Source organism: Plectropomus leopardus, chromosome 1 (assembly GCF_008729295.1).
Source record: "Plectropomus leopardus isolate mb chromosome 1, YSFRI_Pleo_2.0, whole genome shotgun sequence".
Lineage (NCBI taxonomy): Eukaryota > Metazoa > Chordata > Actinopteri > Perciformes > Serranidae > Plectropomus > Plectropomus leopardus.
Window position 1 is genome coordinate 37,850,098 of NC_056463.1, and position 60,948 is coordinate 37,911,045.

At 37.8% G+C, this 60,948-nt stretch overlaps 2 protein-coding genes across 2 annotated transcripts; one reads left to right on the plus strand and one right to left on the minus strand.

Annotated features, from left to right (window-relative positions):
• Positions 1-38,799: 38,799 nt before the first annotated feature.
• Positions 38,800-43,702, plus strand: gtf2a2 (general transcription factor IIA, 2). The gene is made up of 4 exons (XM_042489144.1): positions 38,800-38,975; positions 40,768-40,872; positions 42,680-42,837; positions 43,404-43,702. Coding segments are annotated over exons 1-4 (336 nt in total). The 5' UTR covers positions 38,800-38,903; the 3' UTR covers positions 43,405-43,702.
• Positions 43,703-48,814: 5,112 nt separating this feature from the next.
• On the minus strand, positions 48,815-60,465 carry znf395a (zinc finger protein 395a). The gene is made up of 10 exons (XM_042488007.1): positions 60,378-60,465; positions 56,919-57,108; positions 55,930-56,093; positions 55,736-55,845; positions 54,639-54,841; positions 54,448-54,548; positions 53,271-53,553; positions 52,521-52,610; positions 50,525-50,595; positions 48,815-49,480 (listed from the first exon to the last, which is right to left on the minus strand). Exons 2-10 carry the CDS (start codon positions 57,090-57,092, stop codon positions 49,369-49,371), a joined length of 1,308 nt encoding a protein of 435 aa, XP_042343941.1. The 5' UTR covers positions 57,093-57,108; positions 60,378-60,465; the 3' UTR covers positions 48,815-49,368.
• Between the last annotated feature and the right edge of the window lie 483 nt (positions 60,466-60,948).

Below are 60,948 nucleotides of genomic sequence, written 5' to 3' on the forward strand. Positions count from 1 at the left end.
GTGTTTGGGTGTGTGATGAGCCTTCAAAGTTGTTGATATGTTTGGCCAAATTTACAGGTTCTGCATCTGCAATCTATACATTTTACCGCATGCAGCCCAAGGGCTATACTGCACACACATGCACACTGACTGAACATGAATGAAGTTCATGTTCACTGAATGGAATGAGAGCGAGCTAAAAAAAAAAAAAAAAAAACACCACAAAAGAAACAAGTAATACAAAACACCCGGCTGCTCCAGAGACTCATCACAGCGGTTTCTGAGGAGATTCAGGTTCCCACAAAAACAATGTTTTTTTTTACCTTCTAGTGAAATGTATTTGTATTTATATTTTTGTATTTTTGTATTTATTAGTATTTGACTTTGAATTGTTTGTTTTTTGAATTTGTTTTTTATACTAAAACAACCTTTTTCTGTCTCAGAGTGGTTTCTTTATTTCACTGCTAAGACTTTCTTCTGTCTTGTTGGAAAAATCATTTTAAAACATCAGAGGACATAAAATATAAGATCTATGATTGCTATCTTTGGTTTGTTGTTTTTCCATCATGTCATCATGTTGGTAGCTGTTGGTAACTACATACCATGATGAGCTTGGTGTACAGGTAGTAAACATCAAACTAAATCACATGAACTTGTGTGCGTTTCCTCTGTTAAACATTTAAATATTCCTCTGGTGTCGACTCATCGAGCACCACCGAGGCTCCAATTTGTGACGGATTAATGATGACCCCCCGCGCTGCTGCTGCCACCGCTGCAGGTTGGTCAGGCCCTTATTATGAAATAAATGAATGGGTACCACTGAATGTGTCATGGCCGTTACCTCCCAGCACGCCGCCTACAACCCCCCTACCACCACCTCCACCACCCATCACCCGTCCCCCCAGTCAGAGCTGGTGGCCTCCATTAGAGCTGCTGATTTATCAGGAGGCGGCGAGAATTCAAAACAATGTAAATCACTCCATTACACTGTTTGAATATGGAGGGACACAGTGGATACAGAAGGGGGGGCTGATAAGGAAGCACTGAAGACCCCTCACCACCAGCAGCACTTTACACTATAGCTCAGAGTCCTATGTACATGACGATGTTCTTGTAGCATCTGAAAACTTTCTTTACATGTTCAGACACTAGCAGGTTCAATCCAGAGCCAGAACCAGAAAGGAGCCATGGGGTGGACTCCAATATGGTTAGGCAGTATTGCAGTGTACCAGGGTATGTAGAAGTCCTGAAAGTATGATTTTTCAATACCCTAAATAATACAGACGTTTTCTTTCTACTAAACTGATACGGAGATGCTGTTTTGAGGGGATGCACTGTAATTCACAGCACTCAACACCAGTGGTCTGTCTCTACTGGTGTAACAGGCAGCGGAGCTGAAAAATATGCTGACTGTGAGTGGCAACAAATTTTTATCAAGACTCATCACATGATGCCGTTCTGTCAGTGACCTTCAGCGTCTACTTATGAAGTCTTAGGTATCCCTCCGCCTCAGCTATTTTTTTTATGCTCCAGGATGCCATTACCAGAATGTTTACAAATGCACATGGTGGGATGAGGCAGCATAGTCCTTATATTTACACAACAGCACATGACAATTAACGGGGGCCATCATGATTGGTTAAGTCAAGTCAAGTCAAGTCAATTTTATTCATAGAGCCCATTATCAAAAAACATGGTTTGCCTCAGAGGGCTTTACAGTGTACAACATCCCTCTGCCCTTAGACCCTCACATCACCCAAGGAAAAACTCGAAAAAGAACCCCTGTAACAGGGGGAAAAAAGGAAAAAACCTGAGGAAGGGCAGACAGTCGTGCAATAGATGTTGAAAATAACAAATGAAATACAATCATAGCAAAAAGGAAAGAAAAAGAGAGAGGGGGGAGGGAGAGAGAGGCACAGCAATAATGGAAACAGACACATGTCATATTACAATAACGATAGATGTGAAATTATTAAATGCACTCTATGACGATGTTGAGGGTGATGATGAGAGTCTCGTGCATATTGACAGGGAGGTGTCCAAAGGCAGGATCACGGCATTGGCACAACCAGGACCAAGACCAGGGCAAGCAGGGGGTACAGTATCAGTCCAGCCACAGCACGAGCGCAACCAAAGGCAGGGTCACAGCGCCAGCACAGATATTGCCACAATCAGGCACAGCCAGGGTTACGGCCAGGATCCGGGAAAACTAGGAAACAGAATTCGGTTAGAATTAGGTGACAAAGTCATGTATGGTTAGGTTTAGGCAAAAGAGGCACATGGTAAGGTGTAGAACAAAATACTGACATCCCCATGGGAAGCAAACTCCGGACTCCCATGCCAAAGTCGATTGTTGGACCCATCCACCTCCTCACCCATGCGCGTTCTCAAGTGACGCCGCCTGTGCACTTCATGTGGTTGCGCCCAGTGCCATCTGGCTGGCCAGAGATGTATATAAAAACAATGCCATCAATTCTGCCCAGAGACAGAGGGGAAAACAGCATGTAGTCTGTATTAAGGTTTTTATTCACATCTTACACAGTGATTATGGGGTTTATTTTGACCAAACTAGTGATTGTTGGAACAATGGAAAAAACTAACCAAGATGGTTTTGATGAGTTTGTGAGTTTGAGTTTGAGAATTTTGTTTCTAACAAGTTTTTTTCAAGTTTTTCAAGATTTTTATTTATTTGGTTTTATATATAAATGCCATCATATACTGTATACCCTGGTGAAATATCAATACAACTTTAGCTGGAATTTCTGATACATCCAAGTGCCAGTCATTTTCCCCAGACAACATTTTCCATCCCAGCTTAATGCAAATTTTAACCAAATTTCCAGAAAACAGTCCAAATCAAACCCGACTGAATACTTGTTTGCATCCACTCGTGTTGTGTGAATCATTGGTTAATGTAGATAAGCAGCTGGTGGAGTCGATTTCAATTAAACAAAAGATGATGAAAACTAAGGGAAAGACGTCATCTTTGACTCCCAAGGAGCATTAAAATCTTTATGCTGTATCAACTGGCTGCTTTTTTATTGTCATATTTAGCATGCATACATGAGTAGTATCACTCTGAACATCTAACTGTCAGAGAGAAAGTGTATAGTCATTTTGCCCAAAATGCTGACCCCTTCTTTTAAGACGAAGAGGGAGACAAGGGATAAGGTAATAATGACAATATAATGGTCTTATCAATTCAGCTGCTAATGCTGTGGTGGTTTTAGCTTGGTAAAATGATCACAAAAAGACCAGAGGAGGCCAGTCTGCCTGAGCTCAGAGGAACAAACCAACCAAAAAATGCTGAATGTAAGACATAAAAACTTCACATTTAACAAAAACTGGGATTATTCAAAGCCTTGAATTGAAACAGCAAACTTCTCCAGCTCCCTCCAGCCTCCATGTTTCAAGACAGAGATGTAAACAATCAGAAGTAAGGTCAAAGGTTAAGCACACACTGGTGACCTCCTGAGGGTCTTCAGTAGCCGTGTGTGATTTACCTCCTTCTGTCAGGAGCTCGATGGAAATTACACACTTCCAGCAAACACAGAGACACATGAATACATGTTCAGTTATGCATTTTAATGTAAGAAAATATTCCATAATAATAAGTTGGAATCAGAGAATTTGGCCTTTTTTCCCCTTAAAATGGGCTCAAAATGTCAAAATCACTACCATTAATTTTCCATCAATCATCTAATCAATTGACCGATTGTTGCAGCTGTACTTAATATTATTTCCTTTGATCAAAACTTGATGATAGACATTGTTGCATATTTATTGTCTTGTATATAAATGATCCTTGCCTTTATTTTCTCGGTGGTTTACTATGTTTTGGCCGGATGTTTGTGAAGCAAGGCACCGACTCTACCAGAAACGCCGGTTCGATTTCCAGCTGGGTCTCTGCACTCAGCAGGTGTGTGTCTGCACACGCTCGAGTGGCTCTCTGCGCTCAGGAGACGATAACTTCAATTAAACCGCTGATTAAGCAAATTGGAGGCTGATTAGTAAATGAGCGGCGGTCTTCAGGAGAGCTGCTAATTAGGGAGCCGATTAGCGTATGTGAAGAGCAGTGAATGAGGCGTCGGCACTCGTTAAGAGATTATTATTCCATCAGGCTGCCAACACACCGACCACGCCTGAGAGGAAATCTACATCTTTACATCTGGTTCACAGGCTGGAACTGTACACTTATTTAAAGCTGCTATAACTGATTTTTTCTATGAGAACAATGTATGAAATGATAATATGTTCATTGTCTATTGTAGTCTACAACCAGCAGAGAATTATGGGCTGAATCTGCAGCTGTTTTCAATGGTAGCTATGGACCTGGTTTTGAAACGTTTGGTTCTGTCCAACACATTTTCATCCTAACTCGTCTCATGGTGCAGCTCTGTCAGTGACCTTCTGCATCTTCTTATGATATTTTAGGTATCCTTCTGCATCATCTGTTTATGTTTCGGGCTGCTGTTACTGTGATGTCAACAAATGCACGTGGTGGGATAAAGCAGCATGGTCCTTATTTTTACACAACAGCACATGGCAACCAAAGCAGACTGCTACAATGGTTTGGATTCGGCAACAAAGTTAGGGACGGTTAGGTTTAGGCAAAAGAGGCACATGGTAAGATATAGAAAAAAAAATTAAAAACACACACGCACACACATCCACACAGGAAGCAAACTCTAGACTCTTGCACGAGTCCAGAGTTTGGGACTCATCCGCCTCCCCACACCTTTTATTACATGGTTACTGGCTGTGTTATTTCCTGACACTGTCCTTCAGCATTTCAGGTGCATCCAACTAGTTCCATCCAGCTGCATTCACAAGTGATGCCGACCATATGCATTGCAAATGGACACACCTGGTGCTGTCCACTGGTGTACAATACAACTCCACTGGTTCTGTCTGATGCCGTCCAGCTGCGTGAATGCAGGTGGCTTTTGGCGTCACGCTTGTACATTGAAAGCACTGACAGAGTGGGCGTATTTGATTAGTTTGGAGAAAGAACGGGCTGTTGTGTCACAAAAGTATCCATTGTCTGCCCCGTGGCCAGAATAAATGTTGGCACTGTACAGTTCTTTAAACCATGGACATGTTACATTTGTATATTTCATATGTATCATGTAAACATTTCTAAAGTGACATTGTTCAGATTACATGAGGAAAAGAGGAGGGTGGATACCATGACACTTAGATGCGGTGGCTGCAAAGCAGGCACCCAACTAGCAGAACACTGTCTAAGACCACCACATTTCCAGCCATGTTTGAAGCTACAAAACTGCTTAATTTTTAACCATAAGTCGGGACATTCCCAGCCTTGTTTTTGGCACTAAATCTGGTTATTTTAAGCCAAAATATGATGTTTTCCTAACCCTAACCAAAGGGTTTTAGTGTCACGCCCCACCCTGGTGGTTACGTTTTTTATTTCACTATTCCCTAGTGTTTCAAGTCTTTTGTTCCCTGTTTTATTTTGTTGTCTTGTTCAAGGTCTCTTTACTTCCTGCCCTGTTTCTCACCGGTATGATGATTACCTGCCCTGCTCTAATGTGTTGCACCTGTGTATTGCTGTCTCCCCATCCCCAGAGTATTTAGTCTGTGTGTTCTCCTCCTCTCCTTGCCAGTTCATCTTTTCCTTTGTGTCAGCATTCCAGCAATTCCTGGTAGTTTTCCTGGCGAACCTTTGTAGTTTTGACCAGTTTTGTATTTTGACCTTGCCTTTTGCCCAGTGGATTTTTTTACTTTTGCCAGAGTGGACAGATTTTTCATGTACCGGCCTTTGCCCGATTAAAGTCTATTCCCTGCATTCTTGGGTCTTACCTGTGTTTTTTACATTTAGTGCCTATACCTAATCACATGTTAATCACTTTGTTCTCACAAAGTAAAATTGAAAATGAGAAAGTAAAGAAATACAAAGTTTTAACATATTTGCTACATATGCAATGTAAAAATGTAATGGTTTGCAGAAAAGCACACCACCAAGATTTATTCTGGAGATTTGGTTGCCTTGAAAGATGGACTTTCACCAGCAGTTATAGAAATGAAAGATGTTCAAATTTCCTTTTTTTCTGGACTCAGCTTGTGTTTACAATATGGAAAGTCTTGAGATCATGACCTCGGAGCCTTCAAAACAATTTCAGCTAGGATTTAGGGGGGATATATTGGAAATGGAATATAAGATGACATGTTTTATTTAGTGTATATAATCACCTAAAAATAAGTATAATTTTTTTGCTATATATAGTCCTCACAGTTTAAAGTCACAAAATCCTGCTAAATCGTACACTCGGGTCCGTTAAGAGGCCATGAATACCACAAGAGGGGAGAATTCAGAACATGGTAACCCCATTTTAATGCAGCATTTAAAGACCTCTCATCAAAGTTCCAAAATTTAAACATTTTCAGTTCCACAACAAATGCACCAAATTTATCTGCTGATCAAGGTCATGTGACAAAATACAAGTCAGAGCAGCAACTAAATGGTAGCTACTAAAAGATTGTTTCCACAGCTTTTTCCAAGGTGAAGAAGCACCTTTCAGAATCAACAGTGTGATAGTTTGGGGTTTTACAGACTGCAAAACATCTGCAAGAGCTCCACTGAAACGAAACGTGATGAATTAATAATGTTGAAATTAACAAAACATGTTCATTGGGTGGTAATATTTGTAGTATTTAAAGTAAGACATAGTGCTTTGTAAGGACATTGTGAATATGTGTGTGTTTGTGTGTGTGTGTGTGTGTGGCATCTCTCCACATAGGCAGCTGTTATTTTCAGCATCTTGACTCTGAACTCATGAAGTGCTCCCTGCTCGGCCTTGTTATCTCATATGCTTCTTCATAAATGCGGCCAATCAAGTGCATCCCGTCCATGAATACCCGCCGCCCCGCGTCACTCGGGATAACACTCCATAACATTTTGGCCGGGGCCTAATTATTCCATTTGCTTGGACCTGGATGCCATTTAGATGCAAGGTAATTCAGCGTGGTATAACTCAATTAAATTTCTCCTGACTGGGATTTATGGAACATCAATAGCTCCTCAGTGGGACCAATGGGAACGCTCCTTATTTATCCCCAAGTCCTCCTGATGTTGCATTTCTGCAGCTCAATTAAATACACGAGCAATGAGAATGTTTCACAAGTCTGTAATGAGAAAAGACAGGATGGCCCTCTTCCGCCCTCCTCCGCCTGCAGATTGTGGATTTCGGAGTGCGCTGGTGAATTAGCAGGAGCTCAGCACTCATTACCTCTCAAATTAACTTTTAGAAATGGCAGCAAGTGTCTGCTCTGTTTGGACCGCAGAGCGTCTGACGCTTCTCTGCATCAAAAATCTGATAACACAAAGACTTTACATGTTTATAGTCAATATAAGTGAACAGATACTTATAAATATACAGCATATAAAACACCATACTGACGAGATTCAGCTGTTCAATCAATTATTGTAACCCGCCCCAAATAAGCATTTGAGGATGCATGGATGGATGGATGGATGGACGGACGGACGGACAGATGGATTGATGGATTGATAGACTGATAGATTGATGGATTAATATTTTATTTGTGTGGACACTTGTCACATTTTGTCTCGAATACTAAACTGCAACACCTGGGGTGGAGGAAGTATTCAGATCCTTTACTTAAGTAATAGTACTAATACCACACTGTTAAAATTGTATTTTGCAAGTAAAAGGTAATAAAAAATAAGTATAATTAAGGAAATGTAGTTAACCCATTCAGAAGCCAATTACAATCCAAACATTAAGGAAAAACATGTAATGATGGATTTACTCTAAATGCACTAAAGCATTAGCAAAAAATTGTTTTGATTGGGATGCCTTATTATGTGTTTTTTTCCTGTCTATTTCAATGGATGAAGAATATTAACGCAGAAATAGTCTAATTGTAAAAATGACAATAAATGGTCAAAAAAACATCAACAAATTAGTATTCTGTAAAAATAATCAATAACTTGCATTTAAAGCTATTTGTATCATAAGAAAATCAAATCAGAACAGTTGTTCTTCATCTCAGTAACGTCTCAGCTCTCAGTAATGTATGGTGACACAGTCTGCTGTATATGTGTATTGAGTCTGCAGCATGATCTTAAAGTGTCTGAAGATCTGATAGCAGCATTCTAAACAGAAAACTTTATCAGCCAAATTAATTCATTTCAATAGAATTGCTTGTTGAGGTTTTAGTTAATGAGTGCACAAAAATCTGCTGGTAGTAGTGACTTTCGGGAGTCTCTGTTATCAATTTATTGTTTTAGCACCTCAGTTTTTGTCCAGATTAAAAAAATTAGATATAACATGACAATCAGTGATGTTAAGCACTGCTGATATGTGGATTTTGTGTCCTTTGAACAAAGCCAAACTAACATTTTTCCTCAGTTTACATGTATTTAACCAGATAAGTTATTTGAGAACCAATTCTCATTTCATCTAAGGGACCTGACACACCAAGTCAACAGTCAGCTGTTTGTCAGTTTCAGGTCGTCAGTGAGCGTCTGTCGCCTTAGTTTTTGCATTGTGTCCAGCACTTTGGCATTAGTCAGCCCTTGTCTTTGCTTTTCAGGGCGATTCAGCTTGTTGAAATGGCGTTGGAGCTGGGGAGCCCGTCGCTTAATGAAATCACACTGTCAGTTCAGCTCAGCGTACAGGAAGAGAAGAGAGGGAATTAAACAGCCAAAGTAAAGAGGACGTGAGATCAAAACACACTTGTTATGTTAGATTATTTTTTAGCTATTGAGTTTTTTAGCAGATATATTTTGTATGATTTTTATTGTTTGCTACTGCAAGATAAATAAAATTTGTTCTTTTAGCATCCAAATCTGTGCTGTCTGTCTGCTGTTTTCTCTTCTTGGAGGACCAAAACAGACTACCACCTGCTGGTATGGAGAGTTATTTCATGCTACTTGGCTGTTGGCTGTAGTCTGTGCAGTGTGCTCAAGTGCAACTTTTGGCTGAGACACCAGTGGCGTGAAACAACGAAAACAGTCGGCCTTTGTTGCCACATGTTGTTTGATGTTAGTTTGGTGTGTCTGACCCATAGCACACAGCATGAAAGAGAAGAAATGCATTTCCAAAATGTCAAACTACTCTTATAAAAGTAGCTATGTCTACACTGAGCTGACCAATTTAGAAAACCAACCATCTTCATTTTCACCTTTTGTCCTCATTTAAGAGCAACACACAGACATCAAGAAAATGTGATAGATTCACTACTTCTCTGAAGAAATGACACACATGATTTTTTGTAAGAATCATCGTACTTGACTTTTACAATATTAGTATTCTCCGAGTGAAATCAGTGTGAGGCAGAGAGACAAACACAGCCGGGGTCTCCACCTCCTCACAGATCCTCCCATTAATTCAACGCTGCTGCATTAAGTGGATTCATATTGAGTCCACTGCTGTTAAACAGAGGTCAAAGGTCCCTCCAACACATAACTTTATCCACAAGCAGCCGCCTGACAGGCTTTTAGTTGGTTATTACCCCGCTGCGTCTCTGCAAACAGGTTTTCACGTCACATGGGTCTTTCAAAATAAAACACAGGTTTATCACCTGTTTGTCCTCTAAAATGAAATATGGTACCCAAACCTTTTAGTTTGCATAAAAAAGTGTTTAGTTCTGTCTCTTTTTCATGTTAAAGATGTTTATGAATTGTTAGCTGTTCAACCAAACAGACATTTTAGCTCAATCCCAACTCTCCCCTTTGGGCCTACCACATTGTTTTGAGGGTGCCCCATTTTTTTTTGGGAGGGATCGAGAGGTAGTGGTCATCCAACCCTCTAGGTGGTCCTCCAAACAAAGTGGTAGACAAGCAAAATGGCTGCTACCGGGTGGAGAAAGAACCCCATGAATGTTAGCATATGTTTTAAAATAATCATGGAAAAATTGCAAAATCCATTGGATATCTTAGTTTAGACACAAGGAACATATAGTTTTATAGCTATAACAAGCATTTCAGAAAAAAAACTTGTCAGATGTTTCAATGTTTATCCTTTTTTTTTTTTTTAGTTAACTAATGCTATTTCAACCATTTGTGATTTACTTTAAGCTATTTTAACAGTTATCCATTTCTTTTAGCTAACTAATGACATTTTAGCAGTTAGCAGTTTTAGCAGTGTTTTCTTTAGCTAAGTATTTTAACAGTTTATGGCTTACTTTTAGCTAACCTTTCATTAATTACTTCTAGCTAACTAATGTTATTTCAACTGTTTATCAGTTACTTTTAACGGTCTTAAATGTTATCCATTACTGTCAGCTAACTAATGCTATTTCACCAGATTACTAATTACCTTTAGCTTACTGTTTCAGCACTTTTTTTCAGTAAGTTTAGTCAACAATTGCTTTTGAAACATTTCAGTTTGGCAACTAATGACATAATGAGTGGTGTCCCATTTCCCAGATTAAGATTTCAAACCCTACCCCTTGTGACTTCGTTTTGAAGGGCCACAACTCAGTGGAGGGCACTCCCAAACTAGGCGGAGGGCCGTTAGGAAGAATTGGTATTGTGTCTTTCTCTTCACACATGGTTTCTTTTAAAAACTGTTAAATTATCCAATATCTCATTACAATATATATATATATATATATATATAATATATATATATATATATATATATAAAAATCTATAAGACTCTTGTTGCAGGGGTCTTTGATTAATGAGTGATAGTATAAAAAGACAAAATGAAGAAAATGACTTCAGAAAACACTCCAAACAAGGTTTGTGTTAAAACTGTTAAAATCTTTCACCCCATTGGCGGATTTTCTTCACTCAGTACTACAATTAAGACTCTTTAACAGACTTCATTATGAGATAAGCTGGAGCTTTTTCTGCAGTGTAAAGTCTGCTAGAATCTCACGTTATCGCTCTGTGATTTGTACTGTATGAAGCCACCAGAGCGCTGACATCACACTGCCACAGACAGCGACCAATTACAGCCTGTTTTTGTTTTAGGGGTCATTATAATTAATGACAGTCTGGAGCTCCGTTTCGAGCCTCTCAAGTCCTTCACAGATAAAAGCCGTTTGGCATCTGGGCTCTGCCGGCGCCGAGGCGGCTCGCTGTAAGCAGCCGCCACCATAACCGCCGTCTCTGCTGTACCATACTATGAATATTTAATTAATAATTAGTCATGTAATTTCTCTGCAGGAGTTATTATCCCTCAAACTGGTTTGTGAATTTAATTATTAGCAGCCTTTTTGTTTCCACGTCCCCCTCATTACTGTCAGGATTGATGTAACATAAACTTCATTAAAAATTAAAGTGGGATTCTTTAATTACGAGGCCGCCCTCGCCGAAGCCAGAATTAGCCAACTCAGTGATGTGCAAATGAGAGCATTATTTAAGAAACATGCTGGAAGTAGTTATGCTAATTCGCCAGGGTTCACAGTGGCAGACCTTTCCACTCGCGGTTGCATATTCATTAAATGCACTATGCAAATTTAATGTAGCAGCCTTAGTAATGCCTTGTTAATTTATTCAGATTTATTGAGTAAGACTTGTAAAAAGTACCAATTTAATTAGCCCATCTCCTCGGATGGCAGGCGGTGATCGCTGAGCTTTTTAAAAAGATGTGTCGGAGAAAAAAAAAGGAAGAAACATCAGAGTATCATGTTTTACAATTCACAGGGTTTAAAGGGGGATATTTGCTGCACTTATGGGGACGCTCAGAGAGAAATCACTTAAACTGCTCCTCGTGTTCCCAGAAGGAGGATGGAGGAGGAAATGAGGCCGTCTCCTCTGAGCGAAGGCTGAGTCCACAGCTCTAATGGCTAAAATGATGCCGGAGAGGCCGTTACTTCAACGTCTGGATCGACCCCGGAGGCGTTTACTGATGGGCGGATCCCAGAACGCAGTGCCAAAACACCGCCGGAGGAGCCATCAGACCCAAGACTCACAAGGAAAAAAAAACAACACAAAATGACACTCTTTAATTCTTTCAGTTACACTTCTCCGCAGACGTTAGAGGGAAAGGTCACAAGGTTGAGGAAAGACTTAGAGGAGGAAATGTGGAGCTGAGGTGAGCTGTCAGGTGAAAACCTGAAAGCAACGAAGCAACAAAGAAAGGAAAACTGGATTACATTTAAAAAAAAGGAAAAAAGGAGAGAACAATGAAGGACAGAAAAGGCCAACAAGGAATGAAAGGTTTTGCACAGGTTACAACGTTCTCTTAAATTCTTTATCTAACACTTATCAGCTGATTAAATGTTTTGATGATTAATAATTATGTCCAAAGACTTGTTGTTTGACTTTTTAGCAAATTAGCAGATACTTTCTAAAAGAGATGCCCATCTTTTGTGACAATGATTTCATTAAGAGAGTAATGGAGTTCAAAGCCAAAGGAGTCACAGAAAACTTTTACTTCTGGAAACAGGAGCACTTCATAACCCAGCGGGAACATAACCCTGACAAGCACAAAAAATCTGAAGAGGCGAGACTCTAGCAGGACTTGTAGTATACAAAGCAACTTAAAAATTACTACAAGCGATGCTTGACTCTTACGTCTTTAGACATTTAGCCTTCTCCCACTCACCTTCAATTAAGGTAAGTTAAAAACAGTCAGTTAGAGTTAAATTCATTCAGGATTTTGACAAAATTTCTGAACCGACCCATTGGAACCAGAGTATCAAGCTTCAGGGTGCACTGCAAATCTGTCATGAGTCAGTGTTAGTTCTAGTAACCTCCTCTCCAGCCAATAAGTTATGTCAAATATCAGGGCAATTTTTTAAAGAAGCCTTTTATAGATAAAAAAACAAACAAACAGTAATAAGTGCCAGAGCTGTCTCCAGTTATAAATCAAAGGGTTGAATGGTAGACAGCATTTAAGAGTGGAAGAGTGGAAGTCACCACATGTCAATGACTTACAGATGTCAACGACAGAAAAATTGCTTCCACAGTTTTCTTGCCACAAAATAATGTTGGGATCTGCAATACCAGCCCGTTCTCACTACGAACTCAAAAATACATCTGTTTTCTGTGCTTTTGGTGTACCAGCATGATGCCGTGGCTGGATAGAGTCAGATGAGAACACGTTTGGGCAAAATATATGGTATAGGGTGTGTGGATGGATACCACAAACAGCTGACTTTTGTTTGGGAGTCTGGAGTTAGCCTCCTGTGTGGATGTAAGATTGTTTGTTTGTTTTTTCTTCACCTTAGCATGTGCATCTTTTGCTCAAACCTAACCATCCGTGACTTTGTTGCCTAATCCTAACCATTGTAATGGACTGTGTGGGTTGCCATATGCTGTTGTGTAAACATAAGGACCATGCAGCAGCATCCCATCATGTGCATTTGATGACATCACTGCATTCCAGAGCATAAACAGCTGATACATAAGGACGCCTAAAACATCATCAGTAGACACTGAAGGCCACTGCTAGAGCGGCACCATGTGACAAATTGGGATGAGAACGTGTTGGGAGTACTTTGTCTTTTTTCCCCTTGTTTCTCCAGTACTTTCCCCCTCCCCTCTTGTTGAATGTTTGTCCCCATGTTTGTTTCCCCCGTCTGTCTGTGTGTCTTAGGCCGACCAACATTCTGCTCTCCAGCTGAACTCTTCACACACCTGCTGGTCCTCAATTCAAGTCAAGTCAAGTCTAGTCAATTTTATTTATAGAGCCCATTATCACAAAAAATCCTTAGACCCTCACATCATCTGAGGAAAAACTCCTGAAAAGGAGGGAAAAAAATGTAAGAAACCTCAGGAATGGTGGCAGAGGATGATGAGGGATCCCTTTTTCAGGACGGACAGACGTGCAATAGATGTCGTAAATGACAGTTGAATTACAATAATGACAAGGAAAGAGAAAGAGAGAGGGAAGAGAGGGAGAGAGGCACAGCAATAATAGAAACAGACATGTCATATTACAATAACGATAGGTGTGAAATAACTAAATGCACTCTATGATAATATTGTGGGTGTTGATAAGAGTCCTGTGCATATATTGATAGTGGAGGCGTGACTCATAATAATGGCAGTAGAAGGTTGCGTCAAGCACAATTACGGCAACGGTGCAACCAGGACCACGATCAGGGCGAGTCGTACAGTACAGTACAGTATCAGTGCAGCCACAGCACAAGCACACCTGCTGTTCCTTACACACCTGCTGATCATTTGTTGTTACTGCCAGCTACCTGATTTACGCCCGACCTTTCTCTCCAGTCCTTTTCAGTTTGTTGTGAACCCTTCAGTGGTAACACCTTGGTCTTTTTCTCTATGCTTCACAATAGCCAACCCCCCCCCCTACTCCCAAATTCCCTGGACCCTCACACTAGGGAGAGAAGAGACCCTATTGCCACCCTGTTTAATATTACCAACATGCATTAGACCATTGAAACGATCACCTGTCTCTTGCGTCTGCATTGTGGGTCCTAAAACCTGTTAGATTATAACAGATAAAAGAAAACAGGACTTGTTTATGTGTTTAAAAAAAGGTTATTCCTAATTTAATGCTCAAAATCCTGAATGTTCAAATCTTAATCTGCTCCTGGTTACAGGCCTGTCCGGGGCTTCAGTTGTATATGGCATTGACCCCTGCAAATAATCTGGGTTTAGCTTTTGTTGTTATCTGTTATGTTGTTAGATTCTACATTTAAGAGCATCTTAAATATGCTATTATACTCTTATCATGTCATATACCGTAAAGAAATTATTTTGCTAAATGACTACCTGAATGTATACTTTAAATGTATATAGTAAACTGAAAATATAATGGAAGCCCTTACATCCTTTTTTAGTTAACGGGTTAATTTTCTCAAGATCTCAAGATAACTAAACTTTTTTTTCCCGAGATAATGTAACAACATAATAAATTTGAGATCTTGAAATTATGAATGAAATGTGATAGGCCTGAGATTTCCGTCACGTGACCTGTCATGTCATGGTGCTGGAGGGATGCCCTAGGCAGTAATGTAGATGTGTAGATGTGTAGATATTGTGTGCTTTTATGCTTTTTATTCCACAATATTTTTTTAAACTAATGAGTGAATCTAATAACACGAATGTTACAACAGCTGTCTGTTGAGCTAACCTGATGACTCTGGACCTCACGATGCACATCAGCCTGCTCATCTCACTCAGTTTGTCAAAAGTGTGCACGTTGTCTGTACTGTACTACACTGTGCAATGTTTCAAATGAATCCTCCAATGAATAGCCAACTATTACAGCTTTGTTTTGTTATCTCAAGGTCTCAAATTAATGATGTTGTTATCTCCAGATATCAAGGAAATTATCCTGTTATGCAATGCTTTAGTAATGTTTTCAGCTGCAAGTACCCAGAATGTTCTAAAAGTTAGGGTAACATTCTCTATAGACTAAAAAAAAATGTTAAAATGTTGTTTATTAACATATCACATTGCATCACATTTTCATTTTAAAAAACTCTTATCTCAGTACTCAATAACATGTTCTAAATGTTGCTTTGAAAACATTCTTCCTTTGTTCTCACGTGACATTGTGGCAGTGTTTTATAAAAGAACATTATATGATCTGTCACCTCTCAACATCACCAAAACGTCCTCAGGATGTTGCAGATACATTGTTGTGTCTTAGTCAGCTTTAAACCTTAAAGGAACATTATTTGAAATGATAAACATCCTTTGAACATTAGATTGAAATGTTTTCTTTAATTCATTATTGCAACTTGTAGGTAACATTAGCCAATGTTGTGGGAACGTTCCCTGCTAGCTGCATATGGCTTCTGTAAAATATAACCAACAGCCAGATATTTACTGTCTTCATACCCATCACTTTTAAAATAAACTTTATTTCATTTTCTGAACCTCAGCTGAACTTAGAAAGAACAAAAGAAGCACACTGAGGTTCCTGTGTTACTGTCTATTCTTGTTTTTGGACTCCCTTAGAGTAAAATCTGTCTGCAGGTTTAAAAACGTTCAGAAAGCTTTTTATGCCACATTATGGAGATGGACTCCGCAGCTACTGAAGCTGGTAAGTTAATAAATGTTTCTGCTTTCTGATCCTTAGGTCACAGTTTGCTCTCTGTTCCATTGACCTGTGCAGCTCTGCAGCTCATCTCAGGAGTATTTACTCTGAAAAACAGAAGCTTTGTGTTTGTGTCGGGTCGTATATCAACACACGTCACAGTCTTTGCTCAGATTTCTCTCTCTGTGTTCCTGCTGCTCGTCCTTGGTGGCATTAGGAGGAAACAGATTGGTGAATCAGGGAATTAAACACTCAGATAACCTGCAGGAAATCCCAGCCGGCCGCCGCTCTTACAGGGAGTTACTGAGTTGTCTGAAAGAAAAATGGAATAACAGGCTTCTTTAAGGTCAAGATTTGCTGTGTCAGGGCTTGGCTCAGACATAAATGCTCAGTAATACCGGGTCGGCTGATTGCTTTGCTCTCCAGACGATGTCAATTTTTGTCCAAGGAGCAGCAGGCGCGGTTGGTATTAAGGCAGTGGTGTGTCGAGGGCCCTCGTTGGCTGCCGTGTGTTCGCTTGCACACAAGTCCTAAAGCCCGGCTCTATTATCAGCCGAGCCTGGAGGAAGAAGGCTGGCAGCTCACAGAGTAATAGGACATTACATTCTTAATGTTTCCGATACACAAGGCGCTCCTTGTGCAATTCTCCCTTGATCTCTCCGCAACCTTTTTTTGTTTTCTGCCTGTTGTTGTTTTGTCATATTGCTCCGTCCTCCCTAGGTGTTTCAGCTTGGACTCACCACGCCACATTAATCAAACCGAACTGCAGCGTCGAGGGAGGGGCGGCAGACATGGAAGTCATTAGAGAGGATGAATCTGTTGTATTTACTCCTCTGTTATGCAATAATAAAGACAGAAGACGGTGCGAGACAAAAGGAAATAATGGTCTTTACACAGCACAGTCGTCAGAGCAGCTTATAAAGAGACGCTGTTGGCTAGGGCCAACAGACGCTGTGAGGGGAGTCCGATCTGTCTGTGAGACGAGGAAACAAAACAGCACCAGAGGTTCAAAGATGACATCATACAAATATTCATCTGTTTTAAATATATTCCAGTGTTTGCTAAACTCTGCTGGACCTCCAGGTGTCTCTGACTGTATGAACACAAAACAATGTTCAAACTCAGAGAACTTTATTTAACCCTCTAAAACCCGGATAGACATCCATTTTCTTGAACCGCATTCAGATGCTTTCACAAGTGTATTGAACCTTTAAAATATGATTTCTTTCAAAAACAAACAAAAAAAGGCAATGAGCAACTTGGTATCCAACGTCCCACAATTGAAAAAAAAACAAAGCAAAACATTAAAATAAAATAAAAATAATCATAATTTAAAAATCATAATAATAAAAGCAGAAAAAATAAATTAGAAGATGACAACAAAATGACCAAAAATTCAGCTAAAAAATAACAATAAAACACAAAAATAGAAAACTGGCAAATGATTAGGGACAAATATAAAGAAAAATAAATGTATAAATGTTATAATCATGTATTTATAAATAGATTACAGAAAAAAAAAACTTTTTTATTTTAGCACTTTCTACAGGTCATTTTTTTGTTTTTGCTCAGACACTTTTCATTCCTGTTTTTTTTTTTTTTTGTTTGTTTTTTTTAATTTTATTTTGCTAATTTCAGATCATTTTCTTGCCACTTTTTATAGATTTCTGTATGGAGACCATGACAAGACTGAAACCAGGATTTAGGGTCTAGAGCAAGTGAAGAACTAGACCAGGCCAGTGTGAATCCCACAGTCCAGAACAAACTTATGTTAAAATGAGGAATATGCTAACCATAGGAACTCCTCCAACTGATCTGAAAGATCCACATTCCAATAAAAACACCCACTGAAAATAAATGAAGATTCCTCCTCATTCACCTCCTGATGAAGTGCACCATCAGAAATGTATCAATAAAATAACCAAACCACACTGCAGAGGTCAATTTTATATGTGAGCTTTCAATGAGCAAACAAATACAAACAGTAGGGAGTTTAATTCAACTTATACCTTTTTTAATAATAATAATAATAATTATAATTATAATTATTATAAAACATACATTTACATACAACACAAAAAAAATAAAGTAAAGTAATAAAATACAGGCACACATTTAGGACTTATTATGGCATAACAATGAAGATTTTAAGCTAAATAAAAGACATTATTGAGCAGACTTTTTTGTTTTGTTTTATTTTTGGTTTTTTACACAAGGTATAGACAAGAGGGGCGTGGCCAGTGTTAACATGGGCGTTTTCGTGTCCCTGTGAGAACTGTCCAAAAAAATTTATTACTGCAATCCAGCTCTTTAAAATGTGCCACTTAATAAGAGCTGAGATATAATTAAATTTGCGGCTGAGCGACCTTGGGAGAGTTAAAACATAAAAAAGTATGATGGATATAACACACACACACACACACACACACACACACACACACACACACACACACACACACACACACAGGGTCACTGCTGGTCAGCTGACTGAAAGATATTGCACTGAATATTTGTAATGGAACAACTCAAACATTTGTGTTTTTCATATTTACATTTTAACTGCAGAGGTCAGGAGCCGGTCACGAACAACAAAGTCAGAGAGGAGATAATGAGGTTGAAGAATAGAGAGTGAAATGGGTCAGCAGAGAAACTGAGAATTAAAAAAAATGTAAATGTCTTCAGTTTTGTTTTGCAGTTACAGATCATCCTCTGTTTGTGTTCTTTTAAATAGAGGGAAGATTATCCAGTAAAAAAAGAAAGAACTCAAAAGTTTGGTCTATTGTACAGCAACTATTTTACACCATTTTGCACATTTATACACATCAGCACTTTGTCACATTTTATTTTGTGTTTTGTATGTTAAATGTGTCTTTTCTTAAATGTTTTTTTTAATGTTTCTTTTATATTTTAAATCTCACCCTGATTGGCGGAGAACTCCTATTGTAGGCTCAGTGTGTATTATGGAAGTGACAAATAAACCTGATTCTGGATTCCTATTATTTTTTTTCAGTAAAGTACAGTACAGAAAAGTACAGTTACTGCATTGACACACATGCTGCATAATTGCTGGCCAATTTGTTAAAAGTCATTGCAGTAATGAATCTGTCTGATAGAAGTCTAAAAGGTTATACAGCTTGTTTTTGAGGAAAAGACTGTAGATTGAGACTAGATAAGCGATAAAACAAATATATCCATCCAAAACATAGTCAGACACGGACCAGAGCAGGCTTACATGTGGTCCTCAGGTATCAGACCACAGTCAGTTGTGCCAAAATTCCACACTTATGTAACTTCATCTCTTGTTATGTTTTCAGAATTTGATGTCTGAAGCAGCAAAATCAAACAGTCTGAAAGTGCAAAGCTGCTGAAGTTGAAATACAGTCCTGGATCACTTCCCTGTCAATTATGAAACTTATAACGCGTTTTTCTTTAAAGCTTGTGTCATCAGTCTGACATGATGGATCTGTAAATATTCTCTCAGCTTTAAGGACACAGTAAGTGTATTTCTTTCTCGTCCAAGTTGTGGTCGCCTAACAAACCGCAGCAAATTACATATTAACTTTCTTTTACGCTGTGTACGCTGGGCTTTTGTCTCTATAATATACTCCGGCGCACAGCCCCATCTCCTGTCTCAGATAACCAGTGTTGTAAGTCATTTCTTCATACATGACACGACCGACCTCCTCTCAAAGTATTTTATGAATGTAATCAGACGCATCAATCATGGAGAGGCAGCGAGGCCTGTGTTAATCCTCTCTGTTCACTCCGAGTTTGAAGTTAAATGGCCCTAAAGACTAATGAAAGAGCACACTGAGCTTTACTCCCGCAGTCTGACAAATTAATCTCCTCTGTCACTGCTCAGTCAGTGTTGAGCTGTGAGAGCCATTATTCAGCTCAAAATTAAATTGCTGTTTTAACTTAGAAGACATTTTTTTCATGAAAAGTTAGCAGGCTAAAAGAAATAAGTTCTGCCAATTTAAACAAGGAAAAATGTCGTAATAACCCTTTAATCAGTGGCGGAGGACGCCTTTAACCTTTCATTTTAGTGAAAATGTCACTGCTACATCCAGTGGTACATTCAAAATGATTACTCAAGTAGAAGTAAACAAGAATTAGTAATAAAAGAACTCATGTAGCCATCAAACAAAGACGTTGAAATTAGTTTTATTGTCATGTGAAAACCCAGCCCAGCCAACACACTGAGTGATGTTATATGACTTCTCCTCTGATGATAACATCCCAAGAAGCATGGTGATGGATGTTCAAAACATTAGCAGCTTTATTTTTATTGTAGCCAACACATTAGCCGACATTATTTCCAATCCAAGGCGACAAACGTAGGTGTGTTATGCAAGCAGTAATAAAAAAAAGCCCTTATATGTGGGAGCGGCCACATATGAGGGATTTCTGGGAGGTAATGTTCCACAATTTCACAGAGGCATTGTGGATTCAAAACTTCCAGATGGTTCGCTCAGCATTTGAAGAGTTACAGTATGTGATGCAATAACACCTCATGTAGCTTCTGCTGCATCATGATGGAGCCAGTTCCTACTGACAAGCACATAGCATCATGTGACCTAGAAAAGCAAAACAAAGGTGTTTCCATTGCAGTTTTGCAAAATATGGCTTCTTTAAATCACCGAAAACTTTTTTGAACATATGGACGTTTTTTTTTATGAAATTTACATGTTTCCATTAGACAAATTTTATATACGTAATTTCAATTTAGCTCACAGGGCCAGAAGTTCATAACCAAAAACTAATGTGGAATAGAGCCATATGATTTTGCAAGATTCCATGAATTTTTTAGGAATTTTTATATAAATGTTTTCAAGAAAATTCATGACATGAACTGGGATGTCCTATGAAAGGTGGCATGGAATGATCCTAAAGGGAAAACACATAACCTACCATACTGTGGTGATGACAACGACAATTTAAATGTGCATCATAAAAAAGAAAAATTAACAAAATGTAAAATGATTGAAAACAGTGTAATTTCCCTTTAATTTAAGACTATTGTTTCATTCTTATATATAGGGCAAATTGAGCATGTTAAAAACGCATCAACCAGCTGCTGTTTTGTCTTGGCATGATGGTGACTTCCAAATATGTCAAAAAATACCACACCTGTTGGTTTGTTTCCAAACTGTCTGATCGTCCAACCTCTTGTGTTTCTGACCCGTCAGACTTCTTGGTGATAAAGCTGTGATCACCATTTAGAGTTAATTTCACACTCAACTATTTTTTTAAATAAATTCTGTCATGTAATTATGTCCTCATCTCTGACACCTGAGAGACAGAGTCAGTCAGAGCAGTTGATGTAAGTTAAACGCTCCTCTGACAGTGTGAATGCAAAGCAGCTCTTTATGTAAATGGCTGTCAGGTAAATATGGCGAACAGTCAGGTGTGATGATGGTGGCGGCCTCAGTCACGCCTGTCGTGTTGAGCGAGTGCTTTCATTGAACTGTGGGCTGCAGCAGGCATGTCATCAGACTCACACTATCTGTCTTTATCTGAAGCGGCACTCCGGAGAGAGGCAGAACAACACCCGCTGAGACTATGACACATGAGAGACAGGAAACTTCTGATTGGACAAACAGTCAGCGGAGACAGCAACACTACCTGCAGACAAACTGATGGTCTGAAATAGCACAGCAGGTTGGGGTTCTTTAGGTTTTCTGAGTTAAACAGTTTGGAGATCAATTCCACTTTTTTGTTGCTGTTATCTCAGCTTCTAAAGTTTTCAGTCCTGTCTGTCCCATTGTTATAACTAAACACACGCAACTTTGGACTCACACCACAGAACTATAGACTGTAGCCTATAAAGTAACAGACGTATACACTGTGGCTTTAACCATTGCTTTATGGACTTCTTGAAGCTTTGAGTTTATCATTTTGACTGTCACCATCTTGGAGTTTTGGGGCTAGAATTGATGAGAAATGTCCATGTTTGGATGAGACATTGACCCTAACATCAACATGTTAAACATTGTATATATTGTATATATTATTATTATTGTTATTCTTGCTTATGTTTATCTTGTTGTTCATTGTTGTAGCTTCGCACACATATTTATATCTTTATATTTTTAACTTACATCCTAGCTTTATAGGCTACTTTGATGTGTAGCATAAGGCACAGTTTTATACTTTACACAATGTACATACTCAGCACATTATCCAAATTATAATTTAGATATTCACATATTAGTGTTAATTGCCTTTTATTGTATTTCTTACATTTATATGTTTACACACTTACATATTCAGCATTCTATACATACTTTATTTTTAATATTTAAACATTTACATACTGTGCTAATTGTTTACTCTACTGTATTTCTATTTTTAACTTTCTATTTTTATATATTTGTACTTATTTCTACTTGTGATAATTCTCTATGCTGGCATCATAGCAACTGTAATGAACCACAAAGTTTTTCTGATTCTGATCAGCTGCTAGCTTAATTAGCACCGTCCATTTACAGTGATAAAGCTAATGTTTATTTTCACTAGCCAAAAACAGGTTTGAAACATAAAATAATAACTGCAGACAAAAATCAGCCCCATACAATTCTTATGAATGCCGAAATTAGCTATAGAGACCAAAACTGTTGTTTAAACACATTCTCATCCAACTCATCATGTTGCCTCTTGTTCGGTAGACTTCTGCGTCTACATGTTAAATAACATCATGAAAACGGAACTCCTGATCCCTTTGAGGGTCTTTTTGTAGAATCAAACACTAAACAAGATTTTGTTTTTGACAACCAAAATGTTTCATAAACTGAAATCACTCTGATAATAGTGACAGCTATGGCTTCGCCTACACTCATTGAATATGGGGTCACTCAGTGGTTACCTTATCAAACCAATGTTATTACCATGGTCGACTTGTCAGTTAACACTACCCAACTCAAAGCAGCCATGCCTCAATTATGCATAAGCCTTATTGACATTCAAATGGATAAACTGCAGACAAAAATCAGCCCCATACAATTCTTATGAATGCCGAAATTAGCTATAGAGACCAAAACTGTTGTTTAAACACATTCTCATCCAACTCATCATGTTGCCTCTTGTTCGGTAGACTTCTGCGTCTACATGTTACTTATTAGGTATCCTTCTGTATCTGCTGGGGAAGGAAGCACATGGCAAAGTGTATAAAAAAAACATCACATTCAGACAGGAAGCAAACACCAGACTCCTGCATGGAAGTCTGTTGTTTGTGGGACCCATCTACCGTCCACCCTCCTTATTATACATTGCTACTGGCAGTGATTCAACCTGACGCCATCCTGCCATGTTTTATCTGGATGCGACAGGTTCCATGCTGCCGTGTTCTCAAGAGACGGCGCCCATATATGTAGCATGTGACCATGGCAGGTGCTGGTCAGCCGTCCACTGGCGTATGATAACACCCCAACTGTTCCATTCCAGCTGCGTTTTCACCTGATGCCGTCCAGCGGCACCTCCTGTACACATGAAAGGGGCCTGTTGGCACTGCACACTTGCGCCGAAAACACTGTCACCACTGTTCTACCTCTGGTTCTTTAACTGTTTCGATTCAGGAGTCTTGGAACCTTGTTGCTACCTAGCGGACCAGCCTGCGTTTCCACCAGTTTCAATCAGATCCACTGAAATTTAGGATGTGTCCAAAAACAAGCACGGACTAGATATCAATGAGACCACTGCATGCTCTTCTTACTTTACATCTCTATTTTTGCCTTCTCCAACCTGTCTGTACAAACTGTAGAACATGACATGCCCACTGATGTTGTCACAGTTCGCACTTACACTTACACGCACTTGGACTCAACCTTTTCGGGTACAAAACCTTTTTTTTTTCCCTTGGGTTGAATGCTTCAAAATTAGGCATGGGAATTGAGATGGAACCTCGTGATGGCAAGGAGTTCTGGGCTGCAGTGGATTAGTTACAGTAACACAAACGGCCACTTGGTTAACCTGACTGTGAAACAGTTTAGGCTCTGTCACAATTAAACATCTTAATTCATTACAGACATTTTAAAGCAATGAAAATAAAGAGGAGACTAACATCATCAACATAGTGGGAGTCCTGTGTGTGTGTGTGTGTGTGTGTGTGTGTGTGTGCGCGCGCGTGATGGATGGACGGCTCTAAACGATGTGTTCTCTAACAAGAGACGACACAATAATCTGCTCATTTGTCGGCCTAACTGGAACGCCAATATTGTATCGACTGAAATGTCAGCCACACCGAGGCCTTCATTAACCTGCCATCTGTCACACACACACACACAAACACACACACACACACACACACACACACACACACACACACACCCCTCAGGCAGCGTGTGTGTGACATGTCAAACATGTGACCATGACTGAGGCCAGTGATCATGAAGCTTAGTTGTTTCCAATCACTGTCTCATTCCTTCAGACAGTGTCGTGTATGTAAATATTTCATACAGATGACAAGCTATTCCTGAGCTCACATCAGCTCAGGTTTCAGTTAACTAAGATGTTGTTTGCAGGCATAGTGTCGTGTCAACAGAAATAAAAACAGTTTTTAAAAAAAACAAAAAAAGTTTAAAGTATCCTAATAAAAAAATTACAAATGATCAGTTATTATTATTAATAATAAAAATAATCATAAAAATAATAAGAATAAAAATAATTAGCCAGGAGTGAGGCAGAGAGGAACTGCGGGGTAGAAGCCAGCTCATATTAGCAAATTCTGGGTCAAAGTTTTTAAAAATATTTGAATTCCCCAATATCTATTTATAAGCACATTACAGAAAATCAGATGACAGGTCTGTTTTGTTTTGGGGTTTTTTTCATTTTCTGATATTTATTATCAAAACAAAAAATGGATTGTTTTCCGTTTTTTTGTCTTCCTATTTCTAAATGGTAATAGGGAAACAGCTAATTTCCCAAATTTGGTTTTCTCTTTTCAAAATGAAAGTCCATTGGCTGGTTGACTGTGTGTAGCACAGCATGACACCGGGAACAGTGGCTGCCAAGGAGGCTGCCTGTACCCTGCCTGTTTCATAGATTGCTAACAATATGTTTATTTCCATAATATAATATCCCCTTTCCTGTAAAATTGCTACATTTTTTTCTCTTAAAATTAGGACTTTATTTTCTCGGAGTATTACGACTTCTTTTCCCTAATATTGACTTCTTGAAGTCTCAAAGATTTGTTTTTCTTCAACGTGGCCATAAAACCCTGTTGTAATAAATCCATCGTTACTTTTTTTTCACTCGTCCTAGGTGAACCTGAGTCAGCTATTCAGTAAATATCACTTGTCTCACAGCTGCAGAGGTTCCTTCTATGGTTTAAAACAAGTTTGGGCCCCTCTATCGCATTGACAGAAGCCTGTTGTCTTCAGGGATCTGTCGCAGCAGAATAATGGAGAACTTCCTCCCCATCTTATTTAACAACCACAGGGCCCATTTGGTTCCATCGCTGCACTTTGGTCCCATGTTCCCTGAACACATCAGAGCAGTAATGTTGGCAGATTGTCTCACTAACAGTTCAGCCCCATTTGAATGGTCCTATCCCCCGCCCCATCTCTCCCAGCACTGCACACACCTTGTTAAATCCCACTTTGTTTGCAGCCCTCGTCGTCTGACAGTTAAAGAAGTGACGAATGGCCATTATTATGGAAAGAAGGTTACTTTTATACACGGCTCGCGGCGCTGAGGGGGGGCGCCGGCGGCTGCTCCATCACTGTCAGGGAAACTAATGATAAGATATCATAAGACACAGGACGGCCATGTTAAGATGGAGTGGCCTCCCGCCGAGTTTCCATCAGCCGCCGTCTGTCCGCGCTCAGCATTCATCTTGATTCTGCATCCACTCGCACTTATTTTGCTTTACACCTGCAAAAATACATCAAACACTCGCAGCTTGTGTAGATTTATAAGTGGAAGAATCTGCTCGCACAATTCAAATGAATAATGATGATAAAAGTGTCATTTTCACTCCTTATTTCTGCACAACTTCACTGTACAGCAAACGGAGACGCTGCTGTGTGTTTGCACATCAAACTGTGACAGATTGACAAGCAGCGTCCCAACACTGCAGCTACATACAGCAGAAACATAAAGTCAAATCAAACACTTCAAAACAAACACGATGAATCAGAAACAAACTGCAGCAGATTTCACCACAAGCTACTGACAAGCACATAGCCATAGCATCATACCAGACCTATAAATGTACAAAAAGTGTTTCCATTGCAGTTTTGCAAAATATGGCTTCTTAGAATTGCTTGAAATACCACCTCATGCAAGTGTAAAAACTTTTTTTGGCAAAAAAGTTTTTTCGAAATCGACGTGTTTCCATTAGTCGTATTTTATAGTCAGTATTTCAGTTTTTTCGCAGTTTGAGGGTTAATGGAAACCCGCCTAATGACTGGAAGCCAAAATCTTTCTATAACCTTACCTTCAGTGCTTTTGATACCAAAACCTTACCTCACAGACAGGATTTAGGAACCTTGGTCTCTGCTTTGTTTCATTTTGTACACCCATCGTCCGCCTGGCCACCTCCACCTTCATGTGCAGAACAAAGCAGAGCGATCAGACATATGGAGCTCGGCTCAGAGACTGAAGAGCGAAAGCTGATGAGAAATTTGGGAAACTTTTAATCAGAGTGAAGCAGACGATGATAAGCTGTTAGTCCAGGGAGCCGTGCTGCATTCAGGGTCTGTAAAAGAAACCAGGGTGTCAGGATTCTCTTCTGTGATGGACGGATTAGAGGCTCAGATTGTTTTCCTGCAGCACTTTCATTGAAGTTTCCTCTGAATTAATTGAAAGTGTGTTCTGGTTAAGCCCTGGAAAAACACTTTCAAACACGAAGTGTCGTAGTTTTCTCCGGACGGTTCCCAAATGGGAGCCTGTGGTTTGTGATGTGTTTGAAGAGGATTTTGATTTAATTACCACGTGCATACATACATGAACGGGACGGAGCAGTGCTGCTTTTAAATCAAAGTTAATATCAAAACAAAATCACACGCTAATCTTTTGGTAATTGAATCCTTATTTATTAGCCAGCTTTTATTTGTTTAATCACTGGCGAGGGAAATGAAGTTCTGCTGCAAATATATGCACAGACAAAGACAAAATAAAACCTTGTGTTCTTTGACTATGAAAAGAAAATTAACTAATAAGTGTTAACAGAAAGTATACAAGTAGACAGAGACAGAGCTGGATTTACTGCTCGCTAACTCACTTCCTGTTTCTTTAAAATCTATCTAAATGTTTATTTTGTGTTTTTCCAAAGTAACATTTCCCTTTTTTTCTTATATCATAATAAGGGAGCTGTATCAAAATGAGTACAGGCCTCTTGCATTATTATTAGTGCCTTTAAAAATACATAAATGTGATTCATATGATTTTTCAATGGTTAATCTTTGGATAAATTGAGGTACAAAAGGCACTCGATTAATTCAAGCCAGACAGTTCATTCTCTAGTTTTTTTTTGTTTTGTTTTGTTTTGTGTTTTACAGTGGTGGGGCATAACAAAGTTACTCAAGTACTTTACTTAAGAAGTTGAAGAAGTGAATTTCCATTAGTGTTGTAGAACTTGAGACTGATCTCAAGACCACTTTATAAAGTCTTGGTCTCATCTCAGACTTTTCTTGGTCTTGTCTTGGCCTCAGGCAAAAAGGACTCAAGATTATATTTCAAGACTGCAACTGCATGGATATTACTTAACTGCCAGTTCAGAAATGAACTGTTTAAAGTAATATCATACCATATGTTCTAACTCAAGGGTTTAGAACTTTTAACTTTTTTTAAAAAATATATGTATGCATAACTACTTTGGTGTGAGTTTGGAGATGGTGTGGTACTGGTGTGTACTGGCTCACAGTATCCTTTATGAAATAATATGTGATGCATCAGCTCCACCAGTCACATAAATACAGTTTAATATGGTTTTGTCAAATAAACTGGCTGGCAGATCTGGTTTTTTTGGGTTTTTTTTTTTTTCATTTTTATTGTGATTTCTGAGGGGCTAATATGTTAATATGGCTTCTCCTGTTGGGTTAGACACCACCTAAGTACTGCAAGTTTGAATTCACAATTTATATCTGATAGTATGAGTTTTCTATCATGACTTCTGAAGGATGGAGACACTTGTTGACGCTTCAATCAGTACACATATAATATAAGTAAAAGTATGAGTATACAATTAAAATTACAAATTCAACGAACATGAGTACAATAAACAAGTACAACATAAATGAAGATGAGTAAAAAGATGAACTAAAACGAAGACTCCAAATGAGGACAAGTACAACAAAGACGAGCGCTCGGGTCAGCCCAGACAGAGACAAGACTAAACGCAGACTAACTGACACAGAACATAGAAAACTGGCTGACACTGATCACATGGAAAGGCAGAAGTATTTATACAATGCTGTGATATAGATGGTAGGTATCAATTACTAACATGTCAGGTACTTAACTTCTTTTGAGGAATGAGGCGTGTATTTGTGTTGCTAAATTTACTGGCACTGGTCCAGCTAAGCTATCACCATATATAGGTAGGTCTTCACTTGAGGTAGACATAGAGTCTTGAAGTAATGATGGAAGATGCATAATCATAAAAGTACATACCAACAATATGTTATGGTTAAAATGCTAACAGAGACATCAGAGACAATAGCAAATTACCAGAGAGCTGCTGAGGTCAGACAGGAGGTTTACATTATCCCTCCTCATTTATCAGGAGGCCAGTCCACATTATTTACCTTAGCCCCCCCCCCAGATGAAGCATTTCCAAAAAGGTATAATGTGTAAATCTTTTTTAAACACAAAAACTCAACTTAATGCAGACAGTTTGTCTGTCAAAAATATATGATGTGTCATTTGAAATTTAAACAACACTCCCGTACAGTAAATGTCAATATTGACTCATCATGTTGTCATGATGGCTAGTTTTCAATCCCTCCTTGTTTGTCAGTTATTTATTTCCTCAGTGACAATAAGAAGAAAACAGTTTTTCTTTGAGGTGACTTGTGAAACACATTATGTTGTTCTCGTGTTGAAGCGTCTTCACGTTCTTCAGCTGCTGGATGAATCTCATGAACAGTTCAGTGTGTTTAACTTCAGATTACTGCAAGCTAATTAACACTAATGCCACTAATTAGAGCGCCAGTGTTTGCTCTGGGAGATCAGAGAGCGGTGTGATTAAATGAGTAATCCACCCAAATTACACAGACTACTGTCTGTTTGTCTTCTTCTGAGGAAATATTCAAGGGGTTTATGGTTAAACATGCGTTCCGACGATCACAAAAAGACAGCGAAAATCAGCGGCACACACTCTAGAATATTCAGCAGTGTATTTGAGATTTTTACTTGTGAAACAGGTTTGGCTACAGTGACTGTCACAGTCAGACCAAAGAAGAAAGTGTGCTTCATGTTTTTAGCTTGGCTAGTGACAAGAAAGAATATCTAAATCATTAGGATGTTTGTTCTGTCACTAGGCAGGTTTCCATTGCAGATTTGTGCAAAACTTAAGCGATATTTTGTAAATGTCAATAAAACATATTTGCGAGATGACTGCATTTCCAATCCAATGCCACATAGTCATGCTAGGTGTGCGTGTTAGGGGAGCGTCTTAGGCGTGTGACAATTGAAACACAAGCCCTTTACATGTGCGAGTGGCCATTTCTGGTAGGTGATAGTCCACGATTTCACAGAGGAATTGTGGATTCATAACTTCCGGATGATCAGCTAAACTTTTGCAGCGTTATGCGATGCAGTAACACCTCTTGTCGCCTGCTGCATCATGAGGGAGCCAGTTCCTATTGCATAACATCACAAAAGAAGTTTCATAACATCACTCACTGGAAACACAGTCATCTTGCAATTCTGTTTTATCCACATTTGGGATTTTTTTTTTTATTTGCTCCTAAATTTTGAATTATTTAAAAACATCATATGTATAGTAAAATACTGACAGGGAACATTTTCCTGCATAAAGACTACTTTATTTTTCACAGTTTTAAGTACATTTTGCCAATAATTAGGAATAAGAGATACTGGATTTTTGTCAATATTCATATGCCAATATTTTCCAGCTCATTTTGGCTGACTGCTGATGCTAGTGCCAATATATGCATCTATTTTTTCCACCTAACTGCAGAAAACATGAAGTCTCTCCTGAAGTGGAATTATTATGCCTACTCTGTTTCAGTGCTTTCAGAAATGTACACATTGACTTGGCAAAATGAGAAAACAACATCTTAGGTAACATGTAAAACATGCCATATTTATATTAATGTCACATTTTCAGACAAAAAAGTTAAAACACATAAAACATAATTAAAGAGTCATCTTATCGGCCTGTCCCCTGTTTTCAGTGTTTGTGCTAAGATAGGTTAAAAACAAAGCCTGGATCTGTATTTATACTGGACACAGAGGAAACCCACAATGCCAGACTGCTCCTTTAACCCTTTAAATTCTGGTTCGACATCAGTTTTCTTGTGCTGCATTGACTTTCGAAAGCTGTTTAACCCTGAAAACCAGAACAAACGGCAAATTAGGCAAATTTCAACTTGGCAAGAAATGTCCCACAAATTGAAAGAAATTAGTGAAACAAAATAACCTGAAAATTAGTTTTAAAAAAGGACTGACAATTGTTAGAAAATGATCAAATATCGGAAAAATGATCAGAAAAAAATATATAATCACTATTGTTATATATTTAAAATATGTTACAGAAACTTTATATATATATATATATATATATATATATATATATATATATATATATATATATATATATATATATATATATATATATATGTATATATTCTGTTTCTTTTCTGGGTCATTTTCTTGTTTGTCTTGGTTTTTTACTTTTCTTTTTGCTGATATTCGTGTAATTCCTTGTAACTTTTTACTAATTTGTTGCTATTTTTCGAGCCATGTCTTGTTAAGTTGCTCAATGCTTTCTCCCTGTGTTTTGAAAGAAATCAAACCAATTTGCTTAGATTTCAAAGGATTACACAGTGGGCGTGCCCCTCACTACATAGATTCACTTTACGTTGTGCTAACGGTCAAAAAAAACATTACAAATATTTTTTAATTCTTTTTTTTGCCACTACATGCTTGTTACACATGTTGCATTATTCTGCAGCAGGTCTGGATTACATAATGTCATTAACACACACACACACACACACACACACACACACACACACACACACACACACACAACCACACACACACAAATCATGGGGCATCGACAATTTCTAAATCTCTAAATTAAATCTGCAAACAAATAATTACTCGAGTCAACGAGAACAATTAATAGCGTGAGGCCTCTGAGGACTGAATCTGCATATTGAATGAGCTCATTATCATAACAGTGAGAGATGGAGTGGAGCTGCCAGAGCTGCACGCGTTCAGCCTCTTATTAATCAGCTGGTTAACCTCCTCACACTGACACACAGAACAATTAAACACTTAACTATCAACCTTTTTTTATATAGTAATTCAAAGCATCCATCCCACCTGTAAACTTTGAATATTTCTCAGAAGTCCATCATCATTACAAGCATTTCACATTTTTGTAAAAAGAAAAAAAAGAAAAAAAAATCCTCAAAACATCAAACAATTTTATCTTGCCTGCCATGTAAAAGTTGGTGTAGATAAAGTTAGGATAAATTTCAATTTCCATGTTTAAGAAAAATTACAATAAATCTAACTTTTAACTTTTAACTTGTATACCATACCATACCATGTAATATGATATGATATGATACAATATGATACAACACGATATACTTCAATGTTCCCATAGGGAAATTTGGCTTGGACTCAGATGTTGCACCCGTAAATGCCTTCATAGTCACAATAAAACAAACCACTTATGAAAAAAAAGCATCAGCTGTAGCAAATCACACCAATAAATTGCAGATCAAAATTGCACACACAAAATATTGCACATACATTGCACATAACATGTATTGCACACACCCGGCTGGTAAAACATCATAGAACCATTGCACAATCCCTGCAGCCTTACGCAGCATTGTATAAATGTTTGATGGAGGTAGGAACAAATTAGTTTTTAAAACGGTTGAGTTTGCAACAGGGAATTCTGTATCGTCCGCAAGAAGGCAGGAGCTCATATTCTGTATGGAGGATATATGTGATGAGTTAGTCATTATCCTCTGAGCTTGCCTATGAACAGACTGCTCATACATGGGCTGAAGGGGTTCCATCACATCACCTCCATGGCGGTGCGCACCAGACAAGCAAGCTTAGTTTTTAGATGTACAGTGAGGTTGCTGCAATGCTGGCATCCCCTATCTGACAAAAGCTCTCTAAGTACAACCTGATAAAATAAAAACTTAATCCCCTTGTCCACACAAAACACTCTGAGTTGGCAGTAAAAATAAAGTCCCTGTTGTATGCTACCATACAGCATTTGCATTATTTACTCCCAGTTAACATATATTTGTTTTTTATAATATGTTTTCATTTTTGGTTCAAAATAAAGTCATTCATTCACTCATTCATTTATCCACTCATTCATTCATTTATTCATTCATTCATGTGTGTCCTGCTGTTGATATTTCTACCTTCTAAACCTCGTCACACCACAAAGACAGTCACTCTGCTTTAAAACAACACTTCACCTCCCGTGAGACTTTCATCCAAAACTAAAAAACTGAGACAATGAAATAAATGTATGAAGTGGCACTGTGAGCTTCATCGCTCACACTCTTCAGCAGGTGGAGACAATGAAGCTGTGTTTTGACAGAGAGATATTTGCTGATGTATCAGAGGTCATTACCATGCTGACTGATGGGAAACATGTCCTGCAGCAGCTCATAGTGCAGGTGGACAAAAACCTTTACGGTTATGTTAAATCATGTGAACATGTCATGTTCACGTCATGTTAAATAGTGTCTCTGTTGCTGAACCTCTCCTCCATCCTGGTAATCCGCATATGGTTGAACTCGTGATGAAGGTGAAACAGATCTGTGCCTTTGATTGTTTGATGGTGTTGCTGTAGAGCTTTGATTCTTTCTTACATTGTTTTAAATTCATTTTAGTCACGATAAGGTTAAATCACTGACACATTAAGTTTGTGCTTTACATTTGTATTGTATGTGTCTTTACATTTCAGATTTCAATTTCATGTTGTAACAGTTCTGTAGTTGTTGTGTGGTTATGTTTTGTCACAAAAAAAAAACCCTTGTCTGGGGTAAGGAAAACATTTCATTTTGGCTTAACCTTTTGAAACCTGGATCAACATCACTTTCTTGTGCTGCATTCACACGCCTTTAAAGAAAAAGAAAATGAGCAATTTTGTAGGAAATGTCCTGCTAATTTCAAGAAATTAGTTGATTTAGAAAATTACTTTTTCAAAAGTTAGGGATTAATGTCCAGAGAACTATATATAATTATACATTTAAAATTATTTTACAGAACTATAATTTTTAAGCATTTTTTTTTCTGGTCATTTCCTTTTTTTTTTTTTTTAATTTTGTATGTTTTTAAGCATTCCTGTTTTCCTGTTTCCTGTTTTCTCCATTAAACTCTAGCAGTGTTTTGTGAACTATAAAACTTCACCCAACTTTCCAGCTGCACGAGGGTGACTGAATTTTCATTTTTGGGTGAACTATCCCTTTAAGGACATCCCCCAAAGTCATCCCTCTAAGTAATATAATAATCTATTTTGCTGCCCCATCAATAAGTTAATTGAAGAATAATTTTGACTTGTAGCCATGAAATTATTGAATAGAAATCAGTCTTTCTTCTGGTTTCACCTAAAAGGTTAGATAACGCTTTCTCCAGCCAAAAAACAAATAAATAAAACTCTCCCCTTTATTTGCTATATTAGCAAATCGAAACACTCACAGTTTTGATGAAAAAAAAAGAAAAAAAGCAAGAATAAGAGGAGGAAGCTGATTGGCTGCCTTTTTTTCTCTCTTGCTGCTGTAATTCAGCCTGACGCTCGCATTTAGTGAAGAAAGTACTTCCTGTTTGGTGACTCATCATCAGTCCGTCCTGCACTAACACAGACTGAAGATCGGAAACACTCAAACACGACACCACCCGTTTATTTTCTTTACAAATTCATGCATCATTTTTAATCATTTCACTTTATGTTTAGCCGACACTCCCTCACAATAAATGCATTTTCCTCCCTAGTCCATATTTACCGAGTGCTGCTGTGTGTTATTTTCCCTCAGCGTGGAGACTGAGTGGGGTCAGAGGTCAGAGGAGCGGCTGGCTAAACAGATCTGTTCATTAGCAAACAGCCGTTCACAACGTTCAGTGATAACATCCATCACACAGAAACGCTTACAGCAGCAGCAGCAGCAGCAATCTGAGGCTGTTTGTCGACTTCACACACACATACTGACCTGCGGCCCAGTTTGGACGATATATAAGTACAAATAGCAATACCCGCAGAGTAGAAATACTCCACTACAAGAAAAAGTCCTGTTTTTAAAATAGTAAAAGTACAAAAGTATGAGCACCAAACTTAAAGTATCAGAAGTAGAAGTACTCATTATTCAAATAGCTTAGCACAATAAGTAAGGAAATTTGTCTTTGGTAGATTATTTCTTTGTTGTAACAATGCTTCTTGGCAATAAATCTTATACCGTTAGAAAGCCTGTTTTTTTCCCTATTTAAATGGTGCCACATTTGTAAGAAACATGCATTTGTGGGATGAGCAGCAGAGCTGAGTATGTTGGTTGCACCCATGAAACATTTGCCAAATCATCTCTGCCAAAGCCAAACTGGCTGACAATTAAACACTTCATTATGGTAATTATAAATATAGTTTTCTAGATAGTTTTTTAAAAATTATTTTTAAAGACAGTTTTGGTTTTGTCACCTTTAACCGATTTCTCACTATTTGTGGGACATTTGGTCATTGCCTTTTGTCCCCATGTTTTAAAAAAAAATCAAACCAATTTTTCTCAAGTTTCAAAGGATAAAATAACATGTAAAAGGCGTCTGAATGCGGCACAAGAATACTGAGGTTTCAAAGGGTTAATCTATCAAAATACATGTATTTGATGTTTTTATTTTTAATTATTCATCTGAATCTGTAGAGTTACTGTTAACCAAATTTATCAAACAAATGTAGTCAAATAAAAAGGCAATAGTTTTTCTCTGAAAGTACACTTGATTCTGTGTACTTAGTGAGAAAGGTGAGTTTTTTGCTTTGTTATGAAGTCACTGTCATGGCTGTAGAATAATGACAACATCTGTGTACAGAGTGGTTCCACATAAGCCTTACTTTCATGATACGATTCTGTCTGCCTCTGGGTAAGGTGCCATTTCCAAGGGAAAAAAAGTCTCTATTTATGGAACGTGAAAGAAGCATCATCCATTACATAACCGAAACAGGACGAGGATGGCACTTTCTCACTGTTTTCTGCATTAGCAATCTGTTCCTGTTCCCCGTCAGTTAAGAGTAGCCTAACAATTAAAGAAGTAGCCTATTTCACAGATAAAAAGAAGGCCCTCACATACAACTAGGATGTCTCTGCAGTAGAAAGACATATCTTTCTACTGCAGAGACATAAATTTGAAATTGGTGCTACATGAGCAGAGAAAAAGGACGCTTTTGCTCAAAAGATAGATTACCTACGACTACCACAATGCAGCATACCCAATCAGACCACTAAATGTCCCTGCTGCAGGGCCACATAATAAGGAATGGTCCGTGTGAAACAATGGTGGCCAGGTGGATCTCGTGTTACAATTAAACTGTAAGCTAATATATGTTTCTGAAAACATTTGAAGGGGGGAAATAGGCAACTCAGTAATAGAATATTGCTTTATATTTGATCATCACTGCTTGGTTTTATCATTTGATCTCCATTTTCACTGTGCAGGAAGCAGTATGGCTCCCACTTCCTCTTCACAAACTTTTGCTTAACAGCTAAACAGGGCATTAAAATATGTTTGTGAAAACATTTAAGGATAAAAATACACAGTGCAGTAACATTATCTTGATTTATATTCTATCAGCACTGTCTAGTTTTATCATTCGGTGGGATTTTAGTCCAAGTTTGAGAGAGAGCGAGAGAGAGAGAGAGAGGCGAGTCCCTCTCTTGATTCAGCACTATATTTTTTGTGTATGTGGTGGCGGCAGGACTAGCAGGCAATACAATAATGCCAAAGTAGAGCCTGTAGTTCAAGCACCAACCCTGCTATGCATCTCTCCCCCTCTCTCCCTCTTTCTCTCTCTTTCTTTTTTGTCATTATGGTGATTTAATTTTTATTTACAACATCTATTGTACATCTGTCCATCCTGGAAGAGGGATCCCTCCTCAGCCGCTCTTCCTGAGGTTTCTTCCAATTTTTTTCCCCCTGTTACAGGTTTTTTGGGTAGAGTTTTTCCTTAGGCGATGTGAGGGTCTGTATTTTGTGATAATGGACTTTATAAATAAAAGTGAATTGAATTAAATTAAATTGAGAACTAGCGATACTCCGCCAAATGGTGTACAGTAAATTCAGTGGAACTTCACTTATGAGGAAGAGAAATATCTAGGCACTGGCTAGATGGGAGAAGTTTACTACAGTTCATTTACACATACTACCCTAATTGTTCAAATACAAATCTGGCTGAAAACTGGCAAAATATCCTTTGAAGTTCTATGCAGTTACTATCCCCAGTAGCAGAAGTAGTGGAGAGTGCAACAGCAAAATGCAATGTCCCTTGTGTTGTTATTGGTTGTCAGGCTCTGAGGACCATAAAGAACATTGCTGTTGTATTTGAAATCATGGTACCAACAATAATAGGCTACCAACTGGAAACACTGGGGAAGGGAAAGTTGTTAAGTTGTCTGTTTCCACTTTAAATACATTTGACAAAGCAGTGTGAGCTCAAAGTCATTTAACTTGTTTGCTCTGGAGCCTTTGACTGTGTCACCTGTTCGTGTAATCACCATGATAAATTGCTCAGTTAACATTCATTTAGATGTTCAGATCTTCACTTTTGACCTCAAGTGTCATCTATATTTTGATGTTTAATGAAAAATGATGCAAGTACAAAATTATCCATCAATGAAATTACATATTATTAGTTATTGCATGAATGACTCTGTAATTAGTACACTATTGAGTTATTTTCTTAGAATGTCATTATTCATAATTTCATCATAATAAGTTCTTCATTTGCTAAATTTATGCAAGTGTATTTAAATGAATGGAACAGCATTTGCATGTTACATGCAGCCTATAACATTCCCCACAGAGAGAAGAAACATGGCTGCTTCTTCTACCAGTAACACCAGTGATGAAGAAGCCAGGGTGAACTTCAAGAAATGAGGAGGATTCAGAGTTTTGATGGTTTTACTGTTTGATGTTTTGCTGCCATCTGCTGGACTTCAAAGTTTAGTTTATTCATTGTCTGATTCATAAACTGCAGATTAATAGGCCTAAAATTCGTAAGATACGATAATGCTCAAAATCAGAATGTCACTAAGCAAAGAAACACTTAACTGTTGTTTTTGTTTATATATTTGAAATCCATAATACTTGAAGTTAACTGACATTAAAATTAAAGTTCAGTAATTCCAATAATAAAGGACGTGATTACAGTGGATTCGTTTAAAAAAAATAATGAAAACAAAAGTCTGTGATACATGAGTAATATATAAATAACAGTGAAAAAAACCCTAGTAAGATTGATAACATTTGGTAGTTCCCACCTTCGGCAGCCTCAATCAAGCTAAAAAGAATCAAAACAGGAAAATGATTTTTTCCCTTCAAAATAAAGGTAGAAATTATATCCAACAACAAGAATCTTCCTGAATTTCCATTTGGCAATAAGAAAAAAAAGTGAAACTAAAATCATTTTATGATTAGCCAATCATAGACAATCCTAGACATTTCACAAGAAAGCTACATCATCCCTCTGTTCCTAAACTAAACAAAATACCAAACAAGTGACTTTTAAGTTTTGAATGACATCCATTCAATCACTTCTTTTATGAAAGGTTTATTCATGATAACAACTGGATGCTGTGAGAAGGATATTGAAACCGTTGAAAACATTTTCTTCCTGTGATAGGAAGGCTGGCTTTAGTCCAAAGATATAGGCTATTGATACACCCTCTGATTGTAATGTAGATTAAAGCTATATAGGAGAAAAACTTGGAGTTCCTGATGATCAAGCTGATTTTGTAGGTTAAGCCCCACATCCTGGGTGGACGAGTGAACACAACCCATGTGCAAAATCCCTCAAGTGCATGATGGACAGAGACAGCCTGAGACTCTTTCCGTATTGGACCTATTTTTGCTATTGGACTAAGACACTCACTCTTTGTTAATTGACAAACTTTCTTTTTTTTCGAAGGTTATGCTTTGTTTGGTGCTTTGTGTTTCATAAACAACTGCATCAACACCTTTAAGTTATTGATTATTAAAAATATGCCTTACAGGTTCATATTTGAATCGTATACAATAAAAGAAAACAGATTTACATTAAAAAAAAAGTTTATACAAATTTAAATTACAAATGTAAATTCTTTGTCATTATTTTTCTTATTTTTTTCTTATTTATTGTTTCATTATGCAAGCCTACTATTTTTAGTGATGTATATTATATGTTGGCTGTGTGGTTTTGTGATTAGGCTATGTTTATGATAATGAGGATTTTCAAGTTTTATTATTGGTAGCAGCAGTAGTAACAGTAGAGGAAGTAGTAGTCGTAGAATAAGCAGTAGTATTAGTAGTACTAGTGGCAGCTTAGAAGCATAGTATACGTTGCCTAGTAGTATTATTATATTAACAATAAAATCTGAGTAATTAATATGTTTTATTTTGAAATGGTAAACCGGAAGTCTGTCTCTGTTGTTAGCTTGTCGGTACACCGCTCTCTTGTTGTGAGGGGAAGCGGCTAGCCCAGTTAGCTCCGTCTACCTCTGTGTGTGCTTGAAAGATAGTTTATTGTAGTTATTTGTTCTTCTAGCTGTCCCTAACATGGCGTACCAGCTGTACAGAAACACAACTCTGGGAAACAGCCTGCAGGAGAGTCTGGATGAGCTCATACAGGTGACACTCACTTCACAGATGACGGCTGTTAGCTCACAGCTAGCCTAGATTAGCATGCCGCTAACTGCAACGGCGGCGGTCCTAAACGCTAGTGGGCTCGAAGCGAGCTAACTAGCCTGTTAGCTTCGGTTTGCTTCAGCACTGATTTGTGTCAGATAGAAGTAAATATTATGTATTTTAGTCTGTACTGTTAACATATTGCAGTTTTTAGTTACTGGTGCTAATTAGCACTGTCTTGAAAATAACATGACGGAGACAAACGGACATAAAAAGTTCTTCGTTTGTTAGTAACGTTAAGTTAGCCTAAACAAATGTTTGTTAACGCTAATCAGTACCGTTAAGTCTAACGGTTGCATCAGTCCTTAGCTTTACTTGTGCATCCTCCTCCTGGTTCTGATATGATGCATCTGGTTCTTGAAACACAAACAAGACCTTGTGTGGCTTAGGATCTGAGAAGATCCAGGTTAACTTTTGGGCTTCATGTTGTACTTCTTTCATTTCGATTAAGTAGTGTAGTTCAGTTCAATGATTAAAACGGAATAATAACAGTCATTCAGGGGGAATGACACACGCATTAACAGCCAAAATAAGAAAAAAATAGCAAGTGAAAAATCAAAGGTCTAATCGATAATTTTCTGATGGTATCTACATAAATAATTATCTTCAGGTATATTCCATAATTGTACACGGAAGTAAATTTGCATCAGAATAGAACCAAAGTATTTTTTACATAATCTGAACTGTCTAAACTAATGTTAACTGTTCAGTATTTTGGGAAATGCACTTTTCTTTCTGACGTATTCAGTTGGATTATGAGTCTCATGTCTGGAGTCAGGGCAGGGTTAGCCAAGCTTAGCACAAAGACAGGAGTCTCTTTTGTTTATTGTGTACTTAAGCAGAGATGGGAATATAGCAGCTTGTGGTGTTAGGAGAAATTATGTGCTGGAACTTAGTCTTGATGAACCACTTTGCCTTATAGACATGAGCAGTATGCAATATTGTATAGCTTCATACTATCCTTAAATTTCACTGGGTTTGCTGTATATGATGGTAGAAGCGTGCAAGTCCCCTATTCCAACAATCACCAGCTCAAGTGTTGTTTAAATAAATCCCTAATTCATCAAGTAAGATGTTACAAAACATTATTTTCCACGGTCTCTGCTGGCTGGTGACTTTTTACAGCCTTGTGATATACTCCTTCACCACACAAGGTGTCGCGGTGTCCTTCAGGTCAACTGCCAGTTCCATCAGTAGAGACCGCAGGCTGAGCTCTGGTAGTGCGTAGGAATGCATGATATCAGCATGTCATCGATATTAGCAGATATTGACCCTTAAATGAAATATCGCATATGGCCAAGATGCTGATTTCTGCCTTTATGACAAATCAGTTACCTTACCTTGGGGATTTCTAAATATCCTGGTATACCATGATACCTCCGAAGCCTAGTATCCATTAGCTGAGTGCAGCATCTCAAGTAACTGGGAGGCATTTTGGTCTCTGTTAAGACACAAGTGGTACCAAATCTGGCAACCTACCTCACTGTGGAAGAAGCTGCACCCAGTCACTGTACTGAATGTAGTTCCAGCATTGAAGTCCCTCTAAAACTGTGTGGTTTTTTACATTTCTGTTTGTGCACATATTAAATAAAGCACATATAATGTGTTAATTACTTAGATTCAGTGGATTTGGGGATATGTTACAGATTGGAGATGCTACCTGTAAACTGTACAACATTATGTGTCAGTGAGTGTGAGGTTCAGACATTAAGGTAAATCTTGTTTGTGTGTTCAGACTCAGCAGATCACTCCTCAGCTGGCTCTTCAGGTCCTCCTTCAGTTTGATAAAGCAATCAACACAGCGCTCGCCAACCGAGTCCGCAACAGAGTCAACTTTAGGGTAAGTCCAGATCCACCTCATCTGACCCCTGGTCCTCAGCCCTAACCCTTTACAAGAGCATGAAGCCATAAAATGACTTTGAGATAGGAGTTTTCTTCAGTTATATAAAGGGAATAGATCAAAGACAACTTTCCACTGTGTTAGAAAAACAGCCCTGTTTTGTCACTATGTACTTCTAGCTGATCCAAGAGTTTCGAAGAATTCATTTAGCTTAAGAAAGAGGAGAATTTTTGAAGTGGCTCATGAAATCGTCCAACAGCGAGCCTGCAACAATGCTAACTTATTGACCACATGTAAAACTGCTCAAACTGAAAAAGACATTTTAGCAGTATTGCATGAGAGGGTGTGATTTAACGTCATGTGAGCATGATAGTAGGGTTCCAAATTAGAACCGGTCTTATTGGTCCCTGAACGTGACATAATTAATTAGTGCAAGGAAAAGCTATACATATATATATATATAGGCACCCAGTGCATGACAGCATACCTGGCTGCCCCAGTTATTGTGCTTCGGTCAAGACTCAATTCAATTTTGGTTCAATTAGTGCAGTCTGACATTCACTCTAATGGTTTTTAATGCACATCTGTGTATGGATAAGACTTTGTTGTGCAAATGTTCAGTTCACAATTTAAAGAATCAAGATATTTTTGTGATCAAAACATTTTTTCCCCCCAGTATTGAAATCGATAAGAACCGGAATCGATAAGCAGATTCAGAACCGGAATCAGAATTGAGAAAATTCAGACGATACCCAACCCTACACAACAGTGTTAGGACCGAGGCGCTTTTGCTGAGGTCTGCGAGCATCAACTGAAGTGCTCAGATTTTTCCATGCGTGTACAAGGAGTCCGACTAATACCTGGAAAACAATCAGTCGCATCAGTAGAATCCTATATGTGATGAAAGCTAGTTTACTACTGCAGGAAGTAGGTTGAACCTTAGTAATAACCTGCACATGTTTTCTAGTTCCTGTAGAGTACGCTGACCAACTTGTGCTTATGCTTTTTAGAGATCATGAGGTTTACCAAATTAAATAAATACGCCAGATATAAACACAAAAATGTTCAGCTTGCTCAGTCTTGTTATGACTGAGATATCTGTTCATTGATACTGTTTTGAAAATGTCCCTTGTCCCTGAAATGGTACAATAATTGTATGATTTCTTCAAGAGCAATGATTAAGAAATGGCAAAGTAATTCTGTGAGTGATGGGGAAGGTGTGCAGTCATGCATATTTGGGCACATTCTAAATGTCTGGTGGACCAATCAGATTGGTTGGATAGAACTAATTGTTGTATATGTAATGTTATCAAACAGTGGTTAACATCTTAAAATGCTACATTGTATTTATGATCAAATATACACTTCTCCAGTCTCTAGAAAATGGTAGTGGCGTTCATTTTATTTTTAAAAGTTACAGAAACTGTTGCAAAAAATTAGACATCTTAAAGATGTGCCACAGTGCTTAAGTGCAAAGAAAGTGTAAAGCAGCTAAGATAGAGCTAGTTAAAGTCTAAAGTGAAAAGATTTTTAGTTTTCTTTAAAAAATATTTAGCGAGGCAGCTTCTCTGATATCTATAGGCAGTGTGTTCCACAGCGTTGAGCATAACTCACAAAAGCTGCAGCCCCAATTTTCTTTTGGCTGTTTTTGGGAACCTCCAATAAGCCAGCTGCAGATGATCGCAGTTTGGCCCAAAGCTTGCTGCTGTAGTTGTACCCTCCACCGTGATGACGGGAGCTTCATTCTGCTGAATTGAGTTTTGACCGTTGGCCGTCACTCAGGTGTTTCTCTCTCTGTGTCCACCAGGGCTCTCTGAACACCTACAGGTTCTGTGACAACGTGTGGACGTTTGTCCTAAACGACGTGGAGTTCAGGGAAGTGACGGACCTCGTGAAGGTCGACAAAGTCAAAATTGTTGCCTGTGACGGAAAGAGCGAGTCAACCCAGAACAAGAGTGATAAATGATAAGTATAAAATTATTACATTCATTCTTGTAACTATACCTGCTGGAAGTGGATATCTGGGGTCAGTGGTTGTTTTTGGAAATGTTACAGATCATTAATCAGGACAGATTGATTCACAGGATTATTTATTATGATGATGCTCCCAGTTTTATCATATATTCCCTTCTGGTAATTTTATCCACAAATAGTTTTTCTATATCATGATATATTGCCATCATAATATAAAATTACATGTACAGATTTTGGCTGGTGTGTCAGTCTCTGTCTGTTTTCTCTGTAGCTGAATTTATTTTTCTATAATGACTGCAGGTGTGGTTAACCATCTTAACCACTCAGGCTAGGAAAACAGCTGACAGTCAACAATTTAGAAATTTAGAAAATACATAATGTACACAGGGAAAGAAAAACAGTGATGTCAAGACCAATTTTAATTCTATTTACAAATAGTTTTTGTATATCATGATATATTGCTGTCATAATATAAAATAGATATAGTATTTTTGGCTAGTGTGCTCATGTCTGTTTTCTCTGTAGTTAATGTTTTTTTGTTTTTTTTCTGTCTGCAGACTCCAACACTGCAGCGACGACTCTTCCTTTGTGTGTGTTGCTGTCCGATGGAGTCACAGATGGACCTGGACTGTACATATAATTTATTACAGCAGAGTCACAGCTGAGAAGTGTGTGTGTGTCTGTGTGTGTATATGTGCGTGTGTGTGTGTGTGTGTGTGTGTGTGTGTGTGTCAGAGTGGACCAGTCACTGTACCTGCAGCATTTTTTTTATTATTAGCAGTTTACAGAAGGTTTTTGTTGAGTTTGCTGTAATTATTGAGCTGGATGGTCATTAATAAAAACTTTATTTAAAACACAGAGTTTCTGTGCTTTCCTGTGTCATGAAACATTGAGGGGATTCATTCATGAACTGGTGGACTGAAAATAGATGAGGGTATTGATGATAAAGATTTTACTACAGTTACTAAAAAAAATAAAAATATCTAAGCAAAATTCATGTTCCGTCTACTCCAAAGTGATGTTTCACATCAATTTAACCTGAATCACTGTGGGCTTTTTGGGGGTGTTTCATCCTTTGAAACATGAGCAAATTTGCTTAATTTCCTCCAAAATCATAGAAAGAAGGCACTGAGCAGTAAAAGAACTGGCCAAAAGTATCAAGGAATTAGTAAAAACTACATAGTGGAATTACATTAAAAAATGTATTAAAATACAAATAAAAATGAAAAAACAAGATAAAGTCAAGGAAATAACCTGGGAAAAGTGCTTAAAAAATACTAGAATTTTATTTGTGTGTTTTCTATGTAATTATTATTATTATAAATACGGCATTTCCCTAGCTTTTTTCTTTTTTCCTTTGATATTTTTCAATTTGTGGAACATTTCTTCAAGTTCCACATATTAAGTTCCATGTTTTTGGTTGAAGAAATGGCACCAGCTTGTGGTTGGTTCAAAGGTTTAAATGCTTGCGAGAGGCATCTGAAAGCAGCGCAAGAAAATTGATGTTATAGACTAAATTAAAAAAATGAACACCTGTAACAGGAGGCGCCAGGGAGGCATCCTGATCAGATGTTCAATCTCCTCAACAGGGACCTTTCCACATAAGGCTGCAGCAACTCTGCTATGTTTTGATAATTTTTTTAAGGACGTACTATACCTTTACATCTTGATGATTTTTTGAACGATACTATACCTTTACGTCTTGATGATTTTTTTTAAACATACTATACTGTGACATTTTTATGACATTTTTAATGACATACCATACTATGACATTTTTATTGGTTTTTAATGGACACAACATGCTGTGACTTTTTGTGATTTTTTTAATCAATATATTATAGGAGGGCTTTTTGTGATTGTTTAAACGACATACTATGCTATGGTGATGGTTGTTTTTTTTTTTTTTGTTTTTTTTTATGACATTTTATTATGATATTTACATGATTTAATGAAATTATGTACAGGCCATAACTTTTTTTTTGTTTTTTATACTGACATACTATACAATGACATTTTTATGATTTTTGTCTAAGCAACATACTATACAATGTTGTTTTTATGAATTTTGAAATGATTCTTTAATGACACTTTTTTTAACAACATGCTATATGATTACATGTAAATAATGTTTTAACCAAGATACTATACTCTGACATTTTTATGATTTTTCAGAAAACATACTACACTATAACATTTTGATGACTTTTTAAATGACATACTATACTATACCATTTTAACAATATTTTTTAAATATACTACTATGACGTTTAAATGGGATTTTATTTAATGACATTTTTTAATGTTTTTTTTAAATGACATAAACACTATGACATTTTTATGTTTTTTATCGACATACTATACTATTATTCTTTTAACTTTTTTTATGACAAAATATACTATAACATTTCTTTAACTTTTAAAATCAACATATTATACCAAGATGTTTTTAAAAAATGTAATGACATACTTTATTTTAATGTTTTTTCATGTTTTTTTCATGCTATATCATGATATTTTTCTGATATTTTAAAGTGACATACTGTACAGAAATGTCTTGATTGTTTTGAACTGACAGACCATGCTATAACTATTTATGATTTTAAAAAACTATACTTATAACATGATGATGTTTTTAATGATTTTGAGCGACATACTATAACCATGACGTTTTAAACTATTTTTGAGCAACATACTATACTATGAAGTCTTTGATAAGTTTTGAATATTTTTTAGCAACATTCTATACTATGACATTTTTGAGCGATATACTATACTGTGAGGTTTTTGATAATTTTATGAGTGACATACTATACTATGACATTTCTGATGATTTTTGAGAGACACACTATACTATGACATTGTTAATCATTGTTTTGCGACATACTATACTTGATGTTTTTGATGATTTTTGAGCGACATACTATACTATTATGCTTTTGATGATTTTTGAGCAATCTACTATTCTATGACGTCTCTGCAATACATTATGGGTGATATAGACCTCTGAAGTGACCTTTGATGTTCACTCGCTCCCTCAAACAAACAATCAGAGACAGCCATTAAGCTGTCGGCGAGTTCAATATCCACATCCTGTTCATCAGGTGCACTCTGTCTAAGTGTCTTCAACATCGCTCGAGAAACTGCATGAACTGAAAATAGGTACCTCCAGGCATTTTTCAATTTTCCAATTCAACACCTTCAATGGGGAACTGTGGGCTGACCCCTAACACCACACGACTTCTTACCAACTCCAAGTCAAGGTAAATGGCATGTAAAGGCAACCCCCCAGACTGCATCCCAAAGCCCAGAACCACAGCATTAAAGCTAACATAGGCTGTTTCTGACAGCGTCAACACATCCTCCTAGAGGACCAACTGGGGGACCTGCCTTGTCCCTCAAAATGGTCCATGGTGAAGATGGATAAGTACCCTAAACAACCCCAGTTCAGAAAATCTGAAATTTCCCTTCAAACCAAGACTTTGATAAATGTCACTGCAATATATCTGCTTCCTAATGTCAATACTATGTACAGAGGTCTGCTTTTATTGTAATAAAGACAAACCAGACATTTTTTTTTCCAATTTATTATAACAACATCAGGAGTTCACATCATGTATAAAAGAGTGCATCTTAAAAATGATATAATTACAGTGATTAGCATTTACTGTTCTTGTTCATAAACTAACACGACATATAGAGAATATAAATAGAGAAGAATCTTTGTCTAGTTAACTGCCAAGAGACATATAACATCTGTAATCTGAACATTTAAAAGGCTTCAGGAAGAGTTGTTATTGGATATATGGTCCTGGTATATATCTGTGTTTACACACCAGGTAGACATTATAAAATATATGTAAATATTGTGTATTTTTATTTGTGATTAAACAGACCTCTTGATCAATACTGCATGTGGTTTCCACAGAGACAAATGGAAATGGCTTCTGTTTCCAAACATAAAATTTCTGAGGATCAAATGAAGAAAGTGCTGATGGGAAGTGGAGTAACAGAGTGACAATGATATTTACAGTGTCTGATAGATATCTGTTATTTAGTAGATATGCTGAAAAATTTGACACCTGATGTGGTGATATAATGTCTGGCTTTAAAATAAAACTTGGTATGAATCACTGCAGAGTTCAGTGTGAAAGAGCCCTGACACACCAAGACCACCTTAAAAACCTGACTGTTGACAATAGCTGACCAGCCACATGAGACATGTATAACTGCAGAAACATAGAGTACTGAAGAATTGAGTTCTAAAACCAAGAAATCAGTTAGCATTACAGCACCTCCGCTTCCCTTTTCTCAAAGTCAATGGAATTTTTGAATGGGTTTTTGGTTTGATGCCTGAAATAAGGTCTGTGGTTAACACAAGCTTAAGACTGTTTCACGTTTTGTTCTTCGACATAAAATATTGTTAGTGAATACCCCACTGTGAACCTTCATCACATTAACAAACAAGACTTTATAGCCTATAGCGGTGGCGACACGACTGTAGGGCAGCTTGTTTATAGCCTCACATTAGCTTTTTACTTCTGGCGATTACATTAAGGCTTCAAAAAATCCTTAAAGTGGTGTTTGTGTGAAGATTATCTTGCTGAACAAAACGTTTAAGTATTTGTTTACCACAGAGCTTATTTTCAGCAATGATCTAAAATCCAATGGAAAAATCCCATAGGCTTTTTGACGAGGGAATCAGCTTCCGGGTTGGCCTACAGAAAAATGTCATCCCTGTGGCACTCTACTACCCTTACCATAACCATAACCATCTCTCTCTTTTAACGCTACACTTTAAAGCTAGCTCATTGCTAACTTAGGATTAGCATAAGTAACAATAGCCTTACTATTACCCTTACCCTAACCTTAACTGTCTCTTTTTTAACGTTAAACTTTAAAACTAGCTCATGCTAACTTAGGACTGGCATGAGTAATGAGCTGTAGCCTTACTATTACCCTTACCCTAACCTTAACCGTCTCGCTTTTTTTATGTAATACTGCAAATCTAGCTAATTGCTAACTTAGCATTAGCATATGTAACAAGATGTAGCCTTACCATTTCCCTTAGCCTAACCACCTCTCTTTTAACATAATACCTCATAGCTTATTAATCAAGCTAATCTCTGACTTTTCAGGACTTCCGCGCTGTATGGAGCGGATTGCGGACTGACATGTAGGTATGGCGGGCAAATCACGTGGCAAGAGGGCAGATCACATAACTCAGCTGCAGTTACACCTACTCTGGTTAAACTGCATGTCTTAATGTTGCACTTGAAAGCACCACAAACGGCCTACAGCAGTGATTCCCAACTTCTTTAGTGCCTTAAAACAGCATATAGACATTTGATAAATGGACAGTATAATGTAGTGAGGATCTTTGAAGTGTTAATTGATGTACAGTATTCAATGATCCAGGGCTGCACTGAATTCCGTCAGGAATACTGAAAGAGACGAATTAATACAAAATGATGGAAAGTTAAACCTTTGAACCCCTAGCAAATTGATTTGATTTCTTAAAAAAACATGGACAAAAAGGAAACTTGGTAAGAAACGTTTCATTAAATGCAAAATATAAGTAGGTTTGAAAAAAATATATTTTAAAAAATAAAAAAGTGGGGGAAAAAAATCCCAATAAGAAAATAAAAAGCTAGGGAAAATGATTATAATTACAATATCATTTTAATGATCATAATCACTTTTGAAATAATTTTACTGATATTGTTCTAATTTTTAAGCACTTTTTTCAGTAATTTCCTTGATTTTTTGTTCTTTCTTTGTTTTTCTTTTTTGGCAAATTATCAGGGAAATTTCTTGTACTTTCTTTTTTCTCTCCCTAATTTCTTGTGATTTTTTCTTAGTTTTTTTCCCCATGTTTTTGATGGAAATTAATCTAATGTGCTCAGGTTTCAAAGGGTTATGTCTCTGTGCTCTTTTAATTTGAGTCTTAAAAGTTAATAAATGTACATTTTTGTCTTTGTTTGGATCCTGTAGAAATGGTTACTCATATACTCTGATCCATAGATCCATAAATCGCAATAAAAGCTAGTGTTAGACAGCCTTTTGTGAAAACTCAAACTCAGGTTTCAGACAAGAAATTCCAGCCCGAGTCAAGCATTTCCATGGTGACTGAATATTTTTACAAAATAAATTGGAGTGCATATCAAACCTGAAGCAGACGGTGGTTTTGTTAAGAACACCTGAAGAGAATTGGCCGGACGCAAATACTCAATCGCGGGTGCTTCAAGGTCAAAGGTCACATAATAGCTGCCCCATTGTGTTCATGAAAAAGCACCGACAGGACAAAACATTTACGAAATGTACATTCAAAAAACACATTCAAAATAAACAAAAAATAGACACTTCTAGCAAATGTATAAAGAGTATAAAAATGAAAACAAAAAAATATTTCTGGTTTCAGATACAAGAATGTATAAAACATCCACCGAGAGAGGCTGAACTTTACAGCCTGCTTCAGTCCTTCTTTTTCTCCACCACTTTCTCTCCTCGCTCTCCCTCCGTTCAGTCGAGGAAGCGTTGGCAGGCTTTCTTCCAGCGGCAGGCCGTACACCACTGGTCCCTGTGTTCGATGCCGTACACTTTACGACACTTTTTGGCCTCACCACGAATCCTCCTGACAGACACACAGAGACACATAAATAACTGCTGTTAGTATCATCTGGTGTGTCTTCAAGGTTTTGAGTCTTATGCAAACTGCAATCTGTAATATCTGACATGTTGTATGTAAAGATTCACAGGGATGATGTCTGAAGTAAAGAACCACCTGGCACGACATTTAGCTTTCACATCTCACCATCAGTGACAGACAAAAGGGCAGTCTTAAGTTTCTTCCACCTTTAATTGTTCATGTTCACCTAAACATGGAGGTCTTTGCTTTATTTATGCTTTATTTATATTTATCTTGTCCTTATAAAATCTCCTGTAAGCCTAAACTGGCTCGATGAAAATATCAAATATAAGCATGTTAGCATACTGGAATGCTACCTTTGTGCATGCAGACAGCCTTACTAATACATGCAAATTATTTTTGTATGCAATTACTGTCCCAACAATGCATGGATGTTAGTATGCATTATTCCAAGATAGTGCCCTTTGAAGTACCCCAGTACTGAGTCCTAAAACCTGGAAATTAGTTAGGATTTTAGCTCCTCCAGTTCCCTCGTCTTAAAGTTAATGTGTTTTTGGTTGATGCCTGAAGGTCTGTGGTTACACAGGCTTCAAATACTTACAAGTTTTTTTCTACGACATAAAGAACATCAGAAAATACCTTACTGTGAAATTGGAAGCTTTTATGTGTCTTGAAAAGCGATTTCTAACAAGTTACTAAAGGAGACAACAGAACGTCATCACGCCACACACACGGTTTTACAGTCTTGGTGGCATTGTTAAGTCTTGTGACCGTAGTGTTATGCATTAATAGCCTAAAAAAGTTTTTTACTTCTGGCAATTGCATTTAGGCTTCAAAAATCCCAAAAGTGGTGTTCAGTTGTGAAGAATTCCTTGCTGAACAAAACATGTAGGTATCATAAATGTCAAATTTGAATTTATGAGTTCTTTGTTCAAATCGCAGGGATCAGACGGTATCTTCCACTAAACTGAATTAAACTGCTTCAACTCTAGAACAACACAAGGAGTGTGTGGTTATGTAAATACTGACCTGCAGGGGGCACTCTGATGCTGCAGCCACTGCTCTCCAACACTGACTGAACGCACCCGGAAAGCCAAACCCTGAGGAGGAGACATGTAAGGAGTCAGTGTGCAAAGGGTCAAAGTGATGAAAAGTAGAGATCTGTGTGGCGTTTGTTGTCAATGTCGCCTCTCTGTTCTGTATTTGCTAATTTCTGATATTTTATTTTTGGAGCAGAGACAAACAGCCCCTCCTCTCTTTTCCATCTCCATCAGATTGTGCTTTCTGTCCTGACCCTGCTGCTGCTGCCGCTGTTAATGTCCTTTGTGTTTGTCCTCTCCGGTGTAAAAACATTTTGCAGTAGCCTCTATCAGCCTGCGGGTGGCAGCACTGCCCTGTGGCAGAATGTGGAAAGTGGAAAATGTGACCACAAACCATCCAAGAGGGGATTTTCCTGCTCATTGAAAACCACCAGGGAGGAGTATACACACATTCTCTCTCTCTCCTCCCCCCTCCTGTATAGAACCAGTTTTAACAGGCTTCTTTGGGCTGCTGGAGGAAATAAACAATAGACTGCTGTACACGTTTCAGACTGAGAGAAAACAGAACTGAATTAGAGAAGTGTGTTCATGCACAGGGGGTGAAGATGGCTACAAGGGGATGCACAGTAGTGTGTAAAACACCTAAAATCTAACCTAATATTCTCAGGGGAAATCCAAAACTGTCTGTTCTCCATAGAGGTAAAACAATAAAGCGGCAACAAGTTGCTGAGAATCTAAAGAGTTCAATCCACAGATTACATGTGGAAATATTAGGCAGGGTTTTGCAGCATTTTTGCATCAGTCTGCAGTGTTTTCTGCACACTTGTTCTTTTGTTCTGGTGCAGCGAGTCACACTGAGCTAGTGGCAGAGTTTTGAGCATGGCTGTGTTCAGCCCCGACTAAACGTAGCAAAACAAAAACAAAAACGGCGGTGTGTTGAACACCCTGTTGAGTTATGCAGGTGTAACTGCCACAGTTTTAGTTCATTTCTTGGTATGTAAAATATATACCAAAGCAAGTGTGAAATATTAACAAAAAATGTAAGTACACAACATTTATTTACATACAAGTTGCTGCTGATTGGGTAACACCTCTGACACACCCAGTGAACGATAAAAATGTGGCTGAAAGTCGTTTGACAACTTTTCAAAGAAACAAGTTGTTCAGTCTGGAAAATGTAGCCAAACAGTGCACAACCTTTTGAGAGTGAATGTGCCCCTGTACATTATTTAGCAGATATTATGTTAGTATTTTACAACAGAAAGCTGCAGTACTGCCTACTTCTTAACCCTTAGGGACTGAATTAAACCTGATTTTGAAAGTGCTTTTGTGTGTAGAGCAATATGAGTGTGATTACCTGACACTGCACAAAAAAAAGTATAGAAATCAGTGTTTCTGACAATCATTGACATATCCTAGGCTGTGATAATAAAGAAAATTTTTAAAAATAAAATAAAAAAATGAGCATGTAGTACACTGAAAATAATTCAGTTTTCTGTTCAACCAAAAAAATAGTGGCATCATGACAAAACCTAGCATTTGAAGGGGCTAAATTCTGAAAAATTGATGAATATTTGATATTTGTGATTAGGACTCATGTTGGTTAAAAATTAACTGTAACTGTGCACACAGCGATATGAGTGTGTGTAATATTAAAGCCGTCCCTAAGGGCTAAAGCAGAAGTACATTTTTAAAAAAAAATTTGATAAAAACAAAACAAGACAAAAAAAATAGCTGCTGGCTGATGAGCTTGAGTGCGCTTTGGTAAAAAGTGTTTTTATCAGACAGCAGCTGTCTGCTGCGCCTGGAAACACTGAGACTGAACCAGACAGGAAATGCCATGTGAAGCCAAAATAAGGAGCTAGAAGAGGCTGAGCAGCTCTGTAGAGCTGCAGTAAATAGTGAAAATTCCCCCTTTTTTTGTACGCATGAAACCTTTCACATACATGTAGTCATGTGATCCATTGTTGATTTTCGCCTCTTACCTGTCTGACGCAGCTGGTGGGCGTGGCCGTCCAACGACAGATGGCTGTGTTCAAAGCTGCTGCTGTTGTCACATGACTGGGAGGGGGAGCCTAAAAAAACAATGCAAAATATTAAAAGCACATTTTTATAATTAACTGTCATTTTATATGTCAATGATACCAAAAGTAATAATTATGCATTGTTGAAAATGTGCACTATATTCACATTCCCACAAGTGCAATAACTTGAGATGTGCAATATTTATTAGGTGCCACCTGCTGCTTTTTATGCTGTGTTTTTTTATTATCTAGTATCTACGTGAACACATGTGTGAGTGTGTGTATCGTTTAAGGTACTGCACAGCAGATTTTGCTGTACAATTATGTTCATTGACAATAAAGGTATTCTATTCAATTCTATTAAGAGAACAGTAACATTTTTGTCAGGCAATACTGCTGTGATATTACAAACATTAATTACTTCGGTCCATCTCAGTAAATGCATTAAATAATATTTAAATTTATTGAACTTAATTAAACAACAAAACAACACATGAATGCCCTGAAAAAAAAAGTATTTAAAGCCTGACATTTTACAGCACTTACCCTGTTGGAGCAAAAAACCCTTTATTTGGTTAAATTGTGAATTTTTTAAAAGAATCAAGGAAATACTATAATGGTATCTAGTTTGTGTTTTTTTAAGTAAAATGATTATGTGTCGAGCGATCATGAACAATCACTGTCAATCACTCTTGACAAGCCCCGCCCTACCTGGTAGGAGTGTTCTGATTGGACCTGCATGAAGCTGCCGGAGGAGGAGGGGGCCGAGCGACTCAGGGCGCTGCAGTCTGGAGTAGGAGGAGACGGAGGAGAGGGAGGGGGAGGACTGGGAGGTGAGGAGGGGGAGGAGGAGGAGGTGGGTGAGGCGGGGGCGGGCCTGCAGAGGATAGGATGAGGCGCAGACTGCTGCTGCTGCTGCTGGTCCCACTGGGTGACCTCGGTGTAGTAAAAATCTTCCTCGCTGCGAGAACAGCGCTCGTGTTCACTGCCGCGGCTGTGAGAGGTCAGAGGTCAAAGGTGTTCAGTCAGGTCAAAACTTGACAAAGAAATAAAAAAATCGGTTTTATCATGCTGCCAATTTTGGAAGCGGTTTAGTCACATCATCTCAACTATTAAAAGTTCTTTCAACTTTATGATTAGTGATATGAAAGTCAATTTCTACCAAAAAAATCGAAAATTTGATGAAACATAAGTAAGGACAGCATTAAAAATGCTTAAAAACAGAGCCACACTTGCAGCCAAAACAAACAGTTATTTGCATTACTGAATTTTCCAACAAATGTCAGTAAATCAATAATTTTCTCCGTAAAAAACAAAAAATATCAGAAAAGTGTTAAATTGTTTTGTTTTGTCCAGCCAAAAGTACAAAAATATTTAGTTAACTGCTACATAAAAACAGAGAAAAGTTGAAAATACCCACATTACAGAAGCTGGATAGTGAAACAAAATTATAAAGTAAAATGAAGTTTTTTTAAGCAGATAAATAAGTCAAAATCTGTCAAAATTATAACATTACCATATTCTAACTTTGGCAAAGTAAGCACATGAATTGACTTAGTATCTCATAATTAAGGGTTTTTCTATAATTTCTTACTTTTACCTTTTTTTTTTGTTATTGTTTCTTGTATCTGTAGCAGAAATGAGCCTCCACAGCAGATGATTTTTATACCACTTTATCAATCAATATATGAGGTATGGATTTTTCACTTATGCCAGAGAATACAAACAAGTATACTAAAAGTTAATATTTCAGATTTTATGACAATTTTGTTTCTCATTATGAATTATTCCTTCAGTGTTTATACATGTTCCTGTTATCATAAAGCTTACATATAAAACACAACATAATTCCTGGAGGACAGAAGCAGAAGAGAGAGGTGACTCTTACCACAGGTGAGTTGTCCGGATGTGACGTTTTATTCCAACCACTGATGTCAGCACCTTGTCACAGCTCGGCCACAGACACCTGTAGGACGCCTTCCCTGAGTTCTGCAGGAGGAAACAAACCATCAACTCTTACTGCCTGCTGTGTCAGCGCTTTACTTACTCTCTGACTATAAAACTGCAAAACCTGCTCACCCTGCGTTTCCGTGGTGCCGGCTCGTCGAACAGCACCTGCTCCATCTCCATGTCCAGTCCTTCATCAGGGGGCGTGGCCGGGCTGATGTCAGGCTCTGCCATTGGTGGGGAGGGGGCTGGGCTTCTGTTGCCATGGCCAACACTCCAGTAGCCGCTGCTGCCACTATCAGAGAGCTCGCCACCTCCACATTCCATCGGAGGAGCTGAAACACACATTATAACCCTTTTTTACACACAGATCACACTATAGAACCACTACAAAGTCCCATCTTTTAGACAGCATGCCAGCAACGCGAAACCAAAAGAGGTGTGGCATGTACCACAACAATATCTGCCATGAGTGTGTCATGTAAAACACATTTTGGCAGCACAATCATTTACTGTGTTAAATGGGGGCTACTCTCGTCCTCTGATAAAGAGCTCCCAAATTTCATTTTTTGAGCTGCACGCACAACACGCCATGATCCCATTCTGCTAGCTGTCCCTTTTACACAGAATTTGATCTAGTGCTGGTGCTAAAAAATAAATAAATACCACTACCCCATTACTAGTACTCTTAATGAGCTGTAAAAACACAGTCATCAGACTCCGCTTTTTACCTGCAACTGCTGATCTTAACCTATCTTTCTATTCCTACACAGTTTTTTTTTTTTATCCTTTTTACATTTAAATTTATTTAAAAAAATATATTTCAAACATGTCAGTTAATGAACATGCATGCAAAATGCACATGAGCTGATCCGAACTGATACTGGATTCTGAGGCCAATACTGATGTTAATATTTCAATGTATTAGAGTATTATATGCAAGTGATATTACCTTTATACGACAGAAACCAACTTTTTTCTATTTCAATCAATTAAAGGACAAAGTTGTTGTTTGTGTTGTAATTGTTATTATTGTTATTACTGTTATTACTGCTGTCAAAGTTTGTTGCTGTTTGTTTGTGTTAATGTATTTTTTGTTGTCATTTTTGTTTGTTTTAATTGTTTGTTGTTTTTGTTACTGATTGTATTTGTTTGTTGTTGATGTTATTTGTGAATTTTAATGCAGTTTGTTTGTAGTTTTTTGTTGTTGTTGTTGTTTTTTACTGTACCTGTCGGCTCTGGGTGGGCGGGGCTGTGCAGCAGAGGGCTGCAGGACAAACTGCTGAGAACCATCGCTGCCATCAGCTCGTCCATGTCCACCTCCTCTGGACTCCTCTGACTGCAGGACCACACCAGTTACAATTTATTTATTGGAAAATATGACAGAAAACCTGAAAACAAAAAGACCAAGGAAATATCTGACCTTCTGGGGACGTCGATGCAGGAGGACACAGATCTGCTGCAGGACGGAGGCACTGAGGAGGAGGAGGGACGAGATGAAGACCAGACAGAGACATCACTGTGCATGAGATCAAGCTGATCCCCAACACCTGGAGCTTCACCTCCTCCTCCACACTGAAAATACACCTGAGGGAGAAAACACCCGCGGCTCAGTGACAGCTGTCAATCAAGGAAAACTCTCTGTGAACACGTCTCCATCTCTGACAATATGTTTCTTTCATCGCCCTCTTGGAAGAACTGAAACACGATGATGGAATTATCTGTCTTTATTCAAAAATAATTTTTTTTTTGGACTACTACTATTTTTTTGCAGTTTTTTATACATACTACATAATGCCTTTCTCAACACACTATACCATGACTTTTTTGCACTTTTTTTTGACACACCATACTATGACTTCTATTTGACATACTATACTATGACTTTATTTTCTACGTTCTTCGAAATACTATACTGTGACTTTTACGCTCTTTTTTTGGACAAAATATATATTCCTCTTCAACATACTATGCTATGATTTTTTTTCTAAATACTCTACTATGACTTTTTTTGTACTTTTAAACATACGACACTATGATTTTTTTAGATATACTGCACTATAACCTTCTCATCATACTATTGTATGACTTTTGACATGCTAGACTATGATGTTTTTAACATACTATACTTTGACTTCTTTCGCACAATTTTTGACATACTATACTATGACTTCTTTCACTTTTCACTTTTCTCAACATACACAATGATATTCTTTTTGACATACTATAACATTTTGACCTTTTTCGACATACTATACCATTTAGTGCTGGACTGTGCAGAAAATGTGAACACCTGGCTATTTTAGACTTCCATCCACCCACTGGCTTCCTGTAAAATTCTGAATAAACTTCAAGACCCTATTGAACATGCAAGGCACTGCATTACAACATACATAATGTTCCATCTCTCACCTTAAGCCCAGGATGACCTTTGACCCTGCTGATGGCCTGTTGTGCTGCTGCTGTTGACACAATGACGCTGGTCTCACCCGTCTCCTGGCCTGTTTGAGTTCCTGCTGGCGAGCAGGTGGAGCTCACCAACGCCCCAAGAGGGGAACGCTTCCCCAGACGTGTCTTTGGTAGCATGTCTGTCTGTCTGAGTCTAAAACACAGAAACAGAGGAGTGTTGTTTTTCTGACCATGAGGCTGCCAAAGACAACAGATCTAAAAATCTGACAAGGTAAAGTTATCATTGTAGCCTCTGGGACAGCAGCTCCCAAAGCTCACTGCCTTCTATCTCCATTTTTTTTTTTTCATTTTTCAAAACTTCTCAGACCAAACCAATGCTGACTCAAGAGACATCCCCTGAAGACATTTTCATACAGCTCTCTCTGGAGATGCTCAACGTCACAACCTCTGTGACTCACTTCTAATTTTTCGACACCAATGCATTTTGAATGTTCCTTTTAACGTCCAAAATCCATGACATATTGGGGTGAGGTGATATTTTCTAATGCAACTTGATTTTTTTAAAATAAAATGATATGTAAAAAGGCAAAAGGGTCTTATTGTCAAACTATTTCAGTATAAACAAAAGCTATATTGCATTATTTAAATTGCATATTACCAATAACTGATTTTGTATTCTTTCACAGTGTGATGATCCATGAAAAGTGCGTGTCATGTTTTTGCACAATGGAAAACTGCCTTTATCAGTGGAGATTTTAGGATTCCAGTGCTATAATTTCCCTGAATTTCAGTCCTGATGACAGCATGATACTTGTTTTTCTACACTTTGCCAAAATAATTTTAAATACTTAACCACCCCTTCAGATAAAACACGGCCCAGACGGAGGCTGCTGGGAAAAGTTCAGCTCTGGATTAACTGATCTGCTCCTGGTTTCACAGATCTGAGTAAAATCACAGTGAGTCACAGGCTGCAGCAGCAGTGTCATTTACAGTCAGGCCGCTCTGTGTGTGCGTGCGTGCGTGCGTGCGTGCGTGCGTGTGTGTGTGTGTGTGTGTGTGTGTGCAGGAAAACAGTCACTGACTAAGCAGAGGATTAAAATGACTTGAACAGATGGGCTGAACTGTTAATCAATGTCTCTTTATCACGATGCATCTGCCAACAACGATGGTTATTACAACACCTTCATTACTAAACTGTGTCACCGTGGCAACATGATGACCCCCCCCAACTCAGGGTTTCCTGTTAATGAGTGACTCACAGTAACCAGACCTTTAACAGTGAAAACACGTACCATAAAATACTGTTACACATTGTAAAAGATTAAACCACAAGCATCTTGTCCTCTGACTTCTTCAAGAGAAATCAGTTTGGTGTCTCCTTATTACATTAGATGTTTATGAACTGTTAGCATTTCCACAGAGGGGGACATTTCTGCTCTACTCTCCTCTGCTCTTTCATTTAAATAACGGAGGCACCAAGAGGTCAAATGATCTGTTGTATATATTAAAAAATTAAAGATGGCATAAAATTCCCAAATCTGAAAACAAAATTGTGCACCACAACTTAGTTTCTTTTTCTTCTCTCTCTAATTAATCCTCTCATCACTCCTCAGATTTTACAACTGAACAATTATTCACTGATGCATGACAATCACATAATGTCACTTACAGTACAAAATAATTTAGGCTATCTGTGAGAGGGACAGATTTTTTTTGCTAAACAAGTACTTTTACTTTTAAGACTTCAAGTGAAGCTAACAGTACTTGAGCACATGTACTTCTGCATTCCGGACTTTAGCTGATGATGGAGTATTTTTACATTATGTGATTGTGCTTTCACCTAAATAAGATATCTGAATACTTACCACCATAACAGATTGTCTTGTGTTGTTCAATATATATGTCACTATTTGTTGATTATTGTGTGATTGTGTGATTATGTTACATTTGTCTCAATTTGAAGAGGAAACTTGAGCTTGTTGTGTCTAAATCTGAGCCAAAATAAGCATATTTTAGTTTGGCTAAATATAAATAAAAACACCAACAAATGGGTCAAACAACACATACACACTCCTGGGTTCCACTGATGATCTAATGGTTTTCTACCCATGACTGCTGTGTAAAGTTAACCCAGGATTGCATCAGTGTTAAATTGACCTAGATGAGGTCAATTGTTAATGGTGGTGATTAATTTAATTTACATTACACATCATACATTATTCTTAACAAATAAATATGTATATAAATACATCATAATTTAAAAAAAATGGCCACTACCCTTTTACTACTCTGTGTGAGCTGTAAATATAAAGTCACCAGCCTTACCTGTTAGTGTTGATCTTTACCAGGATTTTATTTTTCTTTATCTTTGTATTTTATTCCTACATACAAAGTTTTTCACCTTTTTACATTTGATTTTACTTAAAAAAATATATTTCAAACATGTCAGTAAATTAACATGCATGCAAAATGTCACATGAGCTGATTCCGACTGATGCTGGATTCTGAGGCCAATACTGATCTCAATATTTTTTACAGCATTATATTCAAGCAATAATTCTTTTACATAACAGAAACAAACATTTTTGATAATAATCTATTTAAATTCTTTTTCAACAATTCCTTATTGAAGAATAAGAATAAGTGACTGAGATATGAGCAGGACATTTTACAGCGTAAAAATTAACTTGTCAGGTCAAAATTGTTGTTTTTGTTTATTGTAATTGTTATTGTTGTTATTATTGCTCAAAAATTTTTGTTGTCTAGTTTGTTGCTGTTAATATTTGTTGTACTTTCTGTTCTTTGTATGTGTTTGTTATTGTTATTGTTTGGGTCATTTTAATTTTTGATATTTTAAGACTTTATAGATATATTTCACAATTATAAACACAAGTAAAATACTAAAAACACACATCCGCATGTATGCACATATACTGTACAAAAACACACCCCCGGTCTGTTTGCAGCTTTGAACCAATCGGATTCCTTCACTGCCAAGTTCACACCCTTCACAGTAAAGAGCCCTCAATGAACACAAAAACAGCCTCCCATTAATGCCATTATCAATGCATCTCTTAGTCATTTAGTTTCAGCTCTAAAATTTCCAAAACTAACCCGTGTCTCGATCTGAAGCTCCTAAACTCTTCACACTAATAATCCAGTCTGAACAACAAAACAACACTCAGGTTACAGAGGGAGAAAAGCAGCAAATCTTAAGTTTTCCCCGCAGAAATGACTCAAAGTAATCCATCCACCATGAATTATGTGACTACTGGACTAAAAGACAAACTGAAGTAACACAGAGATGAAAGGGAGACAGTAGGTGAAGTGAAGGCAGCAGTTTTCTTTGTGAACTTCAGCAGCTCCACACTGTTCAAACCAGGAAAGTCAGATGACAGGTAAAGAGTTCTCGCTAAGAGACAGTAAAAGTGTGAGTGAAAGCATGCATCTGTTGTCACGTACCTGCAGAGTCAAAAGCTGCGACACGAAAACAACAACACTTCCAGTCTGACTGTGTCCACTGCTGTTCAATCGGAGCTGAGTGTGTGTGTGTGTTTGTGTTTGTGTGTGTGTGTGCTGCTGCAGGCTGCAGCCAGTCTCAACACCTTCAGGGAGGGAGGAGGTTTTCACAAAACATGGACCGGATCACCCTGGCGCTGACTGGAGGGAAGTTTTATGTCTCATGAACAACAACGTGATGAACAACTTTTATTTTTTCTGAAATTTGAATGTTTTTCTTATGTGCAGTTTGTTACATTAATTTGCTTAACCCTTTGAAACCTGAGCAAATTGATTTCTCAGCAAAACATGGGACAACAACTTAACAAAACATGAAAAATAGCAGGAAAACATTAAAAACTTGCAAGAACCCCCCCCCCCCAAAAAAAGCACACAAGAGAGGGGGGAAAATGAAGAAAAACAGACAAACAACAAGAAAATGATCCAAAGTGCAAAAACATGTGTGTGTGTGTGTGTGTGTGTGTGCGTGTGTGTGTGAGGGTGTGGGTGTGGGTGTGGGTGTGTGGTGTGTGTG

What these genes read in the sequence shown, in the direction of transcription:
- gtf2a2 (XM_042489144.1), top strand. Translation starts at nt 38,904, where the DNA reads ATGGCGTACCAGCTGTACAGAAACACAACTCTGGGAAACAGCCTGCAG. An exon ending in GTCTGGATGAGCTCATACAG is followed by an intron (nt 38,976 to 40,767) that starts GTGACACTCACT and finishes TTGTGTGTTCAG; the next exon opens with ACTCAGCAGATCACTCCTCA. An exon ending in GCAACAGAGTCAACTTTAGG is followed by an intron (nt 40,873 to 42,679) that starts GTAAGTCCAGAT and finishes TGTGTCCACCAG; the next exon opens with GGCTCTCTGAACACCTACAG.
- znf395a (XM_042488007.1), bottom strand. Translation starts at nt 57,092, where the DNA reads ATGCTACCAAAGACACGTCTGGGGAAGCGTTCCCCTCTTGGGGCGTTG. An exon ending in CGGCACCACGGAAACGCAGG is followed by an intron (nt 54,549 to 54,638) that starts GTGAGCAGGTTT and finishes TTCCTCCTGCAG; the next exon opens with AACTCAGGGAAGGCGTCCTA. An exon ending in ATCCGGACAACTCACCTGTG is followed by an intron (nt 53,554 to 54,447) that starts GTAAGAGTCACC and finishes GACCTCTCACAG; the next exon opens with CCGCGGCAGTGAACACGAGC.